The following is a 63,190-nucleotide window of genomic DNA, read 5'->3' on the forward strand; positions in this document are numbered from 1 at the left end:
AGCTCTGTTTCTTGTTTCCTTGTGTGAAGGTTTCACAGAACTGAGTAATTACACCTGCCAACTGTTATTCAAAAAAAGTAATGCTTTCCACCATATTTTCAACCCCCCAAAAGCCAATCTAGGCTTGCTTGAATGACAGCATTGCAAAAACTGTGGAAAAAGGAAAAATGAGAATGACTGAACTGGAATAGAAGTGTCGTGGAGAGAAGATGGATTCCTGTGCTCTCAGTGGAAAGCTGTCATAACAGTCCTCAGCAGCTGTTCTGGGAGCAGCTAGGAGTCGCTGGAAATGTGTCACACACACCTCCATTCCTCTGTACAGGCCCAGGCAGGAGTCCCACCTAACTGTGTCACATTTCCATCTCATTGTGGTGAAAGCCACCCAGCAGAGAGGGAGAGTAGCACAGAGGAGATGGGGCACAGGGGGAGGATCCTTTAATTTAGTCTCAGAGGAAAGCTTTAAGCCTCTAGACGACCAGGGAGGGAGAGCGCAGTGTGAAGCACTACAGCCGTACGTTGCCCTCTCACATCGCTCACTTCCATCACAGTGATTCTATCAGATCGGCTGTGATGAGGAATGATTGTGTAATGGGTATGAACATATACCCTCATTGCCAGTATCCTTGCTCTGTAACTATTGTGCTGCTTAACTGGTACATTTTCTTCTCTGCATGGATTTTAAAAAAATGTAGAGTTAACAACAGTGAGCAGTTGGGGGATTCAGAGAGTAAAAGTCGTGTCATCCTCGATAAGACTCAGCCCCTGGCCCTACAGGAGGCAGTTTAAACTCTGGAAATTATGAATGCCCACCAGACTCTTATACCATGTTTGTACCCTCAGCCTGAAAATCTCTGCACGACCAATTCCTTTTGCTCCAGTAGCTTGTAATGACAGTGTTGGCACTTTGGTTAAACACCAAATTAAATGTGATCCTTCATTTATTCATCATTTTCTCAGTGTTTGAGAGAGGTTATAAATTTCATATAAGCATATTAAAGATGTGCATCCAAATAGGTCTCTAATGAAGTCGTCTTATATGCTTCAGGCAAATATGCTGCAGGCAAAGAGTGTATTAGATAGGATTGTTTTAGATATATTCAGTATACAAGAGGATGTAAAATGATAATTATTTAAAGCCAAAAAGCACAATCCAAACATGAAAAACCAAACCACGTGGGAACCAGATTTCACCTCTAAATTGACTGACAAGACTTTTTAATGCCACGATTTACACTAGACTACTTCTAAATATGTTATTATTGTTTTCTGGTGCTGAGAAAGTCTTACATTAGTCATCTTCTAATTTAATTGTTTATGATTTAAAGATTTGTTATTTGAGTTCTGAAGTCCTTCAGCCTGCATCTTAGATTTCTTGTGGACACATGGCGGCAGCACAACAGACTATAAACACAATGATACATGATACCATACTGCAAACATGTTAGCAGATGCCTGAAGTCGTGTTTGTATCCACCCTGTAAGTGTTAAGTTCCTTCTCCTTTCAGCTCTGTTTTGTTCTCCACCAACTCCTGAGGGAAATAACCTGACTGTTTATTGCTAGTTGCCAACTTTATCCATACACTGTTTGATGTGAGCAGTTAGCGTACAGTGGGCTTTTAGAGCTTTTTCACCAAAAACAGCTGCCTGCTACAGCCCAAAATGAGAGTGGTGAGAGTGAACGAAAGCAGTAACATTGCAGCCATAAAAACCATAACAATAAATTAAAAGATAGTAAAGTGCTTTGTAGAGCTGAGATGAATTGAGTCAGGTGATAATAATATGCAGGTTCATCACTGAGCAATACCTTTCACATTATGCATAGTCATTTAATCCATTGTTATTATAATGATATATTGTAATGATATTGATAAAAGCAACTGTGAGTTGAAACCTGTTAAATTGCAGGGTGATTCATGGTTATATGGATAAGACTTTTTGATTCTGAGATATTACCGGCTGTTTTTACAGTTCCATTTTCATAATGAATATCCAACTGGGGCATCTTAAAGTTGGTGCTTTGAGCTATAGAGCAACAGAGACACATGTCTTGTTTATTAAGACATTAATTAAATGTATAAAATGTACTTGGATCATGAGTATAAGTTGTATGCACTTTGATTTATTTAGTCCATTAGAGTTGCTTGTCAGTTTTCTAAATTATAGATAGGTACATTAATTTAAGTTCAACAGATTACTAAAGTCATTATGCTCGAAAAATAATGTTTAAACCTTAGACAAAGACTAATAGGCTGTATACTGTATGTTGAGGACTGGACTACAGCTGTGGTCTTACATTTTTATCTCTTCATTTAAAGACGCTTTAAACTGTGTTTTTTACTAGAGGGCTGGATGGGGTTCATTTCAGTTTAAAAAAAAAAAAAACATTTCTTCTGTTCCATATTCACTTCAGCTGTACAGCTGCATGATGAAGACACTCACTCTTGTTGCGTCCTAATTCAGGTATCTGCCATCAGCTGAAGGACGTGGCTCACAAAGCTGTCCTCCAAAGGACCTGAAGGCTAGACTGAACCTGCAGCACCTGCCCAAATGAGTTGGTGTAACCTTGCAGAGACAAAACTAATGGTGCATTCAGGCAGTATCCCATCAAGTTATAAAGTTAAGAGTTGCCCTTGAATGGTAAATAACAGTAGTTAACTGGGAAGTTTTGTGATACCTGAGTTTCCAGTTTGAGGAGTAAACAACTCTGGCAAATGATGCTAGTAAACAAATCTGTGTCATTTGCATTTATCCGTTATGTCTTGAGATTACGACATATTGAAGTAGATCATTTGGTGAGTGTGTCAAAGGCCCATGCTTTTAATTTCTAGGAGACAGCGTTACCATATCTCAGTTTTACAAAATTAAGTGGACCCTTGAGCACCACACTTACATATAATTGTTGAACAGTTCATTTTAAAAGCATGGCCATTAATATGGTGCTATAACAGCCTCAACTCCCCTAGATTTGTTCCCATTCATCCACAGGAGCGTGAGTGAGGTTGGGCATCCATGTTGGGTGATAAGGTCTGGCGCCCGGTTGACAATCCACTTCATCCTAAAGGTGTTGAATGAGGTTGAGGTCAGGGCTCTGTGCAGGAAAGTCAAGTTGTTGACCTTGCTCTGTGCACAATGGCACTGTCACGTTAAAAAAGGAAAGGGCCGACCCTAGGCTGCTGCTGAAACATTGGAGGCACACTGTTGCCTGAAATATCATTGTGTGCTGCAGCATTAAGATCTCCCTTAATTGGAACTAAGCCCAGTCCTTTTGATATTCTACTATGCTATACATCCATACAGGTAAAGCAATATGTTTCTTCAGTATGTTAGCCTGAACCTGTTTTCATGTGATTTAACACAATAAATTAGGAACGTTTTTAGTAATGATTCAGAGTCTGTACTGTCTGTACAGTTGCATATCCATGTGCAGTATGTCTAGTGTAGCCCTCCAGGCACTCTCATCCCGCTTGCATTTCATTTGTCTCCATAATTTGGCCTGAATTGACCCTGGCTTTATAATTAGCTGAATGCTGTGCTCTGTTCTGATCTGGTCTTCTAGGTACAGTTAGCATTTTTACTGTGGGAACTACTGTGAGAACTGAGAAAGCTGAATACATCCTTCTCACTCTCTTTATCGCCATGATTTTATGATGAGATTCACAGTGGAGCCTGTAACATGACAGCTTGGCATTCCAATTGAAAAGTAAAAAAAAAAAAAAAACTGTGACTATTAAGTGGGTTTCGTGGCATGCAATCCATTGCCATCAGTCTGCTCCACTGCATGATTATGAAAGGTAGTAGGACCATGCCAGACGAGATAATGATGCAGATGCAAAAAGTAAAGGTGGTAGCCAGAGTGGATAAATGCTGACACCTTCAATTAGTTGTATTCATTCCAGTGACAGTCCGACGAGAGTAGCAGTAGAGTAAGAGTGGGATAGCTATGTTTGCTCTGTCGAGCAAACCCAGTTTTACCACCTTGTCTATATGACACCTGCTGCTTGTTCTGTGATCCTGAGTCTGCTCTTGACCAGGTGCCATCCTCTCTAAATATGACACACGGGAAGCAAAAAGTCACCTAGCTTCATAATCTAACAGTTTTTTCTGGAGAACCACTCCATGTTAAATCTGCGATTGTTTTTACCAGCAGTTATGTTTATGTCAGTATCCCATGGCTGGCGGGCACTGATGTGTGTTAGACCAAACTTTCAAAGGACAAACTTTCAAAATTTGTGATGTAGAAGGTAATCTACTCTGTCCATGGTGAGTGCAGCTGCTCTCTTTAACAGAAATTCTAACCTCTGCCAACTTGTTTGTGTGTTCTTTGCTAGATTGCTACCTACTGGTACGCCTATATTCAGGAATCACCTCGTTTTGTTCAGAGTTGTCTATAGGTGTTAAATACATAATATGTGACATGTGGATGCAGTGGATTTGGAAGTGTTTAAAGGCACTTTTGATATAGTGGTGCCAAGTAAAGCAAAAAAAATAAGTAATGCGTGATATAACTGATTGCTCTAGCTGCTGAGTTGTTAGTAAAATTATGTTGTTGCTTTTTCAATGAGTAATTTGTAATGCGTAATTGATAAAAAAATATTATTTTTGGACAAATACAAGACCAAAATGATCCTTTAAAACAGCCAAGGGAAGAATTTGAAAATTTCGTACTTTTTACTTTACCTTCCAGTGATAGCGTTAAAAACAAACAAACAAAAATCAATGTGGCAGACAGCAGTGTATGTTGTTAACAGGATTGTCTCATTTATCTAGAGACACAAACATGCCATCAGAGTAAAAATTCTACACACAGTGGCTTTAAAAAAAACATTGAGAGTGAATGTTCAATAACATTGCCACAGAACATAATCCAGGGTTTGCAGAATAGTATTATATCTGTGTGGTGAATGAGTTGCACTGAGCCAGAGATGATACAATAGCTTGAGCATGGATATTTGGTGGGGTATTTGTTCTGTTTTCAGTTTCATTTGTCCTCTCTTGCATATCTTCACGGGTGTGTATTTTGTATAGTCCTGCCGAGTTTTTCATTTTTCTAATTCAGCCCAGAGAGTGAGTGCATGTAGACATACAATATATCTTCATATAGGTCCGTGTATGTAACATGTAGTGGTTTTGACAGATTGAAACCAAAATCATTTCTCACATCACGCCATGCTGGGCAGTGTAGATTTTTGATTAACAGCTGTAATCGAACTTGAGCCCCTCTTTCTGAGCCATTTCCCCTTGGCCGTCCAAAAAAGAACCACGCTGGATTTCGAGCTGTCTCAGACTTCAAAAGGGGTGAGATGGGAAAGAAGTGAGGAAGTGCAAGTGGAGACACATAGACAGAGAGAGAGGGAGAGGGTGGGGTGGGGTAGAGGGGGGTGGGAATGTACTTGAAAGGAAGACCGAGAGACCAAGAAAGAGAGGGAGACAAAAAGGAGAAATGTGTGTGTGTGTGTGTGTGTGTGTGTGTGTGTGTGTGTATGTATGTGTGTGTGTGGGCTTGTTTTACTGTATTTGTGGGATCTGAAAACTGGGAGCCCACTATATACAGGGTCAGAGTTTGGATAAAGGTCAGGGTTAGGCATTCAGTTGTGACAGTTGGAAATTAGGGTAAGGGGCTAGGGAATGTGTTATGTCAATGACTGGTACCCACAAAGATAAGTGTACAAGATATGTGTGTGTGTGTATGGGGGCATGTGTGGTGGGAGGGAAAGGGCTGTTGGTGGTAAGCAATTGCCTGCCAATACAACCAAAAAAGTAAGGGAGCAGAGAACGCATCACCTTTGGCCGAGTTCTAAAGTGCTCATTTAAAAAATCTCGGAAAAGTTGCCGAGGGTTTTAAGCTGTATCGACTTTCCTTTCAGTCTGTGAGGAAAGCCTGGAGGAAGCCCAGTGAAAGTACGAGTAACACAGCCGATGTGTAAATGTGGGACAAAATCCATAATGGGGAAGACGTTTCTTTCCTCTGGCTTCTCTCTTGTCAGCATAAAATATAACACGACAGTAAACTGATACAACCATTACTTGTTTATGATGTTGGAGCAGGGAAGATGGAGAGGATGAGCTTTTTTTATATATCAGTTCTCATTCCAAACACGTACTGGTTCCTTTTAATTTGCCATGTTATACCGCTATAAATCTGCCTCAACATCATACTAATGCTAACAAGGGGAGAGGGGATTTGGATGAACTAAGTGTCATGCTGTTTTTTTTTTAAATTTATTTATCACTTTTCAAATCTAATCTATTCCTGTTGTTGTTGTTTGCCATCCAATCCTACTGGAACTAACTTAAATAAGAATACCACTCAATTTTAAAATCTATGCAAGCATATATTACACCCACAGTATGGTCTGACATCCTAAGTGATATTTGTGAACATAAAGATGTCCTAAAGCTAGAAACCAGATACAATGTCTGTGCAATGATGTCTTACTGATACTGCTCAGACAGAGGTCACTTTGTAGATTCAGAGAGTATTTGCCTTAACTTTAATATTAAAAAAAATCTGAATTCTATAAAAATGTAATGAGCTGCACACTATACACTATACTGTGCCACTTGTTCTTAAAACTCATCCTTATACTGTAGGAACAGGCACCGGATGAGCATAGTTAACTTTGTTTCTCCTCACTGATTTCCTCTGAATTTCACTCTTCAACATACTGTAATGCACTCATGCATAAGTATGGTGTCGCTGCCTGTGGAAGGCTTCATTATACATAAGTATGGCTTTACAGGTTGGAACTGTTTCTTTCTTCCTTTGTCTCTCTGACATTGAAAAATCAGTTCCATTCGGCAGATGAAATGTGCACGATTGTCGTCAGCATGGATGTTAAAACAAAACAAAAAAAGGCAGCATAGGCAGTGGCACGTGATACACACTGCCTGGACAAAGGTTCACACAAGATGAAATGTTCATTTATCTAAGTCAAGCTGCCCCTCTGCATAAAACTGCTGGCATTTCCCTTTAAGAGATAGATATTGGTATGGTATTTTCAAAGTGGGTCAAAGAATTTCTGTTTGATAACAGATGGTGTTCGCTCTCCAGTGGCAATAAACAAGCATGTTCATTAGAAATGAACAGACCAGCTTCATGATTGTGTTATTATATCTGTTGGTCATAATTGCCAGGGCCAGAGTGTGGTGTCATATCCCAGCAAAAAAAGGAATCAAAAACATTATTTGGAGCCACATATGTTCACATGCATACTCTCTCAGAAGTGGTTTAATAGAGGAAAGAATTCATTCATTCATTTTCCCATCTCATGTCAACCCTAACTCAAGGTTTGTTGCCTCTCCCACCGTACAGTACGTTTGGCACAAGACAGAAAACCAGCCCACGAAGGTTGTCAGTCCATCACATATACAATTGATAGATGCAGACAGCCACACACATTCCTAGCTAGGTATGTCAATTTGGAGTGTGAATTTCAACTGACTTGCATGTGGGAGTAGCACTGAGAGAACATGCAAACTCAGTACCGCATAGAAAGAAACCCTAACCCGGTAAAGCAGAATTGACAGTGCTATCTGCTGAGGCACAGTGCCACCCTTTGTTAAAGGATAATTCTGCTATTTTCATAGTTAGGTGTTATCAACATTATGTGCACTAATATAATTGCTGAAATCTGGGATTTCAGTGCTAAAAAGTAGTCAGATGATCAGGTTTTAAACAAACCACACTAACCTAAGAGCGCAATTTCCTCTTCAATGAGCAACCCTGTCTCCTAGAAATTGTGCCCATATATTAATGATTTGTTGTGCCAATTATGTTTTCAGAGGAATGTATAGTATATAACTGCATGGACTTTGTGCCCTGGCAACATGTTTTTTTTTTTTTTTCCCCAGTGTAGGATGTACTACAGTTATCTGCTGCATGCAAGTCATAGGGAGGTGTTCAGGGTGGTTGGCAGGCATCCTGAGCCCTGAAAGATTGTGGCTGCGGTTTAATGTTAATAAAGTAAACACATCCTGTCCTGTGTTTTACCTTTTTCAGCATTAAACCAAGACTATGCACTTTCCCTAACCTTAAGCAAGTGCTGTGAATGCCTAAACTCAGCCATTAAAAAACTTAATTGCTAATCGTGGATACTGTATCGCAAGAGTAGAGATTGTACTGTAGGAAAAACAAATGAAATACCTTATCAGTAAACATGTTACTGATAAGACTTTTCAGATACGTTCATTTACATTGCTTTTTCATTATGTTGATAGAAACTGTAATTCCTTTGGCATCACATTTCTTACAAAACCTATTTGCTGTTGCCTAATTCGTTGTATATAAATGTGACTTCCTGGAGACAGGATTGCAGCAACGGATTATCACACTCCAGGCATGCATGGCTTTTGTTTTACCTACAGAAAATGGTTTAGATAATGTAGCTAAATTGTTGCCTTACAACCTGTCTGTCTCTGCCACATATTACTTTGTGGAGGAATATCTTCCAGATCACAGCAGACAGACATAATAGCCAATCAGATCCAAGATATAATAAATGGGCAATATCTTTATTATGTTAACGAATGCGGATGTAGGAAGAAAAACTGGAATTGACCCAGCACAAAAGGATACATTACAGCTGTTTGTGAAATGATGAGCTACAGCTGTGGGAGATCTAGTAAATTGTACTGATGTCTTGACAGGCTCATCCCTGTGTTCATCATGTACAGGCAAAGACTTGAGAACAAAGACATAAGACAGAGATAATAGTAATACCGTGTTTCACCAATGAGGAGAGTTGTGTTTTCAGTGACAGGTCCAGTTTATTGTGGTGGCAAACTGTCCTAAACTACTCCTCCCACTGTGATTTTAAAATGCCTTTCTTTCATTCTCGGCGATGAAGGAGCTACAAAATAAGTGTTTTTTGCCATCCGCAATAAAAGAAAGTTTCTCTTTTTAATGGCATGGGTATAGACGAGTGGGGAGTGCACCTTGCTGTTCATCTCCTGCATGCGAGTGCGAGCTGTCTGGGTGATGGCCATTATGGTTCCTGCTACTGCCTGTGCGTCCGCTCCGCCGGGATCACTGAAGTGTTGGAACTAACAAGCTTGGGATGCAGACAGCGGATGCACAAATGGGATTTTGTCCTGAAAGCTTTAGAGTTTTGCTCCCTGTCTTCAGTAGAAGCAGGAGGAGAGAGGAGGATGGTGCCGGGGTTTTGTAGGTGACTGTCTGAGTTATGCGCCACCAGAATGAGATGATTACATCTGATAATCTTGCTAATGATCTACACTGGGGAGGAGAGCACATAAAACTGAATGAGCTACACCGATGTACACAGTTTTCAGTCTTGTCCTCTCATCTCTCTTTTTCTCTTATTCTCTTTCACTGTGGCTCAGATTTATGCAGAATCTGAGATGTCCTCCACCCAGGAAGATATGCAATATTCCTTGTCATAGTTTAAGCACGCACAGGATGTGGGGCATAGACACACACTCACAGACACATTAAAACTCTCCCCATAGATATTACTTCTCATGTGAGCACAAACGCTTTCTCTGTAACACACACACACACACACACACACACACACACACACACACACATGCATGCGCACAAAGACCAAAAAAATCCCACACTGAAATCTGCACAGTTCTCTCTCTTGGCCCAAGGTTAGTGTAGATTAAAAGATGTGTCATTGATGGAGGAGTCTCCTCCTCCCTCCACAGCCTGTCACAGTGTGTTTGGGAACCAACCCACTTCATTTTAGTGGCATAATGGGTAAACAGAGTATGATCAGTCCAATTACCCCCTCATTGCAGAGGCGTTCTGGCGGGAATGGCCTGCAGAGAGAGTGAGCTGTCTGGTGTGAGGCGGAGTAGCAACAGTAGCACCTGCTGCTCGGAGCCCTCACTTGTATGAATCTCAATTTGTTTGTACAGCCGTGCCAAAAATACGGTGACCAAGAAGTGAGGCCTCCGAGGAGGATGGCACTGCCGGCCAGCCTTCTGATTGCTGTTTTCACTGCACCGTCTGAGGACCTGCGCAGGATCAGAAGGTGCAGTGAACTCATGTTGATGTCAGTCCTTTCAGTGGATTGTTTTGTGCCTGGTGCAGCTTTCAAGGACGGTGAATTTTCTTATTCCCCCACTACACTGTGTTTTACAGCTCAGCAGATACATGATGTTGGAGCTGAGAGTCCATCCACAGTACAGTAACAAGCTGCGGGCTTACATAGGAACCTTTCATTTTCATATATTGTGCTCACTAACAAATGAAGAGTAAGACGGGGCAGTTTTCAGCTCAGTAATATTCCCTTCCTCACTTCTACATAACTAACAGTCAGGACTGTTTGACATGTTCATGCAAGTGTGGAAGTTATGCGCTGAGTATCTTCAGGTCCTGGATTGGTTTAACCTTGACAGATAGGAGTAATTGCTCTCACTTTATATCAGAATATATCTAACATCTTCCCTCACATTACAGTGACATATGTTGTTACATTCTTTGTCCTGCTCTTGTGATCTGAATATGTGCTTTTCATCCTTGAAGATGAAAATTCTTCTCCTGATGGCTCACCCTTTGGGATATAAAGAAATCTAACGTGTGTCCTTATCAGCAGGCATCATTGTAATTTTTCTAAATAAAAAACTAAGCCTTTCTTTTAACAAGATTGGCATACTATTTCTGCAGGAACTGACAGAGAACTCTGTCAGCAGGAAATAGGAATTGCCTTTCAGGATTCATTTGGCTCCACTAATTGAAACTAATACCTCTCAAATAGCATATTGATTTAGAGAAAGCTCAATTTTTCAAATGCACACTGTAAAAATGAATGAATTACACCAAATGTGAAGGTGCCGAGATTAAAGCAGAGATGTTGGGGGGCATTGTTGCCTGCTGTGACACCACCAAGTCATGAAAATGACAGCAAACATATCATAACATGACTTCAAAGCTCCTCTTGTTTCCCGGGCTGTTGTGCAGTAAAAGGCCTGAGGCGCACTGTATTAGTGGCCTAATTAAAAACAATAAAAGCCTTACAGTGTCATCAGAAATACAGGTAGAAACCCTGGACCTCCGCAACTCTGCACATCAACACGATATAAATAACACGTTTGGATCTGTATCAGTATCAGGAAGTCCATCTGAATTCCGCCCCAAAAAAATGTGCTCTCGCACACGCGCGTGCACACAGTTGACAGGTGGATCCGGTGTTGATTGATGCAAGAAAATAACGTTGTTTTTTTTCTCCCACTCTGTCGTTTAAGAGGCAAAAATGTTGCCACAGCGTGAACACGAAACTGTTCAGCAAAGCACAAATTACTTTTGCTGTCAACCGCTCCGAGTCAATCAAGTGCTGTTTTGGATAACTTTCATAGGTTTACATAAAAAGCCTCAGACGTTACTGAATAAAAAAAAAAACCTCTGCCTCCACAGACGGAAATAGGACCGTGGAATAATTTCAAAATGATTTCAATATTTTGAAGCTGTTTTTTTCCCCCGAACATCCTCGTGAACAATGAGCTCTAACCGTTCTTGCAGTCACTCTCCGTCGGCGCGTTTGCCTGATGCGCAGCGCCTCCCCAACTGGTCTCTCACTTTGACAAATTCCTGGACGTGAGCTGGGTCTGCTGAGTGGCTCCTGGCTCGTAAAGATGATACCTTGAATATTTTACAAGTTGAACAGCTCTAGCCACATCTTTTTTACGCCCTCCTCCACTGATAGGCGATCAGTCTGGAAGGACACAATGGTACTGTGGTCATTTTGGAGTTTTTGTCTTTTGACTTTCGTGTTGCTCGACCCCTTTCACTCCAAGTTTGGGGCTCAAGCGGAAATAAGTTCTCCCAGGGCAAACGATAGATTTTATCGTCTGGAGGTCATGCCGCTGGAAGTACGCGTCAAAGTGTCACCCAAAGTCGACAATTGCACAAAAGTTTTAAATGGTTATGAGACGGAAGCAGACGGTGCTGCGAATCCGAACAATGGCAAGCAAGAGGGGAATGAAACACAGAGCGGACCGAGACACGAAGCACCGAGCGTCGTTGAAACGGCACCAAACTATCACAGTCGGCTCAAAATACCTGGTAAAAAGTATGGCAACATTTCCACGGACAACCAACCTACAGCGAATATTTTTCCCAGAAAGAAGGTTAAAAGGAGCGCGGGTCCGACGTTCAGCGAAAATGTGGATAGGAGTATAAGTGGAGAAGCGCAGTCAAGAGGGAGATTTGTGGAGACTGTCCAAGGTGTTTCCAACTCCAGAGCCGAATACCGGCGCGGAGGGGAGGAAGCCAGAGTGTCTAACCCGAGACAGAGTGAGCCTCACCTGGACACCTCTACTTTTGCTCTATCGGGAGACTCGGCACACAACCAGGCGATGGTGCACTGGTCCGGACACAACAGCAGCGTGAGTTTGAGTTTTACAAAAACGCACTTAATCACATCACACATGTTTTAGAAAACATGAAAATCCCCACACACTGATTACAATGCTAATTATTATTTTTTTCTGTCTCAAATGCAAATTCTGATCATTTTTTAATAGATTTACATGAATCTCACATTTTTACGCACAGCTGTTTCAGTGCGCACGCGGGGAATTGGTTCCTACAAATGAATTATTTCAGTCTTTCAGAGTCTCAAGTTGAAAAATGCATTTTCTCTTTTCACATTTATGATTATGTTGTCTGTTGTTGCCTGCTACAGAGGTTATTACTGTATGCGCACTGCGCGCCTGTTTGTGTGGAAGCCTCGCGGATATGACTGTGCACTTGCAGGATTCTCTCTTGCTTTTTCAAACTAGAGTAGAAACATTTGTTTCAGCAAACTGTTTGCCACCCGAACTTTAAATTAACTCCCACAAGTAAGTTAAGGTGACACTAAGCCATATAAAGGTTCAGGTATTTTGGCAGCAATCACAGCACATTGATTATTTATGAAATAATCAAGTAATGTCTCTCTGGAAGGTGCAGTAGCTACAATTAAAAGAGATTGTGTCCAACCTGGCGTTTAATGTGACGCTGATGAGACACAGTCTGACCTTTTGGCAAATGAGGCGTGCCTTTGTCGTTGACATTTGACTCACATGGTTCATAGTCATCTAATTGTCTGGATGAACACAGCATTGCAACATGTTTGTTGTTGAAATGGTGCCATGCTTTGCACTTCAAAACAGGTTGATGGGAATGTGCACAACTTAAATGGATGACAAGACATTGCAGCAACCACCCCCCCTCCCCACCTTCTCACTTAGGCACACACACACACACACACACACACACACACACACGCACACACATCACAGCTCCATGCACGCTTTGTATTTGCACACCATTTTACCATCACAAAGACAAAGCCATGGAGATTTTATCTCTTACTCTACATGTACAGCATGCCAAAGTGTTTGCAAAGCACCAGCATTTATCAGCCACAAAGATCTTAAAACTACAAAAGGAGACAAACTACTCAGGCTTTTTACTTCAGGTAATTCAGATCACCTCAGTTTGCTGGGCAAAAGGCGTGAGCAGCAGCATCAATCTGGGAACACATCTGAAGATTTCTGTGTCCCAGAAACAGTGGGAATATTCATACATTATCCAAAAAACGCAGTCATATTTAACTGGATGGATTATACCATTAATCCTCCAACTGTATTTTCTTATCCGGTACATTTTCTGTTTGGTAATATGTCATAACATCAGAGGTGGCGCAGACTTTGGCCATGTTGATGTATCGTCGTGGATAGTCTCCACAGGAATATGTCAGAAATGCACCTAATAAAATCCGATTTGTGGGATGTAACATGAAATATGTTGTTGGTTTGAGATGTCTTCACCAACGATGGCCTTTTGTACTGCAGGATACTGTTCACTGGATCATCACTGATGGGCTTGTCACTGCAGCCAGTCAACAATTTTGATTTATACAGTCTGAATCCCCGTCTGTGGTCCCAAAAGTACGACTGAAACTGCAGAGTTTAAATTGATGGCATTTTATGACGAGATGTTAGAGCTCAGGCTATATTAGATGTAAATGACTGATAATAAATCCAATCTAAAAGGGACATTTGAAGGAAAATTACTTCATTCCTGTGGTCTAGGAGTAGTTATATCAAATATTCACTTCAAGACTTTGCCTGTGATCTGGCCAAGATGTAAAATCCCTCAGGGAGTGAAATGAGAAAGATGTAGAAGGTGATGGTGAAAGCGGGGGGGATCTGCAGAGTTCAGATTTGATAAAGAATTTCATCGTATAAAACCTCAAATCTGTCCACAAATCAGTCTACCAACTATTATTCGATTTCTGTGATTGTCTGAGACATCAAAGCCTGGAGTCATAGTTCTCTGGTCTCTGACTTTAAGAGAGATAACATTGATTGGACTCGACCATGGGAATAAAACATATACTGCACGAATACCCTTTAAAATTCATGCTTCTTAACTGCATGTAGTATTGATTGACTGCTCATGTTTCTCCTTAAATGAATGTGAATGATGATGGAGGTATAAAGATTCATGATTTATAATGATTCAAAATTTATAAATGTAAGAAAAAAAATACTAATGAATACACTTGGCTGGGGATATTTGGTATGGCAAATTGATTTTTCAGTCTTTTGCCTCATATGGGTGTTCAAGCTGTGATATGACTATGTTGGTAATCTTTTTAAACAGCCATTGCAGCACATCCTACACTCAAGGGATGAAGAACCCACCCCCTCCCTACCCCTCCCACCCCCCGGAGGCAAAAGTCTTAGTGTGCGAGCCAGCTGGTGATCAGGGAGTTATTGGCAGCCAAATGATTTTAGGCTCCTGATTGACCATTTTTGCAAGCTCCTCACAGGCAGCTGACCAAACTAGGACACTGCTGAAGCTGAGGATAGTTAATGAGCGTCTTTATTGACATCTCATTCCCTCGAGCTCCTGCTGCAGAAATGATACTGTATGTTGGTGTAAATAATGTCTGTGTACCATGAGAATAAGAGCATGCTAGTCCTCATTGGCCTGCTATTAGGAACTCACTGTAGGAGAAGCGGGGCATTGATGAGGTCAACTATTCTTCTTGGCTGTGGAGTAAATCCTGTTTGCTTTTTGTCTGGTTTCTTCTAAGGTAGTGAGAGTCCAACCAATCTGTCAGCTCTGTAACATCGCCTTTCTTTCTTTCTTTTTCTTTTTTTTTTTTTTTGCTGTGACTGACTGGGAATCAGACAGGCCTCATGGGCCGCGTTGTCCGCATGCTTAATCAGAACGAGGCCGTTATTGTAGCACATAATCTCATCGGTATAAATAGACAATAAAAAAGAGGAAATGGCACGGCCCTGGGGGACACCTGCTTAAAACTGGTTCATTAGATAGACAGCCATTCCATTTAACATGCCAGAGCTGGTTGCATAGAAACTCCTTGATCCATAAAATCAAATGGAATGGGTTCCCAATTCACAGAGGCATTTGACCAGAGTTTGTGGGTGTTACAGGATGATGGAAAGTGCATTAAACAGCTACCACTGTTGAGGTGTTCAAATACAACAAAGGGAAAAGTTTCAATGTGGTTTTGTTTTTTATGATAATTTCTTGTATTTCTTTTTAATATTCTACAGAGAAACTGCATTTTTGTGGTTTCGCAGTCATAATTTTGGTAAGATCCCTTTTAATAAGTCACACGAGTCTTAGTCAAATGGGTGAACATGTGACCTTGCAAACCTTTTTATTCATGCACTTTTCATAATTTTCTGGCCCTCTGGTTGCTGGCGAAGGGGATTTTGATCCATACTATGTTTGATGAAAATCAAAAGTGGTTGAAGTTTTAAGGTTTCAGTACAACTGGTTTTCCTTCTGTGACACAGTTCATATTAGAATATTTTGTAGCATCTAAGCATTTGGAAATTTTCAATTTCAGATGAGCCTTTTTTTTTTGAGTTTTTGTTTATATGACTAGTAATGCACCATCTGATTCAGCTGAGTGTCAGCTAAGCTTCTGATTTATTTATTTATTTTGGCTAGTGCTAGGCAGTAGAAACAAAGCAAATATCAAGATAATTTTTTTCTGCAGCCATTTTTGTCCTCTACCTCCCTGTCCCTGGGGGTGTCAGCACCATACATCTGTTCATTAATCCAGCCCGTCTCAAGCCTTTAGGGGTGCACTGTCCACTGATGTGATTGTAAGATGCTGATAGAATCTGCAGCAATCCTGCCTGCTATGTAAGAGTGTAGACTGCTGGTTACTACAGCAAGAACAATTGCTCAGGAGCCTGGATGGGTAATTTTTAAGCATTTGCTGTGGGAAAAAAGAATCATTTCCTGTTGTTTTTTGCCTCTGTTTTATTTTATGGTGCACAGGATACAAGTTTTACCCTCTCTGTAGTAATAATTCAGTGAAATCCTGGTTTTTACTCCTTAGATGACATGCATATGTGCCCTTTTTTTCATGAATCATTTGTGCTCTGGGACCATAATGCATCACATCAACATAGGCTCTCAGCACTTCCTCAGCACTTAGACTGTAGTTTTGCCTCATAAAGTGCTTTTTAAGCAGCAAATAAAGGCCTTCCATCAGTTGTATGTTGAAGCACACTGTCATTGCTTTTTGCCTACCTACTAGTCTGTCTCTCTCTCTCTCTCTGTTTAACACACTCACACACATTCACACACTTTTATGTTTTAATTTTAATCAAAGTGACAAAGCGGGTGCAGAATCATATTTGACAGTTTTGCATGTGATTAATTAGTTTAATAACTGTCGCAGTGTGGTAGACACATTCTATAGCTGTGATTAGGTTATGAAAACAAATTTATGCATTTTTTGATTGGGAAAATCATAACATTGAAATTCAAATAGGGAGATGATGTCTTTATTAATCATCACGATGATAAGAGTTAATACAAACTGTGCCACTTAATGAAAGAAGTTTTTATGCCTAAAGGTCACATTTGATTTTGTTTTGTTCTTTAGCTTCATGACTCCTAATATCAAGCAAACTAAGTGACCCCGGATTGGTAACTTAATACGTCGGAGCAGCATGTTGCCCAAAGCACCACAGCGATTACTATCACGCTTAAAGATGACTGGTGCTCAGGTGGCGGCTGGCTTAAGTAATTGTTTGACTTGGTAGTTTGCAGTGACAGGAATGTATTAGTCGTGGAGGGGAAAATGTTTTTTTCTGTCTAGTGAGATACAAAAGACCCGACCTAAAGCACCAGACGCATGCACCGCACAATCAATGGAGATGATGGAAAACTTCCAAACACAAAATGACACATTTAGAAAACAGAATACTCACTCAATGGGTATCCTGGAACAAATCCTTTAAACTGACTGACTGCTTTTGCTTTGAACCAAAAAGAAAAAAAAAGTTACAGTTAAAATCAGAGGCGATATAAATATGGATCAACATGGTGGCAATTATTCTGAAATTATGACAAAATATTCATCAAAATCTTTGCAGAGGTAAGACTTGACAGAGCCCACACATCAATTCCATAAGTTAACGATTGTATTGAAGTGGATGTTAATTGTCATCAATAAGAATGTCACGAGACTGTAAATTATTTAAACAACTAAGCATTGAATTTGAAATAACATCTAATTGTGTTCTAGCTTTACCACCGTTATCATTTCACACACCATCCAAAGCTGAAGGCAGTAGCCTTTGATTCCCGATTTCATGCTGTGCTTCGCCTCTTGACACACTCCTACAGTTAAATTGTGCTGCTAACAAAGTTTAAATGACCTCCTTTGATTATAATCCCCTTCATTTCTGTTTTTCTTTGCTGTGTGTGCTTGTTATTTCATTCAATGGCTCACACTTCCACACAGGTAGCTGAAATTGCATCATATCAGTTGTTATGTTTGGTTGTCTCTGATATGGAGATGTTCTGGAGAGTGTATAGATGGCTTACTGCAACTGGCTGTGACAAATATGGATCAGCCAGTCTCTGAAATTAATGTGCTTGAAAAGTTGTTTTCCATGCTGTATTTCAAAACTAAACAGCATTAAATTGGCCAGCATGCAAGTAAACAAAGACAAAAGCAAACAAACAAACAAATGGCTGAAGATGTCATATTAAATGCAATGCAGGTTTAAGTGCATCCATGTAGCATGAAGTTTTCAAAGAATATGTAATCGGATAAACCCAGCGGCCAAGATGATAAAGAGATGTTAACGTATCTGACAAGTCAACAAAAAGTTGATACTGAACATATCTGTGTTCACTGACAACATTTGTTTTCCTATAATATCAAATCACGCAATAGGAAATCAGCTTGTAAAATTTATGATTTTATGATTACATTACGTGGGTGCAAACCCTGGTCTCTGGCGTCAAAGTCCTGCATTTTGAAGGCCCACCAGTGTTGCTAAACTAAACATTTTTCATCGTAAAAATCAGTATTGGACGTTATCAGATTTCCCCATATGAACTCTGTTATCTTCTGTGGCTGAATTTGAGTGCAAAGTGAAAAATAAAGCATTCAGTCTGTGATCTGCTTTATTAGTATACTTAATCCAAAACCAAAGTAATGAAAAAAATATCTCCAAAAATCTTTTGGATAATGTTACATTAAACTTAAAAGGTCATCATTTATTTCAGCAGATGTAAGATTTTACAAGGCTTTTATCACAGAGCTATGAGTTGTGACCAAAGTTTCAGTCTCATTGTCATGAGCTAAAATGACATTTGGTTTTGTCAGTCATCAGTTATTAGTTATTGTGTGTCGAGCCCATTGAACTCAGTGTCCTGCCAGTCTCAATCATAATACCAGGGGAGGAACAGGGGCTGCAACTTTTTGTCAGGAGGGAAACTGGTCAAATTATCACAAGATGTCCAAAACAAAACTTACCCACCCAATAGATAAAAGTGGTCCAAAGGGGAAGAAAATCTCTGATGACCATCCTTCAAGTAGACCACCTCCTTATGACTTTAGTCCAGTACAAGAATGTAGTGTTTCATTTCCTGGAAAAGAGGCTCCCACTGAACATAATCCTGGCAACATTTGTGTTTCCCTCTAAAAGTAACTGCCAAAAGAATTAAGTTGTTTATAAATCAAATTTTTTAGAAAAAGTAGAAATTTAAAACTTAATGTTGACTAAACCTTAAAGAGTAGTCAGTCTCTGCCTCTACACATTATGAAAAATGCAAATAAGTGTCAGGAGGAAAAAAGACAAAATGGGGATGTGTGGGACACATTTAGCTCATGATCTGAGTCTCACAGCACTTTTGGCAGAGAAGAGGGTCATTTTAGGTGGAGGGCTTCTCTCTTCCAAAATCTCAATTTGGACCCACTACCGCCTTTGGCTCCAGCTCAGACAACCCCCCAGGGCAGAAGCCAAGCCATTAGGAGCCAAAGCTGTGAAGGAAGAGAGTGGAAGAAATGTCTGAATGATGTTACATTGCTCGCAGTTCTCCAAAATGCTAACTAGTGCTCAAACTTAATAAGAACCTGTTCATCTCCCCCAGATTTTATATTATCATATTTCACCCTGGTGAATTTCCAATCTATGTTGTAGTCCATGGCTTACTGAATAACAGGATTACACACAAAAAGAGTAAATGTAGTCATGCTAGTGTACCTTCAACCTCTGAACACTAAATACAAGCAAACAAGGGTGACTCAGAACAAAAAAACCTGTAAGAGTGAAATGCTAATGTTGTATTTTTGGCTCTCCACACCACTTACAATGCATCAAATTAATTTTAAATTGCACAGGATGTGACTAAAAGTTTGTCAAATGTGTCAAATTATTTAAATGACTTCTAAAATTGCCATCAAATTTGTCCTTGAATGATAGGTTTTTTGTTTTTTCACCTTTTTGTCGCAAACCGCAGTGCATTGTGCTCCGAAGTCAACATCAAAACACAGGAGAAAAAGTATGTACCAAGTGCTGTGTATATTTCTATACCTAGTCCATTAAAATACATTTCACTGCCTTTTTACCCAAAGCTTTCTTTAAAAAAAAAAAAAATGAAGTCGACCAATCACAATCTTTTTTTCCCACTAATGGCAAACAGCACAATTTATTGTGTATTGTTGTTAGCAGCAGAGAGACATAACCTGCTCACAAAATCTCCCCACAATAGAGCTGTATTTGAAGAGAAACCCTTTTATATTCAGCCCATTTCATTAATTTCCCCCCCCATAATGGACCGAATTGATTGCTGAAACCTCTCAAGCTCAAAGCATCAGGGCTATATGACCAAAGCTCAGGAGTCGGGAGGATAAGCAAACACAGAGACAGCAGACTAATGCACGGGGGACCTTTTGCTGGGGTTTACTTGATGAAAGCAGCATTCCCCGGAGTATGTTTTCACCCACAAAAGTACAAACAATCAATTTGGTCCACAGATAAGATGAGGACAGAGTGAGGCCTTGCTTCGACCGCACCATTTCTCTTAAAAGACGTTTGTCTTTTCTGCTAAGTGCTCCACTTTGGAGACGTCCTCACAGAGCCACAATCAAGATGTTGTGTTTTTATCCCTCCACCCACTTGCAGTGCATCTTGATTTTGGCCTCGCTGCTGTCAAGCCTTAAAGAAATTTATGCAAATTTGCAACCAATACTGTATTTCTTTTCTCTGCAGGTGTTTGCATCAGATAATTTCTAATGGATGCATGAATATATGAATCTCTAATCTTATGAGAGAAAAAAGAAGTTACAATTCATATCTGCAGTGTTGGATGTGTTGGGACACTTAAGTTTTGATATACAGATAACTCTCTATGTCTGCTCTATACTGGTAGTCTTAGATTTTTGCCATGTTTCTCTAAATGCCATTTGGCTCACCAAAGGATACAAAACAATCTTTTTTTTTCTCACACTTGGCTGATGATTACTTCATAGCACAAGAAATGAAAATTAAAAGTGATAGTCTACAACAGACCTGGATTGTTCTCACTGTGGGTAGGAGATCTAGGACATTAATTAGTTAGTTGACTTAAAGAAAACACAGTGTTTGTCAAATTACTCAAACAACTCTTTCTTGCCCTTGGCTTCTGTCTTCGTTCCCTTAATGAAGTTGAGGATGTAATGAGCTCAACAACAAATGAAACAGGTTTTATTTTTGTGTCCACAGGATTGCATCTGTGCGAACAGGCTGCTGAAATGCAGTGTAGTGAGATGAACAATGGAGTCCCAGCTTGCTCCTCTCATACTGATATGCCAGCTTTTGGTGTCTGATAATGGCCACCATGCATTAGGGAGCTCCCATGGATCTGCATTATTTGGTAGACTTGGCTCTTCCCACTGTGTCCATGCCCGCTTCCTCTTTCAAACCACTTCTTCTCCTTCTTATTCAAAACAGTAATAGCAGAGAGTCATTTTTTTGGGTAATTTAGCCCATGACACAGGTATAAAAAATTATATAAAAGCTGGGATTCACCTGAACCTGGTCAATTACAGACTCCATTTGTGCTCATAAAATATTCTTTATGGATTTGAGGCAACTTTTTTATTCGGTCAGAATTTTAGGATATTCTGTGGTCATTTGTGTTTTTATGATTATGTTGTAATTATTGCAATATATTTGTTATTTATCTGTTTATACTTAATCAGTTTTATCAGTCTGTGTCATAGACTGATTGGTACTGAATTTGTGAGGCTGATATTGATAGACAGATATTTATGAGTTTTTAAAAAAGCTCATGATATATCAGTACATAGTAACTTTTAAAACATAAACACATAATGTAACTAAACAATCGTCATGCAATGCCTTAGATTTTTTTTCTAGACCTGTAGTACCTGATTTGTTTTTCTTTTTTTTAGACCACTTGGGGGCAGCAGAAACAAGATGTGAAATCTAACATGTCATCACATTTTAAAGATAAGATAAGAAAATCCTTTATTAGTCCCACAATGGGGAAATTTAAATTGATATTGTGAACTTATCAGCTGCTTATTTATACATCCACCAATTACAGAGCAACATTATCATTCATTTTGAGTTGTGTTTGTGTTCACTTGATGATGAAACTATATGTTCACTCTGTTTTAGCTCTGTTTTTGGTCTCTACCAACTCCTGTGGGAAATATCATCATGTAGTATTTTGTGGGTTTCTGCTGCGGCTGAAAAACATGCTCTGACAGTGATGAGAACGAACCAAAACAAGTAGAGTTGTGGTCTAGATAGCTAAACAATGAGCTGAAGCAGACTAAATAGGAGGGGAGGGGAGCTTCTGTGTTTTGTGTTCAGTGAGCTGCTGCTCACAGTGAGGTGCTTTTCTGCTGATGTTATTATTATTATAAGTGAAAAAATGATTCTATAGTACAGGGCAACTTCATGGCCTGACTCAAATATATACACTCGTACTGTACAAGTGCGCAAATAAAAGAACACCTGCAGTCAAGGACTGTCGGATTGTGTTTAATTGCTACTTGATGGTTTTAAAATCCACCTTTACTCTATTTATCAAATCTCATAAGGTCACAAAAACTGGCCTCCAGACAGTTGACAGATAAAGGTGGCATGTTTTAGTAAAAATCAACTTACTCTGAAAGCTTATATTTAAGAAAATGATTGAATTAGTGTTGACACATTTCAGCAAGTCGTCATACATTTTGATATTGTGGTTTGACTCAGAGGAGGTAAATAGACAGGGGTTACTCCCTGGAGATGGCTGTGTGTGTGGTTGTGTTTACAGTACAATATGCAAAAGCGTATGTGTATTCATGAGGATGTAGATGTGTATCATTTTAGCAGTGAACTTTTCAGAGCATGCTGAAAGTAAATAAAACAGAGATATGTGTCAATGCTTCTCTGAGCATGAGCTGTTAGCAGAATTATTACAAAGAGCCTTACATCATTCACTGTTTTCAACTTTGAGGGTCCCTTGGAAATTAATTTAGATCCTTCAGTTGTCCCCTCCGGTAAGGTTCAAAAACAGTGGCATATCTACATGAAAGTGGCTGTATTCCTCACATTTCTAAAGATTGCTCCTACTTCCCATGATGTGTTACTCCTGAGCAGAAAAGGAACAATGATCTGGAGGTGTGATGTGTGGAGTTAGGGTTCCTTTCTCCCCTCGACTACCCAATTAGACAGAAATAATATTTGAGGGGTGCTGTCTTAATGATGCTTTACTGGGAGCTGGCTAAGCAACAGGTTTCACTTGAAGTGTGGCGTTAGAAAGCACAATAAAACTGCGCTGATGTGCAGCAACAGTCTATTTCACTTTATTAATAGCCACATTATAGGACAGATACAGAGATGATTCATACCTAAATTGCAGGCTGTGCAGAAAATCTTATGCCCGCCAACATGTTTTCAACATGTTGTTGAGATGCCTCTCATATCCCACTGGAACACTTTAAAAATTGGAGCATTTCACAAAAAATAAAAAATAAAAAAACAATAAAACACAAACACAAAAGAAAACAAAAAAGAAAAGAGACTGATATGGAATTTGTGAAGATTTGTTTTAGTCCAACAGTCTATGAATGTGCAGTACATGCATATGCTACATGCTTGAACGCTTGTGCAAGTGGATCGTGTAGGTCTGTGTGTGGATGAGATATTTTGCGTCAAGCAGATACAGTATATCACAATGACATTATGGCTGTAACACCTTAGTTGCCATGGAGGTTGTCTATTCAGCCATCTGAAGGAGTCAAAATCTTTGCACGGCCAAACAGCACTTGACTCTGATATATCTGATATATATCTGATATATATATATATATATGTATATATATATATATATATATATCTTCTCTACGCGCCAGTTCCTTCCTTGTGAAATATGCTGGATGTAAAAAGACACTATCTAGAGAGACTGTTTCAAAAGGACGAAAGAAAAAGAAACAAAGACAGTGGGATTGAAAGAATGAAAGAAAGGAGGAAAAAGGAAGCAAAGAAGGGAAAGAAAGTGACGAGAATAGAATGTTAGGATAAAAGGATGACTAAACTCAACTCCTCTGAGGGTGAGAGCCAATCTGAAAAATGATTGGTTGACTTTCCCGGGGCAAAGCTCTCTTTGCTCACATCAATAAAACATAAACATGAATAAATGCACTGCTTTTGGCCTTCCAGGGTCCTTACTTAATTTCATGTATGCAAGTGAGCGATGATATGCATGGAGAATTGTATTTACCTAGAAGGCTCAAAATAATTCTGGAAGCCATTTTGTGTTTGTTTGTTCCCAGTATTTACATAAATGCAAGACTTCACCATAAACTCTTAGAGTTTTGCGTTTATTGCAGTCTCATTTGTCGGGTTTTCATAGCATAAGTCACGCATCTACTGTGCACATCATGTGCTCTCTCTACTGGTCTCAGCATTTGCATGTATAGTAGCTGCTCCCTATTGACTTGAGTCACAGATGCACACCCTATCAATAATGCTGAGGACGTGGGAACACATAGTCTTCAGTGATGTACTCTTGATGTATCCACTTAGGGACAAATCATCCAAACAGTCATCTGCCTCGCTAGTCTGTTGGTCCCTGAGGTAGATCGTCACTGACCCACTACAATGGGTCAGCTTTTGTTAATGAGCCAACCGTACAAACACATCGACAACAGCTAAGAAGGAGCTCCTAATGATAAGTATTACTTGGGTTGTTGAGAGGCTTTTTGTTATCAAGTTTTGCCGTTTGGGGCTGTTTTCAAAGGTTATTTCACACCCTTATCTAAATTTGTGAGCATTTGATTAAATTGGATCCACATGCAAAATGGCACAAGTGATTGAAACCCATAAAACTGTGAACATCTATTCGTTGTTCACTCAGTTAATTTGCTGTTCTATTTGAATCCCTTTGGTTAGGAATGAACTGCCTCTAGTTTGACGCTGATAAAATCAATTCCAGATTCAATTTACCTCATAGTATTTATAGTGTCCCATGACACAGAGTCATTGTTGTTAGTAAAAGAGAACTGACGAGACAAACGATCAACAGTTTGGCAGAGTTTTTCTCTTGTATCTATTTTTCAAAGCAGACAATTAGGCCTAACATCACAGCCATTTAACTAAGTCTGTACTCCAAATTGATTCAGACTCCAGTGTTGGACCTTGCAGACATGGTGCATTTAGTTATGCAAATGCTTATCTCTCCGTGTGATTGGTTAATTAACCTGTAATGCAGATAGTCCCAGCCATGCACAGTGGCCGTTTGATGGCTAAATTGTGGGTCAATTGGGTTTTTAACATTTTCAAAGCAGACTTAGAGGCATGTCTTTGTTCCTCTGAGTCTTGTGTGGCTTCTCTCAGTTTAATGACTCGTTCCACGGGTCCCATAAGGTTAATGTGTTTAAACTCACTGTAATTGAGCTTTTGACCTATCTTTCAGGCTTTAAAAAAATTCGTCATATTATGCCATGTCTCTGCTCCTTGATTGTTATCTACCATTCCCTCTCCCTCCCTCCATGCCCTGCCCCAAACTCTCTACCCCACCCCCACCCCCACTCCCCTTACCCTCCCTTCTCTATGCTGAGTTATGAGCATCCCCATGGGAAGTCATTTATAATGCCATTGGAGTGACAATAATGCGTTTGCACACCATTTCACTCTGCCCTCTGTGCCTTGGCAGGCTTTTATGGGCCACATTTTTGTTTCTCCAGAAACACATTGTCCAACCATCCTGAGAGAACACGCAAAAGCATTTAGCCCGAACCGGAACTGGAAGTCCTCCAATGAGTAAAATAAGTGACATAACACCACATCTTCCATCAACATTTGAGATCAGCATTTGTTGGTGTTCTTCCAGCAAAACTACTTCACTATTTTGAAGGTAAAAGCAAGACAGAAGTTAAAAAAAAGAAAAGAAAAAGGGAATGAGAGAGGGTGATGCGGTGCAGCCACTGACTACATTTCTTTTCGTTGTTCACTGAACAATTATGTTCAGATTTTGCTGTCATGAAGGTATCATTCCACATGAGATACAGACACAACTCTTGACAGCCCACATGGATTTTTTTCAGATCCTGCCATCAGCAGACTGACACCTCCTGACAAAACCAGGATCACTTGTCATGGGGATAACGTACTCTATGATGCTGATATTTATTAGTACAGGGATGTAGCAGACATGTTGTGTTCATTCCACGTCATTAGTTGTAGACAGGTAATGTATGCTGGTGAAGTACTTATGCAAAGGCTTTTTAGAGCAGACCTTGGCATGTGATTAAATATGTCTGTTGCTGTTATGTTTTAGGTGATCCTGATTTTGACTAAGCTGTATGACTTCAACCTGGGGGCTGTTACTGAAAGCTCACTCTGGAGGTAAGTTTGTTTTCTTTAATCATTACTATCTTTCCTTTTCTGTCTAAATAGGAAGGGTATAGCATCATTGCAAGAATTTTATAAAAATGCAAAAGCAAATCAAGAGTAATATATTCATAGGGGTTGCAATGTACTGTAAGTATGATTTATTGTGTTCTTCCTTGCTAGGATATGAACAATCAAGTCACAATGGAAGCCAATATGAAGTATGTTTTAATAAAGCAATCTGAAGCAGTTCAGAATGAAGCATGCTTTTTGCTCCCTGCAGTCCCATAAATAACACAACCAAGACTGCAACAACCTTTTAGAAAAGGCTTATGTCCATCATCAGGAAAGAAACTTTAAGAAAGATAAACAGAAAGACTTATCTGAGGGTTTCTTTGTTTGGATCTGTGGCTCTTTTCCTCTGACCTAGAAACTTCCTGATGGAGTTTCTGATTGATTGTCATCCGTAACCTTTTGTTTCAGAAGCAATTGACATGCAATTGCTACTGTATAGCTGTAGTAATTCCATTTATTATATACTGAGAGGTGAGTTACAGTGCCCTGTCAGGTCATAAATAAGAATGGAATTCATTAAGGATTATACCATAGAGCCCAATCCAGCCTGTGAGATGCCTTTCTTTCTCACCTCTCCCATAGCCTGCAGAGAACTCATTTCATTCTGAAATACACGTGAAAAAGAGACCATCAGTCCGCCAAGCATAGAGTTTCAAATTAATATCTGTTTCACCAGAGGCGCCGCCAAGATTTACACCCGACTTGACACGTTTTGAAATCCCATATTGTGTACAGGAGGTCTTCCATCATCAAGGTGTCTGCTTAACAATGGCACCATGAGTAAATTAGAGTGTACATCAAGGGGTGCACAAAGGCTCTCAGTATGGGTATTAGAAAAGCAGAGATTTGAATGTTATAAAAAGAAACAGGCAGTAAATGATTTCTGTGATAACACAATAAATGATTTATGACTGCAGCTCCGGGCCACTGTTGGTGGCAAAATGCAATGTGCAGATCAATGGGTGACTTGCAGAAGCTATCTAGACACGCATCAAGTCCCCCTTTTTTTGTTTGTTTGTTTGTTTTGAGACAACTGCCTTTGGTAGTGAAGAAACCTCACGATGTAATAACATCGTTTAAGAGGCTTTCTCCCACTGCCACAATCACAGCCAGATATGCCAACTGAAAGGAGTACTTAAGCACAACTACAAATGTGTTTAGGAGTAAGTCTTTGAAAACAATGTCAACAGCAAATGGGACGATTCAGATTAATGCACAGACAATGATAGCAGACTCTGGGTATCTATCCAATTACGCAGTGAAATTACATTTGGAGGCACTCAGGTAGAACTGAAGGCGTGGATTGGCTGTTTTGTGGCGAGGAGAAATATGAAGACCAGGACAAACACATCTACCCTTGTCGTGGGACTTGAAAGGAACAGGCAGTTCTGTGAGGAGCAAGTATTTTTACATGTCATGAATAAAGGCCAAGAACTGGATCATTTATTTTTCATCTTTTTATTTATTTTTTTTAAATAACATACAGTGCTTCACCTTGAACCTGTATTTGTCACTTTTGTGTTGCACTATAGCAACAAAATAGCCCACTCAAGCTTTCCCTTGCTGAAAAGAAAGAGGATGAAACTCCATGTCCAAATCAGTCAGAAACAGAGAGAACAAATTCTGGCCATTCTACCATTAATTTACAATAATAAATATATATATATATATATATATATATATATATATATATATATATAGTATGAAAGGGAGTTTCACCACGTCTCTGGAAAGGATGTCTTTAATTTCCTTCCTCACTGTCCTCAGTGTACAAACATCTATGAGCATAAAAGGAGACTATTGCCTTACATGCTGCAAGCTTGCAATGTGTTCATCACTCACACTGTTGTTGTATTCAAGGACTTTGCCCATACTGGATGTTTTAGCCCTTAAACTAAAAATTGCATTTACTGTATTTATATTAGTGCTGACCATTATCCAAAGCATACCTGAAGTTCGTAAATTGATTTCCTACCTTGCAGGCAGCTGCTCGTTTCATTACACCTCAGTGTAGCATGAAAGAGACTTGAGACTTGCTTGACATGTGTAAGGTGAATGTTTAGTTTGCATATTGTGTTTGTCAAAGCTGTATTATTGCTGAATTGTATTGTAATTTCGAGGGAATGCCTAATGGATATGTCAACCTTTTTACTGCAGAACGTTACTTGCATTATGCTTCTCTTGATAGCCATGTTTTCTTGGTGGTTGTCAAAGAGCCATAGAGGAGTTAGAGCCTCCTTTTAATGCAAGGAGTTTTCGGGTTAGCCCCTGTGCACTAATGCATCTTCACACAATGACAAAGCACTTTTTCCACAACATGCTAAAGGTACCCTGTGGAGTTTTCTTGTAAACACTTAAGTTTACATTCAGTGTCACTCACCAAAATGCAGTATGTGCATTCTTGAGGCCTAACAAACCAGTTGAATGCATTTTCTTCCTCATAAAACATTTGCAAGTCCATTTATTTAAATATTTTGAAACCTGCATTGTTTCCATCTGTTATTAGTCATTAGCAGTCCTGTGCACATTGCAATGTTTCTTTGCAGGTTACTGTCACCAACAGCGGAATAAGCCGAAGGATGTCACAAACTGCAGCCTTCCTTTCCTTTGATAGACACAGCCAATCTTTGAGGCTAATGTATTTATTTGCTTTGACTGTTGCCTCACCTTCACTGGCTTGACATTGTCCGTCCCTGCGCCTTACCATATTTCACCTGTTCATCTCACTCTTCTCTGTATTTTACAGCTTGCACACACTATACATTTGCATTACTGTCTCATATGGTTGGCAGTGATATGTGTTCTGTCACCTGTGTGCCTCCTCAAACTAGCAGATCCAGCAACTTTTTGGACAGACCATAACTCTCCTAACTAAAGGGAAGTTGCCAAATTTTTCCAGTTTTTCAGTTGCATTGGACCATACGCTGTCTTTAAATGTGCCTGATCCCCATTGTTTACCCAGGGAACTCCCTTTCTGTTGTCTTTTTGTTCCAAAGGATTTACTTGACTAATTTAACTAAGTTTCTTTTTTTCCTCAAAGTACACAGAGTGAGTTTATTGCATTGTCTGGATCCTCTAGATTCTTTCCACAGTCCAGAGCAGTCATCTACTGCTGGAGTAATTATTACCGCACACTTTGCAGGATTGCAACAAAGCGCTTTACAAGAGCAACAACAAACAAAACAAAAATAACACATTAGTATTAAGCAAGTCTCTGCAAGTTGTCCCCTCCACCCCCTTAAAGCAAAAAGGGGCTGCTTGAATGGTAGAAAATCAATCTAAACACACATGGTATGCTCTATAGATGCAGACACGTAAGGAATACCAGATTTGCAGTTAATGGGCTAAAACATGTCAAACCACTGGTATGGTGCTTTGAAATCTGTTTCAGGCAGGACTTTAATGGATTTTTTTCATCAAACATGGAACATGTTTTTTTCTGTGTCTGTGACCAGATCCACTGATTATGGAAGCACCTACATCAAACTCAATGACAAAGTGGGTTCAAGGACGGTTTTAAGTTACCTGTACGTCTGCCCAACCAACAAACAGAAGGTCAGCACTTCCCTGTTGCTTTATCCCTGTCTGATCTCTTACAAGCTCAATCCTGACATCAAATTACAGTTATGTTTTGTTTTAAATTACCGTCAAATGACTGTATCTCTGTCTCTCTCCCTCTTCTAATGCCATATTCGTGGTCTGGCTCTCTGTACTTTAGATAATGATGCTTAGCGACCCAGAGGTAGAGAGCGCTGTTCTCATCAGTTCAGATGAAGGGGCAAGCTTTGAGAAGCATCCCATTAACTTCAACATCCTGAGCCTGCTCTTCCACCCGGCACAGGAGAACTGGATGCTGGCTTACAGTCACGACCGCAAGGTTAGCTTCTGAGTGAATCCACAATGAACCTTTAAATGGCGATGAGATGATAAATGATGCTGAATGCATTAGCGTTTTTAAAAATGTGTTTTTTATGTGATTCCACTGTGGATGCGATGATAGCTGTGGTGGTGCTCATTAACAATATCTTCCTCCTAAAACTTTAAAAGTGTGATGAAGATTGGCCTAATTTTATCTTGCAGCTGTACAGTTCAATGGACTTTGGGAGGAAGTGGCAGCTTGTTCACGACAACGTGATGCCAGGCCGATTCTACTGGTATGATTATGTGAATCCTATTTTTGAACTGTTTTGTGCAGTGATTGATTGTAATTTGCATAATGATAGTGCTCATGACCCTATGCTGTCAGAGGGATCCAGTGACCTCTTGTTGAAAACAGATCTCCTCGGTGGCAGTCAAGCACGAAGCTGATTATATCCACGTCACGTAAACCTGAAGGAATATTGTGGCTCTTTTTCCATAACACAAACATGACATGCTGTTTTTGTTGTCGCTGTCATTTAGTAATCTCGACTGCTCAGGCACAAGGCAGTGAATATTGATGTGAGCCTGTTTATCCCTCTTTGTCATGGTATGTGTCAACCCAAGTGTGATTTAAAAAAAAAAAAAAAAAAAGCTGGGAAAGAAAGGACATTGGTTGGAGGACATCCTCTCCACATGCACAAATAGCGAGACATTTGATAAATAAGAAGAGCACAGCAGGTATAGCGGCACCTGAAACAATGCATTATTTTTGCTCTTGAAAACCATTGCTTCACACACATTACGTCAAATAGTTATTTTTCAAAATGGCGTTGCAGCCACCTACATTTTAATAACAATGCACATTGGCTATGGTAGATATTTATGGGCATAGCTGCTGTTTTGTTTCCCCCTCCCCCTTGTTTTTTCCTCAGTTGATGCTTTGGTGAATTGAGATTAATTGCCACTGGTGCCGCAGATCCTACACTGACTGATTTACAGGAGATAAAAACATCTTGTCTTGGTTTCACAGAATAGGGAGGTTCATGTGCAGCTGTGATACTCAACCTAGCCTGCCCCTCTCTCCTTCCTCAATCTCATTTCTTCTTTTTTTTTCCCTCCCCGCAACTCTTTCTGCTCCTCTCTATCCTCTCCTCCTCCTCGCTCTCTTCCAAGGGCGGTAATGGGGCTGGACAAAGAATCAGATGTGGTCCACATCGAGACGCACATTGCGAAAGGCCGTGAGTGCACCACTCCAGTCCACCACAGTGGCAAGACCCGCAGGACCCCTTGCCTCTCATTTAGAGCGAGGTCACGGGGAAGATGAGACTCGTTCTGCTGTTCAGATTGGTCCCTGAAGTCAGAGTAAAGCAGTATAGGTGTCTCCTGACAAAAATGGAGAGTTTTAGCGAGTTGATTGATGCTTCTTCTCCTTAATCTATCCCCTGTGTCTCATAGACAAACATCCCCTCCCCTCCTGCAAACAGCACGGTATATTCTGTCACACCAATTACAGGGTTCTCCTGCATTGGATGTTCATATTCCTGCTGTGGTGTGAAAATCTGTATCTGAATGAGCATACCAACTCCTCTTGTCTCATACACTGGCATCCCTTTTTTTTAGTAATGTGACACGCTGCAAAAGCTTCTCCTGTATTAGTCCTGAATCTCTGCTCATTTGGATCACAAAGTTCCCTTTGCCTTGTATTCATGGTCCAAGATTTTCTCCATATTTTTCATAGTTACTAAAGCTTAAAGTTGTTTCAGAACAGTGAACTTAAAGTATGTTTATCTTACACATACTGTATAGCAGCTCCAGTGCATACAAAGCACTGTCTGAATGTAAATGTTTGTAATTTACTTCTGATTGATTTCCTTTTTCCCCTTTTCCAGGCGCTCAGTACGTGAAGTGCAGAGCCCAGCGATGCACAGAAGGCAACAGACAGTACCTCTTTCCTGGACACGTAGACACCAACTCACTGGTTGTGCAGGACGAATATGTTTTCACGCAGGTTTGCCTAGTGATAGATTACCTGTCTGGATTAAACTAAACCAGTTGTCTTCATCTTTTCACACAAAGGCTGCTGTCTCTGTGAACTTTGATTTTCTTTCTTTCTCTTTGTTTTTTTTTTTTTTTTTGTCTTTATTTTGGTCTCTTGTGCACCCAATTCATGCTTTTTCATCAAATCCCACCTAATGGCTTTCCCCTACGCACCTGTTCCCCACTGGCCCAATGTGTGTGTTTTGATTATGTTTTGTCTCATTCATGTCAAGGCACACACACACACTCAGTGTGTTTGAGTTTCCGCGCAGACACACTCCATGCCTGAAAAATGTGTTTGCTCGCTGAGAGCGCGCAGCAAAGGAACTGTGAGTAGACAGGTTGGTGTCCTTATTACCGTTCACTCTGACTTTGACTCCAATTAGACAGCGGCAGTCAGGGTCATTATTAGAAATTTAATTTTCAAATGCCCTCAACTGTCATTGATTTCCAGCTAAGTAATTTTCTCTTTCTTGGTCAGCCTTGATGCATTTGGTCACTCCCAGTAGACTCCAGCTAAGTTTCATGAAAAAGAAAAATCAAATTATAGCAGTTTTCTGGGGCTCTGTGTTTATAGTAAATCATTCTGCACGCTTTCAATTTTGAATAAACACCCCTAAATGTTTGCTGTTCGTTTTTAATTTATTTATCCACAGATTTAATCTTTTGATAAGATATGATGTTGCAGCAGCAATACTTTAGCGATGACCCAGTTTCACTTCCAGCACACTTAATCCACAGACTTGATTGGAATGGCTGCGAAGTAAGAATGAAAATGTATGAAAAAAAAATATCACAGGGTGATTCAGAAATGGTGATTCAATAAAATGCCCAAATTGCATTTAGCCGAGATGAGATTGACCGTTGAGGCAGAGGCAGACACGAGGAAGATGCTGGTGAAAATAACTGGACACGCACACAGAAGAGAGTGTGTCTGCGCAGAGCGGTGGTGGCACAGATGACTTTCTTGTGACTTTCATTGCTTGGGGCAGTTGGATTTAACTTGACAAAGAGTAATGAGGTTATCGATTGGGCTACAACGAAATAAGCAGTCTTCAACACCTCCAAAGTCTCTTGGGAGAGGAGGAACAGCCAAGTGCAACATCCTCAAAAATGTGGCCTGGGAAAATGCAGCTCATTGATTTTCGATAGATTATTCCATTAGAGCCCTAATGTAGTGTGTTGGGGGACAAACGCCATCCTTCTAGTTGATTAGAAAATAAGCAATCAAGAAGCGTTGCCCTGCCTGTAAGTGGATGGGAAAGTGGTAGTGCATTAAGATCTTCAAGCCGCACTGTAGATAAAGCCAACACAATCTTCAGTGCCTCTTAGCTTTAGACTAATTGAGATAATGATAATAATTTCTGTTGTGCTTGTAATTTCAGCCTGGTTACGACAGTGTGGAAAGCAGAGTGAAATTGCAAGTGTTTTATCAAGTCAGTCATGCGTTGTGAATTAATACACCTCCTTCAGGAAACGTTTCAGCTTCAAGTCCTTGTTGTACAACAGCGTCACATTTTGGATGATGGCAAATTTTGTCACACATTGTAAAAACCTCCCATCCTGTTTTGTTTTTTCATTTTCCAGACAGTCTATATAGTCCTCTCTGTGTAGGAAAAAAATTATAGTCACGGCATCAGTCAAAATGGAAATGTACAAAGAAATGTGGTATGTTTAAAGAATGACAAAGCTTCTTTGACTTCATTGCAAGGTAACCAAGGCAGGACGAGCCAGCTACTTTGTCTCCTACATGAGAGAATCCTTCAAGCGGATGAAATTACCTAAATATTGTCTACCAAAGGTAAGCTCCAAAGATCCCAAATAACAGTCAAATAATAAAAGATGTATTACCATAAAGGAACATGATTGTTGTTTTTCATTTGAATCGCTTTTGTTTCTTCTTTTGTCAAATACGAGTAATACAACAGTGTTCTCCCGTGAAGAAATGTCACACATTATTAAAAAGCTTCTCAACAGAACATGGCCTCTCTGTGTTTGCGGGCTTGCACCTGTCATTCTCACCCATTCCCTCTTTCCATCTGTCTCTCTTTTCTCTCACCCACTCACACACACACATCCCCTCCTACAGGACATGCATATCATCAGTACAGATGAGAAGCAGGTCTTTGCTGCAGTCCAGGAGTGGAATCAGAACAACACTTACAGCCTGTATATCTCCGACTCCCCTGGGGTCTACTTTACCCTTTCATTAGAGAATCTGAGAACCAGCAGAGGACCTGCCGGTAACCTACTGGTCGACTTTTATAAGGTGCGTAGTTAGTCTTCATGGGCTGCAGCTGTCACAGCACCTAATTCCCCTTCTAGTCATAACACACAGAAGTTGAAAACATCTGTTAACCTACTAAGCTGCGATTATAATTAAAATAGCAGTTATCTGCATTATCGATTAATCTATTCATTGTTTAGCCTGTAAAATTAGGAAATTGTGAGAAATGGGCCCAATACTTTACATCTGACATTTTTAAATTGCTTGCCCTGTCTGACCAACAGTCTAAAACCCACAGTTATTTATTTTAAAATTATAATTGCAGCAAATTCTTTTTACCAACAAATGTTTGGCATTTTTGCTTGAACAGTGACTCAAACACAGTGATGGAAAGAATTTTTGAGGTACTTGAGCATTTTCTATTGTATGCCTTTTTATATTTCTACTCCACTGCATTTAAGACGGAAATATTGCACTTTTTACCCCATTTTTATATAAATGGGGTAAAAAGTGCAATATTTCCGTCTTAAATGCATATATATATATATATATATATATATATAGACTGTATATATATATATATATATAGACTGTATATATACAGTCAATTTTACATTAAGATTCAGCACACAAAACATATAAAGAGTTTATAAAATATGATGTATTGTTGTTGCTTAAACTAGCCCTCAGTATATATAGTGGTTATAGTAGCTCTACATCAGTGAGCTTGTTCATGCATCAATAATAATGAACTAACACAAGAACAATAATAACACTGACAAGGGCCTGTCTGCGTAATGGATACTTTAAGTACATTCTGATACTGTCATTTCTATACTTTTACTTAAGCAACATTTTGAAAGCAGCACTTGTAATAGAGTGTTTTACACTGCTGAATTGCATGTTTCATTCAAGTAAAGGGCCTTAATATTTACTTTAAATAAAATTAAGAATGTTACCAAAGGAAGTCCCTAATCCAGTGCAAGCATTTCTTGAAACATACAGCTACAGTTTTCAACTATACAATATGTTATTAATAAAATAAAATGTATGAAATTATAGTCCTGTTTCTGTTTTCCTTCATAGGTTGAGGGGATAAATGGCATGTATCTCGCCAACAAACTGGTGGATAATCACATCAAGACTTTTATCACCTACAACAAGGGACAAACATGGGCCCTTCTGCCAGCTCCTGCCTCTGATGTGGCTGGAAATAACCTTCACTGCATTCTGGTGAGCTTGAGCCTTCAGGCAGGAGTGAATGAATGCTCTTATTCATGTGAAATGAAGCTTTTGACATATATCATTCATCAAATGTTTCAACCTCATCAGCTGTGCTTCGGATATTCTTTGATTCGGAGCCACATTTGCACAAGGCCAGGTGCCAGCTTCGGCATCAGCCTGCCTCTTTAGCCTCCTAAATGGCAGAGGAGATGCTTGGCGGGAATATTCTTATTATCAGTATAAGGCACCGAGTGTCATACTGTTTAGTTTCAGGGGTGCAGACTTTCCATTAACCTCTGTGATTTCAATTTACTACCTGTAGTCACACTACACTAATGAATGTTAGATTACACTGAATTAAATTATGTGGCCACGTTGTTATTCAGCAGGTATGATATTCACCTAATCTGGTCAGTATTAGACCATTTAGAGACTTTTTGAAATCATGCATATTGTGCAGTTAATAGCAGGTTGCAATCTTACACTGTGTCATACATTTGGCCATTATGCTCCTCTCTGCTTGCTGACCCCCCTCCAGCCTCAGCTGTTTGAAAAGCTTTATTGATGTTTTTCAGTGTGCTTTAGTCTGAGAGATGAGTGAAATGATTTGAATCAATTTTGCCAGTTTTATCAGTGCATCTTGGAGAATTTTAATTACATGCCTTGTTTGCTTTAGAATGAAACAATTCAAATGCCCTCTGTGTCCTCTCAGCCATTCTCCTTCTTTCTTTCAGACCAGATGAGAGGAACAAAGTATCTTTGTTTTATAAATGGTCTCTGAAAATGTTCGCATTTTTCTCTCAATGGGAAGAATAGTTTGAAGGCAAAGCTAATTATAATTGCCTCTGTTAAGATCTGTCTGATACATAGTGTCTCAACCTGTGCTGTTATTGGAATATGTTTTGTTGACAGCCATTTTGCTCGCTGCATCTTCATCTGGAGATGGTGGAGAATCCCTACACGTCAGGACCCATCACCAGCAAAAAGTCTGTACCAGGAATCATTGTGGCTACAGGTAGGGTTACCTAAAGGTCGTGCATTTTGATTTACAGATCAAACTGATCACATTAGGCCTGACGGAAATGGTGAGAGTATTTTTCATCACCAAAGGTATTCCAAATACATTATAGCTGTGCAGCCACAAAAACACACAACACTAATCACACAGTGCCCTCTTTCTGTCATTGAAATCAGACACTGAAACTTCCAACTCCTTTATCTCATATTTGGGTGAGATGATTAGGTTGCAGTAAGTCATAAATCTGTCCTCCAGTGGAGAATGAGGACATACACAAATTCACAAAATAACTCTTAACGATTTTATCGGGTGATTGTGCATATAGTGTGTTATGGAGTCTTTGCTATGTAAATATACACAGGGTGAAATTATTCATGTTTTCGCATTCAGGGAATATCGGTACAGAGCTGTCCTCCACCAACCTTGGGATGTTTATAACATCAGATGCAGGGAATAGCTGGAGACAGGTGAGAGCCATCTGGGTCCACACACTGCACGTGCTTGCCTTAAACAGATGTATTCATATTGAAAGTGTGTTGTCATAAGTGGAGCAAATGTGCTTTTTTTCCCTCCATTGTGCGTCAATGCAGATTTTTGATGAAGAGTACAACATTTGGTTTCTTGACAATGGCGGGGCTCTGCTGGCAGTCTTACATGCAGCTACGCCAATCCGACACTTGTGGTAGGTGTAGCTGCACTTCAGCAATACTGACATCATAATTACTGTAGGTAGGAACTGTAGTTGTGGTGGGAAATTACTTGGGTATAATTTCATTCTTTGCGGGGGGGTTGTGGAGGGCATTTGCTGCAGCATATGATTACATTTAATGTTTTTGAAATGCTGATGGGTGAAGTTTGCATGACTATTGTATCAGCTCTGCAGCTTCAAAACAGAGACAGAATCATTTCCAACAGAAGAGAGTCTGTTATAGCTTTGTACTCTTGGTTGGATATGATGGTTTGAGTGCTTTTATGTAAATGAGAAGTAGAGCTGGGTGGAAATATGAGACTGAGGATGCCCTCATAACTCCCTCATATTGTGGGAGCTTTGTAACACTATCTACTTTGATGTCCCTGCATACCACAGCCCTGTCAAAAGTGATTAAGCTCTGAGAAAGGTGATTTGAAACCCCCCCCCAAATCTATTTCTAATGTTACAACCGGAGTCATATCTCTCTTTTCTGTTGTTTTGTCACCTTCAAAAATCTACCTGAGCCGAGGAACATTTGTTCTATTGTTCAGCCTGTTGTCGAGATAATTTTTCACATTGAAGAGAATCCAAGGTGCTTCATTTTTCAACCGTGGCAAAAGCTAAATGACCTGAAATCTTTTATCATATTTCTTTTTTACCTTGTTTTTCACTGCTTAACTTGTGCACTTGTGATGTTTGATGTTGTATAAAAACGGGAGAATATATTTATCCACTACAGATAGATGAACATGGATAAACAGATGTTCTTGCATTGACAGCTGTTTTTTTTTTTAATGCAGGATCAGTCTCGATGAAGGAAAGAAGTGGGATCGTCACAGTTTTTCCTTGGCGCCTCTGTATGTGGATGGTGTTTTAATGGAACCAGAATCTGACAATCACATTATCACGTAAGCAGAGACTCAAAAGCACAGTCCAGGAGGAATAAAAACAAATAACAGGCTTGAGGAATTAGCTTCTCTGTTGATGTAAACAAAGAAAGGTCCACATGATTCTCCCCCAGAGACTAAAACTTGTCATCAAAGGGAATCTTGTCTTGTTCACACCATCAAATTTGAAACTTGCCCATCCGTAGTAGAATAGAAAATGAAATGAAATTTGCATTTTGGTGAATCATCTTCCAGTTTCTTTGGACACTTCAGCCATCGGTCAGAGTGGCAGCTGATCAAGATCGACTACAAGGGACTCTTTAGCAGGAGATGCATGGACGGAGATTATCAGACATGGCACCTGCACAACAAGGTAACAGCAATATTAAACATTATTGATTTATTGTCAGCCTCTTGAGATGCATGTATGTCTGCTGTCAGTGTAAACACAGTACACTCGCTGAATGTGTGACCAAGAGTTTTTCTCGTCTGTACTCTTTTCTCTCTCTCTTTTTCGAGTTTCTTTCAGCTGTGTGAAAAAACGTAGATCATCTTTTTCTCTGTCTGATAGGGAGAGCTGTGTGTGATGGGGGAGAAGCAGATCTTTATGAAGCGCAGGCCAGGCAACCGTTGCATGCTGGCTCAGGACTACTCCAGGATCTATTCCTCAGAGCCATGCCTCTGCACAGCCTATGATTTTGAATGGTAATGACTTCTTCTCTCAGCTTTCCCAACTGGGACTAAACTGTAACTGAGACTTTTATCCTCAGTGGTACTTTCTTTCTTTCATTACATGTTTACAAAACAGCCCCTCTCCTTTGAACATCTAATTCGATTGTCCTTAATTAATGGCTGCTGTAATGTAGATTTGTAATCAGAAAGTATCAGTTTGCTGAACTTTATATGCCTTAATATCCATCTTACATTGCATATTTACTGGATAACCGATAGGACTGTATTCATCAAATCTAATTATAGTTTGGAAATTGTGGATGGAAGTTAGGAACTTTTCATTGTGCTACTGTAATTTGCATAATGTCAAGTGACTTATTAGAATTCAATTAATAATGAATCGCTAAATGAATTTTAAATATCTTTTATCCATCTGTCTGAAATTCTGTTTGATCCTGCTTGTCTGACAATCATGTCTCTAGTTATGGTCTTAAAATATGCCATGAAGCTCCGACTATGAAGCATTTGCCCCACTACAAAAGCTTGTAGGAGCTAGATTATTTGAGTAGCAGTGTTTATCAATTTATGAAATGTCGTGTTTTTTGGCAGTGATTATGGGTGGGAGCGCCAGGCGGATGGGAAGTGCTCCCCTGCTTTTTGGTTTAATCCAAATGGTGCGGCTAAAAGCTGTAGCACCAGCCAAAGCTTCCTTAACAGCACAGGGTAAGTGGCTCCCAATGTTCAACCCATCTCAAAACAATATTATTCCAGTCGAGCTTGTTTATCATATTGTCTGGAATACAAACAGAAAATAATGGTTCAGTTCCTCAGTGGTTCAGGAAAAAAAAAGGCTCTGAGAAAAAAAAGTGACCTACAGTGTGTCCCAATTCCATAATACATAATAATGTTCAGCAGGTGTTGAGTATGCAGTGTGTTCACACTTGAAAAGTGACAAAATTAAGAACACTCAAAGAGGCAAGAACGCACATTAAATCTGTGTGCTGCTGATGGACACCATTGTCCCACAAATAATTGCAGAGATGAAACTGAGGAGCTGCTCAGAACTGGAATAAATTAAGATAAATTCTAGATGGTGGTGAAACAGCTACAGGAACATAAAAACATCAAAGATAAGTAGTAAATGTTTAAAACATTTTGCTGTTACTTTGTGAAGTTTTATTGACAGAACCATTCCAGAGTTGCAATTTGATTGATGTCCACTGATGTGATTCATTGCATACTATGTACATAATGTATGGAAATGGGAAATGACACTTTTAAACTAAATCTTTCAAAGGTATCGGAAGGTTTTGTCCAATAACTGTAAGGAGGGAGGAAAGAACGTGTATTCGCCCAGGAGGCAGGCGTGTCGTCCCAGACCACCTCGAGGCCTCCGTCTGTCCACCAGTCAAGGAGAGCTCAGTTCCACTGTTGGAAGTAACGTTACTTTCATGGTTTACCTTGACGATGTAAGTCATATCTTTTAAAAGTTATTGTAGTTTTAGAGCAAGCAATAGCTGTACTATTAGCAAATGTTTTAAAGGGTTGGTTCATCCAAGCTTAGACAGCAGTGCTTTGAGCTAATGCTTGTTTACATACCCACAATAACAGTGTTTACATGCTGATTATTTAGCAGGTATAAGGTTTGCCATTTTCACCACATTCACCACCTTAATTTAGCATGTTAGCGTGTGCAAAGCACAGTTTAGGCTGCTGGATATGTCATTACTTTCGCAGAGATTTATCAAAGTATTGGCTAAACTTTAATTTTGACCTGATGATAGTGCCATATGAAATCAACCAGTGGTATTTTATCAGGTGACCATTAGTATTCTTCTCCTGGAGACCTTGAATAACTTTGCAACATTGCAATGCATTCACTATTTGTCAAGATACTACAACCTCGTGGTGGCACAGGAGGAAAAGTCAAAAGTCACTCACCAGAGTCGTTAGGATACATCATCTGGGAATGAATGCCAAAGTTCATGGCAGTCCATACAATAATTGTTCAGATATTTCAGTGTGGACCAAAGTAGTGGACCTACAGATGTTGCCATCCCTATAGCCATGTCACTAGTATGGCTAAAATATACATTTTCCCACATACCTCTAGTGTAGCCATGCAGATAGTTTTGTTTGACTAGTATGTAAGATATCCCTGAGATTTCTGTCTCTAGCCCAATACTATGGGAGCAAAAAGAATTTTGTTTGTGGTGAATTAAAAAAAAAAAAATCTAACAATGTCCTTGTTAACTCTGGGTAAACCCCAGATCTCACTGTGAACAGTTTATATTGGAACGACTTCCAACTGAAAAAATAGACTAAATAAACCTGCAGACAAAGTGTTGGATGTTGGAAACTGTGGATTATCCAGAGTAATGGGCACACTGATACTGATTCTGGAAAGATAAGTTGTTGTTGAGCCTTTAAATGTAATTTTTCATGGCTGTGAGCACTACAAATGAAGCCTCCTTAACCTATTATATTAGTGTGGCAGCAGAAATCTCACAGAACAGATATTGTATTTCAGAGCATAAATAAAACCAAAGCTATCTGCATGGCTAGGTGCCACTGGAGGTTAGTAAGAAAATATGTTTTTTCTCATTTGGTTGTAATATGTATGTTTATTTTGGATGATTTTTATCATTTGGTGAGATGGCACCAAATAAAAAAAGATCCCTCTTACTTTGGGACACTTTTCATGACCTCTTTTACCTCTGTAGCTTTCTTTACTTTTCTTCTTCTTTTCTTCTTCTTTTCTCTGTTGGATTTCTGTCTCCTTCCATTCAAATACACCTAAAAAGTGTTTGTGACACAGCTTATACGACATCTAAGTCCAAGCACTTGAGTATTGGACTGTGCTTACTTCACTTGTATGTGGTCTAATTGAAGCATCCTGACCTAAGCCGTGGTGACAGATGCCATGTCTTACCGTCCATCCACAGGGAGACTCGCTGAGAACCAGCATTCAGCTAGACTTTGGGGACGGCATCAAGATCACATACTCTAACCTGAGCAGGACTGATGATGGCATCAAGCACATCTACAGAACGACTGGGATTTACCGAGTGACAGCTTCAGCTGAAAACAGCCAGGGATCTGACAGCAGCACACTGTTTTTACACATCACCAGTATGTGAATAAGAAACATCATTACTCATTCCTGCGGCAGTGCATATAGCACGAACATCTTCTCTTTCATGCATAGTCACATTCCCACTCTGCTGAATTTCATGGTTGCATTACTTTTATGCATTTCTGCCTTAGAAAATGCAAAAGCACACACCTGGAGCTAAATGTACATCAGCTGTGATCACAATAATATTCAGAGTTTGCTGTATTTTTGTGTGTTTTGTGTGTGCGTGCATTTATTTGTATGCACTGGATGTGTGCATTTCTGCCTCAGGTCCAGTGGAGCGTGTATATCTCTCCGCTCCTATTGTTGCCATCAGGGGGAAGGAGGCTAATCTGACCGCAGTGGTGTGGCCGAGTCACACCAGAACATTGACCTTCTTCTGGTGGCTTGACAACAGCTCTGAGGTGAGAAGCTTCTCTTCCTCCCACCATTTTTCCCACTATCGTCCTGTTTACTGCAGTGCTTTCCATTCCCTTACTCCTCCCTTGATGTCCTTGTGTTCTTGTTTACAGTGTATAAATCTACAAGGCTCTCACACAAATCATGTAAAACGTAGCTGCACGTGACTGCTCAACTAAGATGGCTGGTCATATTTATTTATCAAATCCATTGTGCTCACTGCAGAACCCCCTCATTATACAGTTTGTCAAGGGCTGCATGTGCATAGTATTCTATATTCAGCTGAGAGAATTCTGTTTTTTCTGTGCAATTTTCTCTGTTTTTCCCTTTGAATTCCAGCCCATTATAACCTTGGAGGGAAGCATCTCTTACACGTTTCACAGAGAGGGAAAAAACAAGGTCACGGTCCAGGTTGCTTCTGGGAGCACCGTAATGCAGGATTCAAAAGTTATAACTGTTAAAGGTGAGTGGGGAAGACAGTCTTCAAAGCACTTTAATTGGTGCAATGCACGTTACATGAATATGCAACACGCTATCTCTGGGAAAGTATGATGCCTCTCGGTCCACGCTGCTAGCGGCGCCACGTTGATGTCAGCGTGGACTTATCTAATGAATAAAATGTCACGGTAAACGAACACGAAATCTTGAGGAGCAATTAACTTCAAGGCATATGTTGCCAAATGAAAAAAGACAAAACTGCACATCAGATTAATCAAAAACTAAACCAGAAGTAGCATTCATATTCTAAGAGACGCCACTTCACCTCTTTTTTTTCCCAGAGTTCTTCAGGTCGCTGCTGTTGTCGTTCTCGCCAGCGCTTGATGAGCACAATCCTGACATCCCCGAGTGGAGGGAGGACATAGGCCGTGTGGTGCGGACAGCTCTGTCACAGGTACATCAAGTCCCTATTGCTCTGAGATCTTTCCTGGAGTCAACATCAGCCACCAGTGGCTTTCAGGGTCATTACTATTTTATATCTGTGTGCAGTATTGATACAACAGTCATGATGTTTTATGGTCCATGAGAGAAATTTGTTCTTTTTATAGTTTACCGGTGACGACAGTAACCAGACGCAGTTGTCTGATGTGAATTGGACCTCAAACTGATGTTAAAATGTTATGTTAGCCATGGGACAGCGTTGGTTTTTACTTTGTTGTCCAAAGTTTTGTGCCCAAACTTTTCCCTCTGAAGTGGACTTACACCTGCCTGTTGTGTTTTCCTGTCGCTGCAGGTGTCCGGGGTTTCTGAAGATCAACTTCTGGTATCTCTGTACCCAGGACTTCCAACCACTGCAGAGCTCTTTATCCTGCCTGATGAGCATACATCAAGTGAGCACAAGAGAAGGAGCGAGGAGGCTTTGGAGACGGTAAGAACCATGAAATCTTTTTATTGAGAAGCTGTTTCACTATGACACATTCAATAACATGAGATGATTAGGTATAAAAAAAAGTATATGCAGGCAGTTGCCAAAACATGTCCACCAGTAAATAATGAGATTACTTAATTTTGGCTCCGCTTTTTTGTGTGCCCTTTCATACCAGCTGCTATGTAAAGGAGCCAAACCAAAATAATTTGACATTTCTGTATTTACTTTTTGCCTAGAGTTAGATGACTAAATCTCTAAAGCTTGCTAAAGACATGAAAATAACAAATCAACACATTTTATCTCATTGGTATATTCTGCACACAACACAGATGTAAAAATAACAAGTTGGTATGCTGTAATGTGTTAATTAGTCAAATTATGGGGTGTTACTAGGTGAATTGAACACAAAGAAGAGAGCCTGACTAACTGTTTCTCACTGATTCCAGCCATTATGCTGAACCAAGCTACAGACATGAGAGTGTTGTCAATCATCACATCTAACTCTGCAAAGAAACATATTTGTTGACTCCTTTCTATAAGAAGGTGTTGGCTATAAATTGCCAGTTTATTATATATAATGATATTTAATCTTCAATAAAGAGTTTTTATTGCAACACATCTCATAATGTTTGTTTATTTGTTTTTTGTGTTTCTTTCTAATACATTAAACAGATATCAGATATTTTTGTCACTGCCCTGAACCAAGGCCTGATCCAGTTTGAACTGAAAGCTGATATCCGCATCATTGTGTATATGACTCACCAAACTTTGGGTAAGTTTGTTTGTAACCTTAGCTTATGATTTCTGCGCACTTGGACCCAGTGTATTTGTTAGATTAAAAAAAAATAAAAACCTTTTTCAGGTACATAAAAACAAAGCATCCAAAAAGGCCTCTGGCTTAATTTATGCCAGCTTATTACAGTATATCTACACATCCACAGTGCATTTGTTTCGCTCACTGATGAGCAAGAGATAAGACACATATCTTTCTTGGGATTATTCGACATTGAGTTCTACCCAAACACTGAAAAAAATAGAACAAGACAAAAACAACAGTATTCCCTGAGTGAGATCCATATGATGCTGTATATCACAGGATTTAAATATCCTTTACAGTGCATCAGTTTTTCCACCTGAGGCTGTGAGACAGTAGAAATCAGCCGATCAATGACATGATTGACAAAGAAGGCATTTGGTATGCACTGAGGAAATCAGCGGGGTCACCGGGTCATTAGCATATCGCAAAAACGTGTCGATCAACCCTGCGTGGCTTTACCCTTTTCATCCACCAGCGGATCTGTCTTCATTTGTGTCTGCATACAAAGGTCTGGGTTGCCTTTAAAATGATCCAGAAAGGTCATAGACTTCATAGGCTTCTCTCTGAAGGAGAGGGAGATGGGCGGTGAGGAGAAATACTTTGAATATTGCATCTCAGCATTTAAAAAGCCATGACTATGCATAAGCTACCTGCATGACAGACCCCAGGGAGAGGCAGCGGACCTCCTAAAGGTTCCTTTTAATACCCAGAGGGGATAACATGCGGAGAGCAGCTCTTCAAACGGTGCCTGCAGTAGTTATATGACATGGGGTAATGAAAGTAATCTCCTTGAAATAAGACATGGCTTAGGAAAAAACAGAGAGGTTTTAACACATTTGTCATGGTTAAAATGTGACACTGACTTGACATGTTTGTCTTTCAGCACCACTTGTGGATTCAAACACCATCCACAGTGGGTCTGCCATGCTGATGCTGCTCACTGTGGTATTTGTTGGTTTAGCCGCATTCTTCATCTACAAGTTCAAAAGGTGCGTTCACTCAGATAAGAAAGTAAATTGTATTGAAATCAGCTGTAAATGTAAAAACCCCCCCAAAATGAATTAACTTCGTTGTTTTTGAAAACCTTACATACGTTGCTCTGTTACCTCCGTGCGTTTAGAAAATTACCTTGGATCCACGTTCAGACTGAGGACAGTCATGAGAAAGAACCGGAAGTGATCAGCACAGTCGGTCAGAACGACAACATGACCAAGGTGAAGCTTAGTGAGTTTCCCTCTCCAAAAGAACTCATGGCGAAGGATCTGGAGACCAGGAGCCGAGGTACATCAGCTACACATTTACTATTCAAAGCAGTGGTGGAAAAAGTACTGAGGTCTTTTTAGTAAAGTTTAAAGATTCTCAGTAACATGTAAAAAGTCTAAAACTAAAAGTACTCACTATTCAACCGAAAATGGGCTCTGTTGGAAGTTAAAACACTCAAGTTAATTACATGTGCTTCTGTATAGTAATTGAGTAAATGTTCTGTTACTTACCACCACTGATTTGAAGTCAGTGCATTTTAGGATGCAGAAGATTCAGTTGGGAACTACATGACAGCTGTGATGCAATTTTTTTATCCCGAGACTAAATGAAATACAGAATATTTATATCTGTGCACAACTCAAACACATTAATACAGGACTTAAGGAATGACTGTCGCTCTAGGAGACGGAGACTGATTAACATTTTATCAGCCTAAAAACATGTCACTGAGCATCTGTTTTGAATGCAATTTAACTGTATTTTATGTAGACACAAAAACACAATTTGGTTTCAGTCTTACTTAAAAGATGTACTGTAAAGGCTTTTCTGTGAGCGAGATTGAACTCTGGCACACATCTGAGGTGCTGGAACATCTTTGCCAATGCAGCGTGTCACATTTTTGCAAATTGCACACGCACAACTGCAGCATCTGCACAGCTACCAGATATCACGATGACAAGTTAACTTTTTGATTGCTATGCCTGACATCCACTGTGATGTCTTTTAGATGAGAACTATTCAGTCCCTGCAGAGAGTGTGGATTATTTGACGAAAGTAGCATTGCAGTGCTCCTGACACAGACATGTGGGCTGCAGGCCTTTTTTCTGGTCACTCAGCACTTTGGCTATTCCTCATTTCTCAGCTGTTTCTACCTTTCCAAGTCCTTGCTGATCTGAAACAAATTAACTCCTTTTTGGTTGGCTTTTTTGAAGTGTTTATTTACAGAAAGGCAGAGCAGCATGGGACCTTTGATTTGTGGCTTGATTAAATGAATTTACAACCTGCTGTTTAAAGATTTCATGCAGTGATTTTGGCTTGGATACAATTGCTCCCACAAGGCTTCAATCCATTTTACAAGTATACTGTAAGATCTAAAGCTATCATCTGCTTTCAAGTGAGCTGACTAGTGGAGGTCACTGACCACTCGCTCCAGGATTAATAGTAATCATTCATCTGTTTTGGATATTGCAGTTATTTTTCACTATTGCATTGGGAGTCACCTGACTTGTAGATGTAACTGTATTCAAACCTTGTCTAAACACATTCCTCCGAAATGTATTTTATGAGGTAGGGAATTTTCCATACCCTGTGAGGTAGGTCTTGCTCCAGCCAGTGGGAAACATGGCCCCTACCAGAGCAAAAAAACATTAGCCAGTTTTAATTTAATTAATGTCTGGGTTCAGTGATTTTATGTGTTCTCATTTTAGTCCAAATGGCTTTACAAGCTCTAAGACAGAGAAGAATCTGCTAGTCACTGATAGTTGTCACGTTGCAGCTTCAAGCAATGAAGTAAAAATCACAGTCAAAATTCATAAAGGTTCAAATGAGGAATTGAACATTTAAAGGAGGATTTGACAGATTAAAATGAAAATTGTACGTAATGAAAGTTTAGTTTAGGATCTTAATTTGATTTATGTTAATACCAATCAGTTCTGAGTGACTAACATGACAGCTCACATAGGCTCATGTTTCATAATAAGTAGACATTTTCAGTTCAGTTGAAATAAGAATTAATTAAGCTGTAAAAGAGATTCAGGATTCTTCTGTGTGATCCATTGCACCAGGCAGGAGGTCGTCGAAACACGTCTACCCAGACACCAAATATGTATGTATTTCTCAATTTGAGTAAGAAAATCTTGGATTTTGTTTTATAAAAACTCTATTAGCATGACTCAGTCTTTTTCTACACTTCCCTCATTGTTCATGCACTATGAGGAAGAAGTATTTTTTTCTGAATTCAGAATTATATTTAAGAATGAGCCAACATATGGTTAAAATTATCTTTGAGTATGAGAAATAAATCATTTATCAAGTGGGTGACTTCTTTGTATAGTGTATGAGTATGATCTTTAAGAGCAGCTCATGTATTAACAGCCCATCAGAGACAAGGATTTACCCTACAGCTGCTCAATTGTTTATTCCTTTACAAAATCCTCACATCTTATTCAATCGATGGATATTTTGCAAAAATAAGAATGGAGCTTTATAGTGAGTTTCAACTGCTTTGCTGTTTTGTTCCAGCTCTCACAATGTTGTTTTCAGCTGCAGCAGGCAGCTGTTTTAAGTTCTAACAACCCGCTGTATACTACCTGTTCAGCACCAAACAGCAGACAGTCACAGTTAGTGACTAAGTGGTGAACATAGTGGAGCATTTAGCAGGTAAAAAAGAGTGGATGTTAGGCTTAAATTCATCAGATGTCCAGAAAACCAACTCTCAGCTAAATTAGTGTTATCAATTTGTAATGAAAACCGTTTCTCCATAATGGCTGGATGAGAAAATACTCAAGGGTTCAACCTATCAACTTTAAAGATGATTATATGTCGGTGTTGTGTGTACATCCTCTCTCCATTATTGCAGGTTTAATATATCCAGTGGATATTAACATATAAAATGACCAGCTATTTAATATACCCATACATACTAATACAGGAAATCGGCTGAAAAGAAAAGAAAAAGAAAACCAAAGTGGAACAGGAAAGGAATTCTGCAGCTGGCAGATGAGGAACAGTGTGTGTGTCAGTGTCTCTGTACTGCAGCCATCTATGATAGCCACCTTTTAACTTTAAGAGCATTTTTAAATACTAAGAAATTTGATAAAAAGCCTTTATTCTTAATTTTAAACTTTATCTCATCTTTTGCCTTTTCAAATTGTGATTTTGACCTAGAGTACATAGATGTTACTCTTAAAATATTCTCCATATAAAAGCTATTTAAATATCATAAATCATATTTTCTTTAGCAAATCCGAACTGACAGCCAGATCTTTACCTTGATGAATTCACTGCCAGGTTATTAGTTATATGAGTGAACATGAAATTAGCTTCATGCAGCTTTATACAAATCACTGAATTTAATACTGACACAGCTAAGAGATAAAAGTGCCACCTTTGGAAAAAAAGCCAGTGTCTGCACAATCTGAACGACCCCACTTGTCACAGCGATCCCATCTTATCAGCCCTCCATCACCAGCTCAGCCCTGCTTGGATAGGCCATGTTCCTTTGTTGAGACAACAGGGGGCTTTTCAACCAAAATGCCTGGGTGATGAATTTATAATTAAGTGCAAAAGCGTGTACAAACCATTTGATCTTCACATAAAAAGATTAGAGGAATCTAGATTGAACTTTCAGTTGTTTGGTTGATGTTTAAAAGAAGCTATTACTTCACCCCAATATTAGTGTCATGTAGATAAAGCCAAAATATCACAGATAACAGCAACTTATGATGTGCATGTGAAATCACAGCAGTTAAATGTCCCTGTATTTAATCTGTTTTTTCACTTGTTTGCATGTTTCAGGCGGAATTGGAAGAAATATGGAGAGAATTGTTACAAGGGAATTTCCAAATTGTACTAATGTCTAAGACATGCGCTCTGTTACTGAGTAAGTACAGACTGTTGTGTTACAATTGTGCTGAAATTGTTTGCTTTGTTGGCATTGTTTTTATTTATTTACTTCACGCTGATAGCTGCTATAGTTCAAAGTCATGTTTTTAACTCACATGGATAGATTAAGTATCTAGTTTACAATATTTGATGAAGATCAATACACCGAGCCAGACTCTAGGCTTCTAGTTTGAGGGCGGTGAATCACTGAAATTGGCTGATAACTATATTGCCCGGCACAGAATGTCCAATTAGCATTAGGAATCCCTCGCTCTTTACCACCGCCACAGATGTGACATTCCTAATTTGGGTGTGTTATGAAGATTCAGCTGATGATCCCTCTGACATCAATATGGTTCTTTATTAGGATCATATATGGATAGGAGCCGCAGACTGTGTCACTAAAATAAAATACCTCAAAAGCTTTGACGATGGGCTACTGTAAGAAACTTTCTGAGAAGAATAATTTTATCATGTAAATGAGAAAACATTAGCACAAGAGAAAGAATGTATAGGTTTTGTTGCATAAGTTTGATAAAGTCACTTCAAGTTCGGCATTGAATCTAAATTGCATGAGTCACTTTATGGATATTTTGGCCCTCAAGGGATATTCTAATATTGTCCAGGGTTTGAAAATCAGAAACTAATTTAACATAATAAAAATGTTTCTGAAATCTCACAGTACTTGTTAATAATGCCTCCCTCTATCGCACAAACTGAACCAACAGGCTATAAAATTGGTCAAGTGTAACCTTCCTATATATTTATTTATTTCTTTTTTGGTATTATTTTTGCCTCAGTTCCTTACATCCTGAATGAATAATACAACTCAAACCAGAGAGTTGTCAGTGAAGGCAGAACACATGTTGCTGTACCGCCATACAGCAGAAATATAATTAATAGGCCATTTTAGCTTTAGTTATATTCCTGTAACGACACTTTTAACTTTACACCCTGGATAAATTTTTAACATTTACCGCCCTATAACTAGAGGTCTCTGAGTTGTAAATATAATGAATATATATATAAAAATGTCAAAATCTGATTGTTGTGAATGCTTCTAAGAAAGAAATGTGTTGTTGGTTTTGCTCTGTGAGATAACATGGTGCTTTCAATGACTGTCTCTCAGATGATGGTACACAACAAAACCATGATATATAGACATGAAAGTCTGGCCTTTGAAGTGGAAATACTGACAATTTGTACATAGAATAAGATGGAATGTAAATCTACATGGTAGCTTCATCCTACTTTATTGTAAAATCAACCCACTGAACAGGCAGTAGTATGTTTCCATGACCCTTAGTCTCACAACAAGCCGTATGTCCTCTTTTTTATTTATTTTTTACAGTAGCATGCCCTAATTATCTGTGATAAAAGACTTAAGACTACATTAGGGTGAGCAAGTACTGTAAATATATATATCATGGTGATTTTAAAGTTTACTTGACACATTAAACTAATTATTAAACACCCTGTCTAATAGTCTAGTTGTGCAATTTCCCAAAAGTTGTGCATGATCTATGATATTGTTCCTTTTTGTCGATGATATAAAAACCGTCTTGTTTTAAATCATATTTCTTACTGTGAACAAATTGCCATTTTGAAAATGTTCAAAATAAATGTATTTTTATATGGAATTATGTTTTTCTATTATGCATGCACCTATAGTTTACATTGTAGTGGAATATGTAGGATTTTAATAGGATTTATCATGATGACATTCAGAAAACATTTCACACACAACTATTATTTTAGTGTGTAATTAGTGTTTTATTTACAAGAACTACAATTGTGTTCAAGTGGATACAATTGGATTCATAAAAGTCTGCACTTTGCAGACCTAGGGCTAAATTGGCAGAGCCTTGGTTTTTATGTCTTCCCATGCTTGTGCTAATTTGGAATTGTTAGGGGCGAGATCAACTGTCCCTCGTTCAATCTTACTGATTATAGTTAATTTAGGGCTCATTTCCATGCTAGAAACTTTGCAGGACTCTACATTACCTTTGGTTGAATTCAGCCCTGAGGCTAAAAATTCACAATGTATTGTTACAAGGCAATTATTGACCTGTCTCAAGAGTTTGAGTTCGATTCTTGGAGTTCAATTCTTATGAGGCTCAAAGAGTTTTGAAGTCTAAGACCAAATACAAATACTGAAAGGCTTGAAGAAATAGCTGTCAAGCACCAGGCCAAATGGCTATGTTGTTCAGAGGCTATGTTGTTCAAATGTTCAGAGGCCTGCTTATTGATACAGAGGTTGTGGGTTGTGGGTTTGATTCTTATTAGAGTCAGTAGATTTTTAAGTCCAACACCCAAAGTGAAGATTGAAAAGTGCTCTGAGAGTAAGTTCTCAGTGCAAAGGGCCTTGGCAGTGTGGTGGGTTTGTTAGGAATCCCACCTGTTACCAGGACCTGGAGCAGCAGAGAGACTACTAGACTGAACTACTACTAATACACTGACTACTTGCTATACTACTACACAGACTAGACATGACCAGAACTATTTTTAGCTCATATAACTTTGGAGACCACTGAAACGCAAGATGAAGATACAGTCTTTGGTCACAAATAAAATAAGCTGCTGAGACAATGAGCAGCACAATATTCACTGCAGAACTGTCGAGTTAATGTGATATACTCCACAGTATCTTTGACTGAATTCAGCCCTAGATGCGAACAGTTTGAACTTTCATGAAAATGAATCCAATTTAAAGTTGTACACCGTTTTAGTTCTTGTAAATAACACAACTAATACACACTGTATTATTTCATCTTCTCAATAAAAAGAAAAGAAATTCTCAACTTTGGGAATCACATCATCTCAAAATTATTTCAATAGTCATTTCAACTTGCCTGCCCATGTAAACAACAGACTGAGGAGGCTAATTGTGTCTGACTTAAATTGATTTAAATTGCTATTCTTATATAAAGACCTGTGTTTTTTTTATCTGACATGTTTCGACTGCCAAGCCTGCAGTCTTCAGACGTATTGGTGAAGCTTCCTGTCAGCTGATTTATGTGGCCATAGTTGTCCTACCTGAAACCGCATAAATCATCGGACAAGAAGCTTCAGCAAGATTTCTGATGAAGACCACAGGCGTCGTAGTTGGAACATATCAGGTAAAACCCCCTGTTGAAGAAATCACTGAACTAACCTTGGGAACAAGTATGCATGGCAATATCTAATATCTATCTAGCTCTCTGTCTTTACATTAAAATTAAATTACACATTTTTTAGCATGTGTATAATGAACTGTAATATACCTTTATTTCACAAATTCCTGGTCCATGACAGTTGCAAGTGACAATCTCATCAAGTGAGGCTCCCCTCTGTGACCACTTGGGATGCAGAGACCACTTTCCATACAAGAGCAGCCCTCGTGCCCCAGACACATCAGCTTCTGGTACAGGGCCAGTTCTACGTAGGTATAAATGAGGGGGCAGTCAGAAATGTGAAGGGAGCATCGCTGGTATGCATCATGCTACAGCAGCAATTTTCTGGGGGAGTGTTTTACACACATTTTGTGTAGGGCATTTTTGTTTTTTAGTGTTTTCTCCATGGAACTGGGTTATTAGCTACCTATCCAACCCCCAACCTGGAGAAGTGGATTGCACTTTGTCAGGCCTCTACCCTGTGACCTGTTCAGCTTGGGTGTCCCATCTGAAGACTAAGCTTCTGCTGGAATAACTCCTAGGGTCAGTGAGTCTCTGCTCCAACAGGCACTGGGAGAAGAGCAGAACTGCCAGTATGCTGTTCCCCAGTTTAACATAATAGATAGATAGATGTTTTATTTATTTTTTATGTTAGCTGACGTATGTCGTCATTGCCGCGACGTGTCTTCTCATTGGTTACGACCTTCTGGGAGGAGCCAAGTGGAGAAACGAAGCCTGAAAACAGATTTGAACCGTTGCTTCTGTTTGCTGGTCCTGTGAGAAAATGTCGTTACCGAAGAGGCATGGATATTAAAACTAAAAGCTAAAACAATTTCTGGAGCAGTTTTTGTCAAACACGAGTGAGACTGGACGCTGAACACATCTGCAGCGCAAAGGTAAGGCAAACAGTTAGCGGCTAGCGTTAGCATTAATGTTATTGGAGAGCTTTAGCATTAGCATTACCTTGTAATGGTATCGTTCAACTCTATTATTAGTCGCTTATATTGCATGGGCTCCTGGAATTTGTGTAGAATAGAATTTGTGTTTATGGTGGTTTATCGTGTCGTTGTCATCGGTTTGTGGCCATTTGTGGTGATTTTAGGTTTACCTCTACCTGGCTGTTTTACACGTGGCCGTTAGCATTAACATTAGCATCGAGCGTTAGCATCAGCTTTATTTTTACATGATGTTTTTTCCCTTTTTGTCGTCGTTTTTATTTACGTGGGTGAGTTTTTGTGCTCCAGCTCGGTCATTTTAAGTCAGTTTATGGCGGATTGTCATGTCGATGTGATCATTCTGTATCTATCTGTAGTGGTATTGCACCGTTTTGCGTCTCTAGCTGGCTGTTTTACATCTTACGGTCAGCTTCTTTGTGGTGGTTGTTTTGCATCGTGTTGTGTCTTTCTAGTTTTATGTCTATTCCAGGCCATTTAACTTTTCTTTGTGGCCATTTTGTGTTTCAGTATGGCAGTTAAGCATCTCATTGTGATCGTTTTGCGACTCAGTTTTTTTTGCCTCTTTGTCGTTTGTGTGTCTTTCTAGCTTTGTGGTAGTAATCTTTCCATAGCCATCCATTGATCCCCTGTAATGTATATTATTGAATATAGAACTTTCTTTGTGGTGACTTGAGACCTTACTGAGCTTAGTTTTGAGTTAAATACAAGCTTGAAAACTAGATTTTAACTCTGTGATCCTCCACAAGTTTTAAGTCTCAAGAGAAGGTCACAATGTATGAGCTGAGATTATTGTTAGAAATTATTATGAAAAACTATTTTAAATATTGCTTTTCTTTCTGAGATCAATAAATTAATATCTAGTAATATAGGTAATTTATTTACTGCAAATCTCAAACTGATTGTCAAGGTTCTAGTGTTAAGTTGTCAGTGTTGTACTCTTCTACACTGTTGAAGTTTTGGAGGTGAACTATTCTTTATAATGAGGTTATTTGTTTGTCAAGTGTTGTACTTGTGTTTTCCAGGTTTACTGATTCAGCTGCTGCAGCCTGGACAGAATCACCAGCTCTCACCTTACAAACCAAACAGGTATGTGTCCTAAAGATTTACCCAGCCTGAAGAAAATGTGTTAATGAGGTGAATTATTAATGTTAGTAACAGTGTTATTGTTTAAATCCATGGTATTTGATGAGTTTAGTATTGATTATAATAATGGTTGATTGTGTCCATAATTTGACAGAAAATAGTACTAGTTGTAGTAATTTTTAAAAACTCAAAATAGTTGTTAATTTTCTGCCTATGGACTCAAGTATATTTAAGAATACCAAAAGTTAAAACCCTGCTTTCAAAAACATATTGAAGTGAAAGTTTTTATTATGCATTTCACCGCAATATACATGATTCCTCCAGTGATAGACTGATAAACAATTAATATAGAAATTTAAGATTTAAGACAATTATTTTTAGTTTAATTATTTAGTTTCCCAAATATTTATTGTTATTGATTCTTAAAGATGTGATGCTTTTTCTTGTTATATGTGACAGTAAACAGCCCATTTTCTGATATACTCCTGTAATGTTTGAAAAATGTTCTGGCTTGGCTGTAATGTTGAATATTTATGTGTTTTGGGGTTAAACTGTTGATGAGGAATAGGTCATAGGGTACTGATCATTTTCCTTTGTATGTTTCTCTCTTTATTTCCTCCAGGTGTCACCACTTTGTCTATGATCGCAGAGAGTCTTCGTAGATTGAAGAAATTCTTTCAGACCAAGACAGAGGCTTCCAGGTAATTCACAAACAGCTTTACATCAACTGTCCAACACAGAGCACTGACATTATATATCTTCAGTGATCTGAAGTCTGAACAGTTTGATTTGTCACAAAAAGACTTAACTCATTATTAAAGTTTATTTACATAGTTCATGAGTGTACAGTTCAAAGAAAATGAAGAATTTAAACATCAGGTATCTTCCTCTCTCAAGCCTGGCACACACTAAAAGATTTTTAAAATCTTACCCGATTTAGAAAATGTGAGAGACCACACACATGATGACAAATAATGTCAGAGTTCAGTTTTGTTCTTACAGTGTATGATGTGCAACGTGAAGACTAGCACACCACACACTAACAGATTCACCATCAAAAGCCAGACTCTGGACTCTCAAACATGGCGGACGACAGTGTCTCTTGATTGTTGTTCTTGTCTTGATCATCTTTGGAGCAGATGTCTTCCTTGCTCTCTCAGCCAAATTTAGTTCAAATTTTAACTGACTTTGGATAAAGAAACATTTCTAGCCACTGCTGTATCAGTGGTATACCAGGAATATCAGGAGCTGGTGGACTCAGTTCTCCAGTCAAAGCATCTTCTGTCTTTGTGTGTAAAGCAAATTAACTCTTGGACTAGTTCTTATTAGTCCAGAACCAGTTAGTCCACACACTGGTTTCTTTGTAGATTTAGTGTCTTTTTCTTCTCTCTGTTTTGACAGTTTGAAGTTCAATACACAGAAACTCTGTGCTTTTATTCTGATGTGGTAAAAGTCACTTCTTTATATTAATGTTTGTTGTGTTTTTCTCCACAGGATTCAAACTTCTACCATTGAATCACAGAGAGAAGAGACAGACATGAAGACATTTCCAGAAGGTCAGTGTTTGTTTATTCTTTTCAATCTCACTCTGCCAGGCAGTAAAAAAAAAAAAAATAATAATACTAATTTTATATATATATATATGTGTGTGTGTGTGTGTGTGTGTGTGTGTATGTATATATATATAAATACAACTAAAGTTTTTTAAAATTATTTTATTCCAGACAACATTTAACAAATCAAAGCAAAGATAATGAGAGACATTTGACCTCAAAGAAACACTTAGAGCTAGGGTTGATGTAGTTATGAGCACATTTTCCAAAGACTAAGCATCTTGGTCATCATTTAACTGCTTGTGGTACAATTATTAATTTTATCACAAGCAGTTGAATGTTCTCACAAGTATTAGTCTTTGGAAAATGTGCCCATGACTACATTATAGATCGTAGAGAAAAACAGTGTTTTCACTTCAACAACAGGAAACCAACACTGTTTACAGCAGTTAGATGGTGAATGTCTTGTACCTAATTAACAGCTTCATAACACTTGTTTTCTTTCATCCACTTTAGGTCTTCAGCTGCTGTTGTCTTCTCCTGCAGAGACAAGAACATGTGTTAATCACAGAAAAGTTTTACAGAATACTTTTCTTTAATTTTTTAAATGTTTTTATGCTTTACTGTACTATGGGATTTTTTGACAACTTACTATATATACTATGACATGTGGCTTGAGACAAAGACATTCTCTTTAAGTAGCCATCTTACCTTTGTTTTCCATAGACACACATTCACATCTCTACACAGGTTAGATTATTATTTTGGTATTTTGCCAGAGTGCAATATCAGTACTTCCGTCTATTACTGTGTGCATAGTCCTGTTTATACTGTTCATATTGTTTATAATTTTGATATATTATCTTTTTATATTTGCCATAATTTCCGGACTATAAGCCACTACTTTTTTCACACACTTTGAACCTTGCAACTTAAACAATGATGTAGCTAATTTATAGATTTTTATGGGCTATCGAGATTCATGCCGCAAAAACATTTAGACACCTGCAGCTTATAGTCAGGTCCGCTCAATAGTCCGGAAATTACGGTATATAATGCCTTTTTCTATTTGTACTGTTGCAGCACTCAAATAAATACTTCTGAAAACTGAATATTTTTCTGGTCTGTTTGATATTGTATGAAAGTGAATATTTTTAGCCAAAGGTTAGGGTTAGGGTTTTTTTTTTAGCCTCAATTATACATTTTAATTGCAAGCTGCAAGTAGAGAATATTTGGCATTTCTGCATTACAAAATCACTTTTGTGATATTAATTCAACAGTTGTACTATGACAGTTTTTGACACCTTGCTATACTATGACATTTTTTGGTGGTTTTTGACTCCTTACTATACTATGACATTTTTCGATGCCTTACTATAGTATGATATTTTTTGTCAGTTTTTGATGCCTTGCTATACTACATTTTTTGACAGTTTTTAACAGCTTACAATACTATGACATTTTTTGATGGTTTTTGACTCCTTACTATACTATGACATTTTTTGACGCCTTCCTATTCTATGACATTTTTTGATGCCTTAATATACTGTGACGTTTTTTGATACATTTCTATACTATGAAAGTTTTTGACGCCTGACTATACTATGACATTTTTCGATGCCTTACTATAGTATGATATTTTTTGTCAGTTTTTGATGCCTTACTATACTGTGACATTTTTTGACAGTTTTTGACGCCTTCCTATACTATGACATTTTTTGACAGTTTTTAACAGCTTACAATACTATGATATTTTTTGACACCTTCCTATACTGTTATTTTTTGACACCTTACTATACTATGACATTTTTTGACAGTTCTTGATGCCTTGCTATACTATGACATTTTTTGACGCCTTACTATACTATGACAGTTTTTGACACCTTGCTATACTATGACATTTTTTGGTGGTTTTTGACTCCTTACTATACTATGACATTTTTTGATGCCTTGCTATTCTATGACATTTTTTGATGCCTTACTATAATGTGACATTTTTTGATGCCTTGCTATACTACATTTTTTGACACCTTCCTATACTATGATATTTTTTGACGCCTTACTATACTATGACATTTTTTGACACCATGCTATACTATGACATTTTTCGATGCCTTACTATAGTATGATATTTTTTGTCAGTTTTTGATGCCTTACTATACTATGATATTTTTTGACATTTTTCGATGCCTTACTATAGTATGATATTTTTTGTCAGTTTTTGATGCCTTACTATACTGTGACATTTTTTGACAGTTTTTGACGCCTTCCTATACTGTGACATTTTTTGACAGTTTTTAACAGCTTACAATACTATGATATTTTTTGACACCTTCCTATACTGTTATTTTTTGACACCTTGCTATACTATGACATTTTTTGTCAGTTTTTGATGCCTTGCTATACTACAACATTTTTTGACAGTTTTTAACAGCTTACAATACTATGACATTTTTTGATGGTTTTTGACTCCTTACTATACTATGACATTTTTTGACGCCTTCCTATTCTATGACATTTTTTGATGCCTTAATATACTGTGACGTTTTTTGATACATTTCTATACTATGAAAGTTTTTGACGCCTTCCTATACTATGACATTTTTTGACAGTTTTTAACAGCTTACAATACTATGATATTTTTTGACACCTTCCTATACTGTTATTTTTTGACACCTTACTATACTATGACATTTTTTGACAGTTCTTGATGCCTTGCTATACTATGACATTTTTTGACGCCTTACTATACTATGACAGTTTTTGACACCTTGCTATACTATGACATTTTTTGACACCATGCTATACTATGACATTTTTCGATGCCTTACTATAGTATGATATTTTTTGTCAGTTTTTGATGCCTTACTATACTGTGACATTTTTTGACAGTTTTTAACAGCTTACAATACTATGATATTTTTTGACACCTTCCTATACTGTTATTTTTTGACACCTTACTACACTATGACATTTTTTGACGCCTTACTATACTATGACAGTTTTTGACACCTTGCTATACTATGACATTTTTTGGTGGTTTTTGACTCCTTACTATACTATGACATTTTTTGATGCCTTACTATAATGTGACAGTTCTTGATGCCTTGCTATACTATGACATTTTTTGACGCCTTACTATACTATGACAGTTTTTGACACCTTGCTATACTATGACATTTTTTGGTGGTTTTTGACTCCTTACTATACTATGACATTTTTTGATGCCTTACTATAATGTGACATTTTTTGATGCCTTGCTATACTACATTTTTTGACACCTTCCTATACTATGATATTTTTTGATGCCTTACTATACTATGACATTTTTTGACATTTTTTGACGCCTTACTATACTATGAGTTTTTGACACCTTGCTATACTATGACATTTTTTGGTGGTTTTTGACTCCTTACTATACTATGACATTTTTCGATGCCTTACTATAGTATGATATTTTTTGTCAGTTTTGATGCCTTACTATACTGTGACATTTTTTGACAGTTTTTGACGCCTTCCTATACTATGACATTTTTTGACAGTTTTTAACAGCTTACAATACTATGATATTTTTTGACACCTTCCTATACTGTTATTTTTTGACACCTTGCTATACTATGACATTTTTTTGTCAGTTTTTAACAGCTTACAATACTATGATATTTTTTAACACCTTCCTATACTGTTATTTTTTGACACCTTACTATACTATGACATTTTTTGACAGTTCTTGATGCCTTGCTATACTATGACATTTTTTGACGCCTTACTATACTATGACAGTTTTTGACACCTTGCTATACTATGACATTTTTTGGTGGTTTTTGACTCCTTACTATACTATGACATTTTTTGATGCCTTACTATAATGTGACATTTTTTGATGCCTTGCTATACTACATTTTTTGACACCTTCCTATACTATGATATTTTTTGACGCCTTACTATACTATGACATTTTTTGACACCATGCTATACTATGACATTTTTCGATGCCTTACTATAGTATGATATTTTTTGTCAGTTTTTGATGCCTTACTATACTGTGACATTTTTTGACATTTTTTGACGCCTTCCTATACTATGACATTTTTTGACAGTTTTTAACAGCTTACAATACTATGATATTTTTTGACACCTTCCTATACTGTTATTTTTTTACACCTTGCTATACTATGACATTTTTTGTCAGTTTTTGATGCCTTGCTATACTACATTTTTTGACAGTTTTTAACAGCTTACAATACTATGACATTTTTTGATGGTTTTTGACTCCTTACTATACTATGACATTTTTTGACGCCTTCCTATTCTATGACATTTTTTGATGCCTTAATATACTGTGACGTTTTTTGATACATTTCTATACTATGAAAGTTTTTGACGCCTGACTATACTATGACATTTTTCGATGCCTTACTATAGTATGATATTTTTTGTCAGTTTTTGATGCCTTACTATACTGTGACATTTTTTGACAGTTTTTGACGCCTTCCTATACTATGACATTTTTTGACAGTTTTTAACAGCTTACAATACTATGATATTTTTTGACACCTTCCTATACTGTTATTTTTTGACACCTTACTATACTATGACATTTTTTGACAGTTCTTGATGCCTTGCTATACTATGACATTTTTTGACGCCTTACTATACTATGACAGTTTTTGACACCTTGCTATACTATGACATTTTTTGGTGGTTTTTGACTCCTTACTATACTATGACATTTTTTGATGCCTTGCTATTCTATGACATTTTTTGATGCCTTACTATAATGTGACATTTTTTGATGCCTTGCTATACTACATTTTTTGACACCTTCCTATACTATGATATTTTTTGACGCCTTACTATACTATGACATTTTTTGACACCATGCTATACTATGACATTTTTCGATGCCTTACTATAGTATGATATTTTTTGTCAGTTTTTGATGCCTTACTATACTGTGACATTTTTTGACAGTTTTTGACGCCTTCCTATACTATGACATTTTTTGACAGTTTTTAACAGCTTACAATACTATGATATTTTTTGACACCTTCCTATACTGTTATTTTTTGACACCTTGCTATACTATGACATTTTTTGTCAGTTTTTGATGCCTTGCTATACTACATTTTTTGACAGTTTTTAACAGCTTACAATACTATGACATTTTTTGATGGTTTTTGACTCCTTACTATACTATGACATTTTTTGACGCCTTCCTATTCTATGACATTTTTTGATGCCTTAATATACTGTGACGTTTTTTGATACATTTCTATACTATGAAAGTTTTTGACGCCTGACTATACTATGACATTTTTCGATGCCTTACTATAGTATGATATTTTTTGTCAGTTTTTGATGCCTTCCTATACTATGACATTTTTTGACAGTTTTTAACAGCTTACAATACTATATTTTTTGACACCTTCCTATACTGTTATTTTTTGACACCTTACTATACTATGACATTTTTTGACACCATGCTATACTATGACATTTTTCGATGCCTTACTATAGTATGATATTTTTTGTCAGTTTTTGACACCTTACTATACTATGACATTTTTTGACAGTTCTTGATGCCTTGCTATACTATGACATTTTTTGACGCCTTGCTATACTATGACATTTTTTGGTGGTTTTTGACTCCTTACTATACTATGACATTTTTTTTATGCCTTGCTATTCTATGACATTTTTTGATGCCTTTCTATACTATGAAAGTTTTTGACGCCTGACTATACTATGACATTTTTTGATGCCTTACTATAGTATGATATTTTTTGTCAGTTTTTGATGCCTTGCTATACTACAACATTTTTTGACAGTTTTTAACAGCTTACAATACAATGATATTTTTTGACACCTTCCTATACTATGATATTTTTTGACATTTTTTGACAGTTTTCAATGCCTTACTATACTATGACATTTTTTGATGCCTTACTATACTATGACAGTTTTTGACACCTTGCTATACTATGATATTTTTTGACATTTTTCGATGCCTTACTATAGTATGATATTTTTTGTCAGTTTTTGATGCCTTACTATACTGTGACATTTTTTGACAGTTTTTGACGTCTTCCTATACTGTGACATTTTTTGACAGTTTTTAACAGCTTACAATACTATGATATTTTTTGACACCTTCCTATACTGTTATTTTTTGACACCTTGCTATACTATGACATTTTTTGTCAGTTTTTGATGCCTTGCTATACTACATTTTTTGACAGTTTTTAACAGCTTACAATACTATGACATTTTTTGATGGTTTTTGACTCCTTACTATACTATGACATTTTTTGACGCCTTCCTATTCTGACATTTTTTGATGCATTAATATACTGTGACGTTTTTTGATACATTTCTATACTATGAAAGTTTTTGACGCCTGACTATACTATGACATTTTTCGATGCCTTACTATAGTATGATATTTTTTGTCAGTTTTTGATGCCTTACTATACTGTGACATTTTTTGACAGTTTTTGACGCCTTCCTATACTATGACATTTTTTGACAGTTTTTAACAGCTTACAATACTATGATATTTTTTGACACCTTCCTATACTGTTATTTTTTGACACCTTACTATACTATGACATTTTTTGACACCATGCTATACTATGACATTTTTCGATGCCTTACTATAGTATGATATTTTTTGTCAGTTTTTGACACCTTACTATACTATGACATTTTTTGACAGTTCTTGATGCCTTGCTATACTATGACATTTTTTGACGCCTTGCTATACTATGACATTTTTTGGTGGTTTTTGACTCCTTACTATACTATGACATTTTTTTTATGCCTTGCTATTCTATGACATTTTTTGATGCCTTACTATAGTATGATATTTTTTGTCAGTTTTTGATGCCTTGCTATACTACAACATTTTTTGACAGTTTTTAACAGCTTACAATACTATGATATTTTTTGACACCTTCCTATACTGTTATTTTTTGACACCTTACTATACTATGACATTTTTTGACAGTTCTTGATGCCTTGCTATACTA

At 38.3% G+C, this 63,190-nt stretch overlaps 1 protein-coding gene and 1 long non-coding RNA gene across 2 annotated transcripts; both read left to right on the plus strand.

Moving 5' to 3' along the window:
* The first annotated feature begins 11,480 nt into the window (after nucleotides 1-11,480).
* On the plus strand, nucleotides 11,481-51,073 carry sorcs3b (sortilin related VPS10 domain containing receptor 3b). The gene is made up of 27 exons (XM_018696917.2): nucleotides 11,481-12,354; nucleotides 26,087-26,154; nucleotides 29,670-29,769; nucleotides 29,933-30,091; nucleotides 30,295-30,368; nucleotides 31,249-31,313; nucleotides 31,965-32,083; nucleotides 33,824-33,913; nucleotides 34,202-34,381; nucleotides 35,426-35,572; nucleotides 36,476-36,578; nucleotides 36,972-37,048; nucleotides 37,172-37,263; nucleotides 38,073-38,180; nucleotides 38,415-38,532; nucleotides 38,731-38,864; nucleotides 39,441-39,554; nucleotides 40,129-40,300; nucleotides 41,777-41,963; nucleotides 42,238-42,371; nucleotides 42,706-42,829; nucleotides 43,146-43,258; nucleotides 43,598-43,732; nucleotides 44,405-44,504; nucleotides 45,433-45,538; nucleotides 45,670-45,830; nucleotides 49,329-51,073. Exons 1-27 carry the CDS (start codon nucleotides 11,695-11,697, stop codon nucleotides 49,391-49,393), a joined length of 3,705 nt encoding a protein of 1,234 aa, XP_018552433.1. The 5' UTR covers nucleotides 11,481-11,694; the 3' UTR covers nucleotides 49,394-51,073.
* Nucleotides 51,074-53,189: 2,116 nt separating this feature from the next.
* LOC127143439 (uncharacterized) lies at nucleotides 53,190-57,292 on the plus strand. Its single transcript, XR_007814845.1, has 5 exons — nucleotides 53,190-53,463; nucleotides 54,546-54,609; nucleotides 55,229-55,307; nucleotides 56,101-56,162; nucleotides 56,676-57,292. It is a non-coding gene; the product is annotated as an uncharacterized LOC127143439 (long non-coding RNA).
* Nucleotides 57,293-63,190: the final 5,898 nt, after the last annotated feature.

The sequence above is a fragment of the Lates calcarifer genome, linkage group LG16_LG22, assembly GCF_001640805.2.
Source record: "Lates calcarifer isolate ASB-BC8 linkage group LG16_LG22, TLL_Latcal_v3, whole genome shotgun sequence".
NCBI lineage: Eukaryota > Metazoa > Chordata > Actinopteri > Centropomidae > Lates > Lates calcarifer.

Bases quoted from the DNA above. Each gene is read 5' to 3' on its own strand.
- sorcs3b (XM_018696917.2), top strand. From the start codon at position 11,695: ATGGTACTGTGGTCATTTTGGAGTTTTTGTCTTTTGACTTTCGTGTTG. The intron at 31,314-31,964 runs GTGAGTGCACCA...CCCCTTTTCCAG, and splicing joins GACGCACATTGCGAAAGGCC to GCGCTCAGTACGTGAAGTGC. The intron at 32,084-33,823 runs GTTTGCCTAGTG...CTTCATTGCAAG, and splicing joins ACGAATATGTTTTCACGCAG to GTAACCAAGGCAGGACGAGC.